We start from the raw sequence: 64,097 nt of genomic DNA on the forward strand, positions 1-64,097 counted from the left end.
TGTTGTGTCTTTAAAGCGGTTAGTTGTCCTCAGTTAAGAAAAACAGTATTATTATTCGCCAATATATGTCGGGAAGAGTTGATTATTGAAAACACGAATAAAACAACATTTTCTGAAAATAAATCGTAGCTAGATCGATTTATGGCCCCCGAAATCCCCTGTATACTAAATTTTATGAAAATCGTTGGAGCCGTTTCCGAGACTCAGATTATATGTATACAAGAATTGCTCGTTTAAAGGTATAAGAAAGATAAGATAAGATAAGCTAAACCCGTAGCTGAGCTTCCGAGGACTCGTTCAACGAGAAGCTCAACACCGAAATGTTCTTAAAATTTTACATGAACCTTCACCTAAAATTCGAATTTGCTCATTACCGCTTTCGTTTATAACGAAGTAAGCTGAAGGTTATATCTTATTATGTGTGATTCAAAATAACTCAGACGAGATTTTTCTTTTTTGTATCAACTTACTGTCGAATTCTTTTTGATGTGGCGATGTGGTCATGTCTGATATCGTTTCCGTAGCTGTATCTCGCCATCTGCTTCTATTTGCCATCAATGTAATAAATTAGTTTATAGTGGGCTTCTCAAGCTGCAAGTTTGCTTTGAGAAGCCCAGTCAGTACATACTATTGATGACCTCTCACCTCAAAAGCTGTCTTCTTTACTCTATATTATAGTTCAAGATCCCGCCTTGGCACATTAGTACAAATAAAAATAAATACAATGTTACTTTAATTTTTCTCCTTATTATTTTCATATTTGTCAGAAACTGTACAAATTAAAAAAAAAAAACATTTTAAATGGTCCAGTGAACAATAATACATTCAAGAATACAACCAACAATCTAAATATGTCGCAGAAGTCAAATAACAAAACAAATTTCATTTCGCACTAGCCTATAAAACAACTCGTATATTTTAACAATATCTTTTATTTATTGTATGAACGTGAAATTCTCAATATTGCAAAACGTTTCGCCACTGAAATTATTTTCGGATTTTGCTTAAGAATCAATATATCGTAAAGCCATGTACAAATTTGCAACATACGCTTTAACCTGTTTCGTAAGTTTCACATCTGTAAGGCAATGTCCACATTCAAAAAATATTTAAGATATCATATTAATCGCACACCAAAAAACGTCTTACAAAGCTAACATAATAATTTTATAGTTTCCTTTTTTTAGTGGTTACTTATTTAATATTTGATTTTAGTGGATTTTAATTTCGCAAATATCTTAGGCCCACTACGAGGCTTGCACAGACGGATCACACACACGAGTTTTTTTTTTTTTTTTTTTTTTTGTCAGGAGGAAATCGCCGGACTTCCACCCTTCACTGGGGATGGAGGGCGGGGCATGTCGGAGTCGAACCGACTAAAACCTCCTGTCTCTCAACAACCAACGTCCAAACCTCGCATGAGACAAAACTCATGAAAAGGCAAGGGGGGGAAAGTGAAGCGTTTAGTGCGGAGCACATCTCTCCCATCACCCTCCCCCTCGGGACGCCGGACTGGCGGTCGTCGGCGCCACGACCACCAGCCCTCTCGGTCGGCAGGCTATCCGAAGCCCGCCTAGATGGCACCGGTTAGAATGGTCTATCCTACGGAATACCCCGCTGGGTCAGAACCAGCGTGGGTTGAGGATAGCCGGCCTTCCATCACCCGGATGCTCATGCATAAAACGCGTGCAGAGCAGCTTGCACGTCGTCTTCTTAGGCCCCCTTCGCCGGTCCCCAGGCCGACATGTGAGGGAGACCCGAAACACTTAGAGGGCCAGGGCTTGGGCGAGATCCGCCTCCCTGGCCCCCGCTCGACGGCGGCGGGCCTGTGCGTCTCTCACGCGCCCCGCCGCCTCCTTCTGCGAGATGGTGCACTCGCAGAAGTCGAGCATCGCCTTCCACGACTCGTCGTCACCGAGCATCGATGCCACAACACTCGGCAACGACAAGTCGTTTCCTATTTTTGCGACGAGGACACGGCGCCACCCCTCCCATGCGGGGCAGGCGACGAGCGTGTGCTCCGCCGTGTCCAAGTCGCAACCACAATGGTGGCACTCTGCCGTCGGCTCGGCTCCGATCCGGTGCAGGAACTCACCGAAGCAACCATGCCCAGTGAGCACCTGCGTGAGCCGGAAAGTGAGGCGTCCTCTGTCACGATTCACCCAGTTCACAAGAACCGGGCGAATCGCCTCGACGGTCCTACGACCAGCCGAAGGATCGGCCAGCCGTCTGGACCATGACTCCAGCACGGACCGCCGAGATTGGGCCCTCCGCGCTCTGACCACACTGGGGCTGGGACGTGCCATGCCCCGGGCACGAAGGTCAGCCCGCCACTGATAGTCAGTGGCGAGCGCCTCCGCCTCCAGGACCCAAGGCGGCGTCCCAGCCAGTACACACGCCGCCTCGAAGGAGATGGTGCGATAGCCACGGATGACCCTGACCGCGATGGTGCGTTGCGGCCGTTGCAGCAGCTTCGCTACCCCCACGGCCAGGGACTGGCCCCACACGGGCGCCCCGTATAGGGCCATTGATCGCACCACCCCCGTATAGAGACGGCGCGTCACCTGGTCAGGCCCCCCCACGTTGGGCAGAAGCCGGCTTAACGCGCCGGCCACCCCCAACAAACGAGGGACCAGGTTCTGAAAGTGAGCACGGAAGGTCCAACGACTGTCCAGAATGAGGCCGAGATACTTCAACTGCACCCCGACCTCGATACGGACGCCTCCAACCATGATATGGGCATCGACAGGTGGCACTCTCCGGGGCCTGTGGAACCACATGGCCTCGGATTTACTGAGCGCCACGTCGAGGCCCAATCTCCTGATTTTGCCGACGACATGCGCCACCCCAGCGGTGGCAAGACGAGCAGACTCAGCAAAACTCCCCCCCCGGGCCACGACCAGCGTGTCGTCTGCGTAACAGATTACGCTTAGGCCCGGGAGGAGGGCACCCCTCAGTACCCAGTCATACCCGATATTCCACAAAAGGGGGCCAAGCACCGACCCCTGTGGAACACCGCGCACGACCGGGAACCTGTGTACGATCCCACCGTGTCCGGTACACGTGACCGATCTGTCCTCCAAGTAGGAACCCACCAGCCGGCGAAGGTAGAGAGGCACTCCGTGTCTTTCCAGTGCCCCCCCTATCACGGACCAGGGCAGGGTGTTAAACGCATTGGCGATGTCGAGCGACACCGCCAAGGCCACCCCACCCCTGGAGACGGCTTCTTCCGAGAGAGCCCGTACGCGAAGGATCGCGTCCACCGTTGAGCGGCCCTCTCGAAAGCCATACTGCTCCGCCGACAGATCGGGTCCCACCCCGACCAGATGCTGAATGATGCGGGCCGCCAGAATGCGTTCCAGCAGCTTGCCCACCTCATCCAGCAACACGATGGGACGGTACCCGGCGGCAGTATCCGCCGGGCGCCCCTCCTTTCTCAACAGCACGAGTCTGCCCGTCCTCCACGATGAAGGAAACCGTCCCGACTCGAGGCAGGAGTTGTAAAGCCTCAAGAGTCGGTCCCCCAGGGCACCAAGAGCCAAGGCCCAAACCCGGCCATGGACGCCGTCCGGGCCGGGCGCAGTGTCCTTCGCGCACATTTTACGCACGGCCACATGGAGCTCCGCCCCCGTTATGTGGGGCACCTCAGCAGGGGCGTCGCCGCCGTTTTCCGACGGGACGTCCATAGCGGGAGCGACAAATCCCTCCCGCTCCTGCGGGAACAGCGCCGAGACGATGTCCCGCAACTGCTGAGGCTGGAGACGCTCCGTGATTGGGGGGGCCCATGGGCGCATTTTATTGCGCACCATATGATAGGGTCGCCCCCACGGATCCTCATCCAGCGTCTCCAAGAGACCCTCCATGTGTTGGTTCTTGGCTCTTCTGATGGCCAGCTGCAAAGCCCTCTGCGCGACGCGAAATGTGCCGTACAGCCGGGCCTCCACCACCGCGAACGCAACCGGATCGTTGCGCCGCGGCAAGCGACGGCGGCGATGCCTGGCGCACTCGCGCCTCGCCCGAACGCACTCCACGCGGAGTTGCGCGATTTCGGGCGACCACCAGTACACCTGGCGATTGGGAGGCCGAGGGCTGATCCGGGGCATCGATACGTCGCAGATGCGTCGCATCGTGTCCCGGAACCACCCCGCTTCGCCCTCGACCTCTACACACACACGAGTACCCTATAATTATTTATATTTGCTTATAGGCTCTTCATGTACTAATCAAAACGAGCGATGGAGTAATCTACACATAGTGAGTGATTTCGAAACGATTTGATTATTCATAATTTTGTTGATCAACGCTGCATCAAAACAGTTTTGTAATTCCAGTGAAGACGTTGAGCTGAGACGTATCTTTCCGGCTGAGTTCCCTCAGGACACAATAAGGAGAAGCGGCTCAGTCGATGCAGAAGTACGTTTTAGTTAACTAGATTTCTTTGCTGGTGGTGGGGCCTCTTGTGAGTTCGCACGGGTAGTTACCGCCACCCTGCGTATTTCTGCCGTGAAGCGGTAATGCGCTTAGGTTTGAAGGGGCAACCGTTGTAACCATACTGCGACCTTAGAACTCAAGGTGGGTGGCGGCAATGAACTTGTAGATGTCTATGGGCTCCTGTAACCGCTTAACACCAGGTGGGCCTTGAGCTCGTACACCCATCTATGCAATAAAAAATAAAAATAAATTTGTACAAATACCCATTTTTCAGAGACACAAAAAGATTACTAAAACAATTTACCAGCTAGTTGCTCGCCTATTTCACGATAACTTCTTTTGAAACAACTACATAGCAAACCGACTATTGAAATTTGATCATACTGTATTTCTGCCATTCGTGGAGTGCTATCAACAAGTAAGAAACTCACATCGGATAAAACAAACCAGGCTTAAACGAGAACACACGAACAAACAAACAAATCTATTTTATTTATGCATGTGTTTTAAAAGATATTGTCTACGTTCATCAAATTGCACAATGGCTTGATTATTTTAATTTAAGCAGTAAATTTGCATTTTAATGGTAGGCATTGGTTTGGCTGTGTCCTTGGCATTGCGGATAAAAACTAACTAGGTGCTATCGGATGGTCTGTAAACTCGTTTTCCTTGTGACTTTAAAGCCTCGTAAAGGCTTACCAGACTAAGATGATCTTTATTTTTAAACAATTTCAAAAAAAGAATGAAATACTCAATTCGACTCAATCGTTTTTGAAGATTATTTGAAAGCATTAAGTACTTCTCATGTGGTAAAATTTTAACACGATCTGAGCACTGGTTTTTAAATTATCCCTAATAATGCATAATATGCAATTGATGTATATCAAATTTTGTAAATAATCAAATATTAATTACAGCATTTGGGCCGATTCAATGAATTGGAAAGGTATTTCAAGAATCCAAAAACAAAGCTGAACAGTCATTTCGAAGAATTAGTTTGTTACAATAACGGAAATAAAAAGGTACAAATGGGATATATTTAATCATGAAAAGATCCTATTCAAACATGTCGTATATTTTTCCCTTGGTGGAAACGGTTATCTGGAAGAGATCGTTTGGATCAATACAAATCTAAATCTATAGTACAAATTATACCAGCGTGTTGACTGATTTTCAATGCTAATTATGTTATGGCTTCGATCAATAGTACTATTATTGATCGAATCTCTCTCTCTCTCTCTGTGTCTCTCTCTCTCTGTGTGTGTGTGTGTCTCTCTCTCTCTGTCTCTCTCTCTGTCTGTCTTTCTGTCTCTCTCTGCCCCTCTCTCAAAAAGTATAGTATCATATTTCAGAGGTAACATGTAACATCAACGTAACATAATATCCATTTAACTTTGCTTTAGATTTGCAAAATTGATGTCGAACGGTACTCACCTGAAGAGAATGCATATTATATGTCAAGAAACAAAGAAAGTCATATGGACCGTCGCCGAGTCTACTGCCTAATGTTACTGTGTTTCACCGAAGATGAACTGGACAGGGTCGTCGCTTCATTTTGAAAAACATTATTTTTAAATAAAATTATTATTCTACGCTACGACGCACCAGACTATAAATTTTGAGCGGAAACGAATACTAAGTTATTGGTTAGCGTAAAACTACAAATAATGCTCTAGTTATTGTGAATCTTCTTGAGCGATAGTTCATATTAAAGATCAAATGGGTCATAATACCTTCTGTCTTTGAACGTCAATAAAAAAATTCACACGATTGAAAAAAGCTTATTTAAAATCCTCAAATTTAGAAACGAATTGATTTCTTATTTGCGTAATTACGAGTGGTAGCGTAATTAGCGTCTCGAAATTTGCGTGTACTCAAAATACGTCGGTTCCATAATCTTTTTGATGTCAGTCACATATTTACTTATGCAATTTTAACCAGAGTTCGCTCAATTAAATATTGACCGTTTATCTTGGGTTAACTGTGTGCCCAAGTACTTGCGATGCTGGTAAGAAGGCACCCCCCTTAAATTGAAGTGAAACTTCCTTATCGGCGTTGGAAAAAAATTTACCGTCACATTTTTCGGTTACGCGTCACTTTTTTCCGTTACGCGCCATCTGTTTTGTATTCATGTCTATGATAATAAAATCCTTTTGTTTAAACTTTATCTAATTTAACTTTTTTGTATTCATGTCTATGATAATAAAATCCTTTTGTTTAAACTTTATCTAATTTAACTTTATTTAACCAATTTCTAGAAAGTTGCATGTAGATCATTTTTCGAAAAATAAGGCCATAAACAAGTTTCACTTCTTACGTGTGTACACTAGTACACGCACACATTTTTTTTTTTTAATGATTGAAAGATTACTGGTGGCCCAGAGGCCTTTCCAGTTTCACCAGGACAGGTGGGCGAGCAAAGGCTCAGCCAGGAGTGGCCTCTTTATCTCTGTGCGTAAACTAGCAATAGTTTTGAACCGATGTCGATTGTCCACTTAAGACGATCGTTCCAATTACGTTTTTTTTTTTGTTTTATCAGTACGTAACATCGACTTAGAATACAATAGACGTTGTATAACAAATTTTTTTTTTCGGTACCCGGATGCTTTTACGTTGGTTCTCTTTGCTGCTAAACTATATGTATTTCCCATGAACGAATGCTAAAATGGTTAAAACGACGCCCACAGATCACGTAGACCGTGACGAAATCTTGATTCATTGCAATGTGCAATCTTAAAAATGACAGACGTGCTTAGCTCGTCACTGACGTTTGATCTTCGACAAAATCGATATAAATCTTTTTATATATTGTGTTACGTATATATGGCACAGTTATTACGTTATGATTTATTGTTCGTTCCTTAGTAAATATGTCATTTTCTGATATATTATTTTTACTTGGGAGTAATTTTACTGTGCAATACGACTGAATTTAAACCTTAACGTTGATAAAAAGCAAGAAATACAAAATTTCTCTTGTGTTTAATGAAAGCCCATAAAAATTTGTCACGGTAATTATTTTTTTCAGGTGTCATTTCTCATTTATTTTTCTTGTCCTTATCCTACGAATTTAGGTCGACAGCCCTTGCTCATAATTTTGTTTGTTGACATTTTTACGACCAGCCTGCTTAGTGACAAATTTTTAATTTATTGCTTAGATAGGTGGATGAGCTCACAGCCCACCTGGTGTTAAGTGGTTACTGGAGCCCATAGACATCTACAACATAAATGCGCCACCGATCTTGAGATATAAGTTCTAAGGTCTCAGTATAGTTACAACGGTCTCAGTATAGTGGCTGAATTACAATATCTTTTTTTTTTGTAATTAAAGATCCGAGATCTGCCTCGCATAGTGCACTAATGCACTCTGTTAATGACACCTAACATTTTAGAAGCCAATTTTTACTGTTATCACCTTAACGTTGATAAAACCAAGAAATACAAAATTTCTCTTGTGTTTAATGAAAGCCCATAAAAAGTTGTTACGGTAATTATTTTTTTTTCAGGTGGCATTTCTCATTTATTTTTCTTGTCCTTATCCTACGAATTTAGGTCGACAGCCCTTGCTTATAATTTTGTTTGTTGACATTGTTACGACCAGCCTGCTTAGTGACTAATTTTTTTTATTGCTTAGATAGGTGGACGAGTTCACAGCCCACCTGGTGTTAAGTGGTTACTGGAGCGCATAGACATCTACAACGTACATGCGCCACCCATCTTGAGATATATGTTCTAAGGTCTCAGTATAGTGGCTAAATTACAATATCATTTTTTTTTGTAATTAAAGATCCGAGATCTGCCTCGCATATTGCACTAGTGCACTCTGTTAATGACACCTAACATTTTAGAAGCCAATTTTTACTGTTATCCTGAATTTACCTGGCACCATTTATTTCCGATTGATTATGCTGTAAGCAATATCCAATATACATATATAATATAGTATATACATAGGAGCGGTCCGTTTAGATTCTCGACTGAATATTGCACTACTTGTCAGCCGAATATCATTTGGCTTAGCAATGAACTCATATCTTGTATTTCGCTAGTGTTTTCTTGTTCAAGATCAGCCATTTTCTTCATTCTCGTCTTCAAGGGATCATTCTTCAATATTCAAAGTAATAATAATAATAAGTAATTCAAAGGAGTCCAATTAATATTCTCTATGTGCGACGGTAATCGTTTAAAATTAGGTGGGCGGTAAACTAGTATTTCATCGACGACAATATTAATTTTTTTTATGGAAGTGTCATAACTAATAACTGTCACTAATAAAATTGTCCTAATCCTTAAACTGCAATGCATTATGACTTCTTATTATAACTAAGCATTGTATGTTTACCTGGCTTATAACAGAGCATAGCGTATTTTTATTATAAAGATATCCGAATGAACCCATTTGATGTTAAGCAGTTACCAGAAATCAAACAGCAAAACTTGAATGCGCTCATCCCCCTTGGGTACCTACGCAAATCTATAAATTTTCCAGATTAGATTATTATTATTATACAAATAATTTTACATAAATAAACAATGACATACAGCGAAGCAAGCCATATTTGTAGCCACCATCTTTAGCAGCTTAGTGATTTCCTCGAGATATCATCGTGGCAATTGCAAGTCCAACTACTTAAATCAGGGAACGTATTTATGTATTTTATAAGTATATACTTACACAATACTGTTACATTGTTTAAGTGGCGTCACTAATTGCTGGAATAAACAAAAAAGTCAACTACTTAAAACAAGCAATTTATTTAATTTACAAAATGACGTCATTAAATAATCAGTGATCTTTGAAATATTTTATGATGTAACGATAAACAAACATTATCACATACACTTGAAACTTGACCGAAGAAGAATTTCGTCTTACATAACAAAACGATATTGGTGACATAAATATCATGCTGGCCTTGTATGTAAAACACTATATACTTGCTTATTTTAGCCTCCTTACTAATAAATGAATGAAAAGTAGATTTGTAGAATACCCAAATATTTGTAACTGCTGACATCTTTAAGGGAAACGTGGAGTCAGAGGTCAACTTCGCTGTTACGGGTTCAACAGACTCTGACGTAAGCAGACCGGTTGAGATCTAACTGCCGTACAACTTAGCTAATACACACAAAATATTGCAACGACCTCCTTAAATGAATAATGTTGGCATTAATTATACAATCATCAGGAAAAAGGCACAGGAAAAAAAGCTACATTCGCGTTCTAGAATGTTAATCCGAAGAACTTAAGCGGAATCGGTAGACTTGTTCTAATAATTTAGAAGGTCAAGTTCGTCTATCAAAATATCCGGTTATACTTTCCTAATACAAAGCAGTTTTTACAGGGGAGTTACACGGAACGGATGACTTGACATAATGATTACCTAGAACAAACGATCGGGTTACAGAGATAAAAACCAACCGCATCCATGATCCGTCAAACGATTAGCACACCGACTAAACGCGGCGTATAGTCTTTTGCAATCAAGAAACTAAACATTAAATCCGTAAATTTTTCGATTCACATGAATATGTACGAAAATTATTAAAACTTAAGCGTGCCGTATTTACGTATTCTCATCAAAAACCAATTGGACACAAATTATCAGCGCGAAACGTGAAGCCTTGGCCTTTTCTGTGGACTAAGCACTGTGGTTTGTACACTCATTAATAATAATCCACGCACATTCAACAGTTTGAACTTTACGTTTAACGCAATTAGAGTGTTTTTTATTTGAATGCCATGGCTTGCGCATCATTTTCCAACTGGCATCTGCCAATTGAAATGTTAAAGGTCGAATTGAATATTTAGATGCATTTTCATAACCTTATAATGTCCGTGCCTTTAAGGTTAACATTCCATAATTCGTTTATACAAAGTTTTAAGCATCTTTAAATGTTTGTTAAGCTTTTTGACCTCAATATTCATTATAATACAATTACATTAAAATTCAATGCGCAAGAATATTTTTGTTTTTGTGAAAGAATGAACAATTACTCTTCATTGTTGACAGTGGCAAAGCTTTTTATAATGTTAGCTTATATGCACTTATTAAAATAAAATTGTAATTATAATTCGAATTAGCAAACTGAATTAAAAAAAAAAGCGAAAAAGATTCCAAAAAATATTTAAACACCGATTTCAACATTTATCTCAGACATTAAAATTGCGCCTAAGAAATCGCCTACAATTATAATCGTGAAAACATTAAAAACAAATCAATGTTTTCTATATAACTGTTAATGTAATCTATGTAACTGTAACTCCACCCCATCTATGTTTAACATTGAGATCAATAACAATGGATACTCTTTAGTGACAGACATGCCAAAAGAACATGTGCCTTTTATAACACAACGTTCTATTGATAATTTTAATTCTGGATATATCATTTTTTATTTAAACAAGAGAACGTATTTTTGGTCCAACATCATCATATTCGATGTATAGTGTTGAATTCAGGTATAAAAATTTAAAAAACTCACGCTTCCAAAATAGAAGGCTGTCTGAAAATTAACCATTATCTATCTCAATTAGTTTGGTTAGGAATTACTGATAAGCAATCGCTTATGTCATAAGCTGCCTCTCACGTAAAGATAATAGATAGAAGTGTCCGCCACACTGAAATAATGACTATGTCATCCTTGAAAATGAAAAGGATGATTATTGCACGTCAGATATAGACAGAACAATAGCGTCAATGTTGACGCCTTATGACATCATAAGGCGTACTTGTAGTGTAACTATGTATTATTATTATTACTATATTATAAGTTTGACTTTGTTTATAATAATATTAGATGTAGAATTATTATATTTAAAAATTATGTTGATTTTTAATATTGTCTGTTTTTTTGGGACAAACATTCTTTGTATATAGTCAGCAATGACGCACCGTGCGCAAGCGCTACGGGTGGCCCCCGCGCGCACTTTACCAGCAGTCCGTAAACTGCCTTGCCGTCGGATACTTGTATGATTTTACCTGCTAACCCGCTTCGCAGTGCTTGCACATAGTCTTGCTTAACTTTAGCTTATAGTTGAAGTCTGTTTATTGTTATTATTGTTGTTTCCGCTTCCCCTTCTATGTGTTTGTTCTTAATATAATATTATAAGACAATAAAACTGAAAGTGTTTTTAAAAACTGTGCGGGTGGTTTAATTTGACTAACACTTCATTGGTGACCTCTCATACAGAACGCAATATGAGTGTGGAAAAAACAATTGCAAGTGGCAGTAGTGACCTTGGTCGTGTGGGTGTAAGGGTACCACCGTTCTACCCGGATAAACCTGCGCTCTGGTTTGCACAGCTGGAGACCCAGTTCCTGTTGTCGAGCATAACCGCTGACTCGACAAAATTTCATTATACCTGCAGCCAGTTGGATGAAGCCTACGCCTCGACAGTGGAGGATATCATCACCAATCCTCCAGCCAGTGGGAAGTACGAGCGACTAAAGTCGGAGTTGATTAACCGTCTTTCCAAGTCCCGTGAAAAGAAAGTCCAACAACTCCTGCATCACGAGGAACTCGGTGATAGAAAACCCTCGCAATTCCTGCGACATCTAAGGGACCTCGCCGGGGCAGACGTACCAGAAGACTTCGTGCGCACCATTTGGGTTAGTCGTCTACCCTCAAATACCCAGGCTATTGTAGCATCGCAGTGCAACGCCTCGCTCGAAGACGTGTCGCAGTTGGCAGACAAAGTGCACGACGTAGTATCCAACAGCCCACAAGTAGCAGCAGTGGGAGTACCCGAGAGCAGTGCCGTTAACGCTCAGATAGCGGAACTCACCCGCCAGGTACAGGTACTGTCAACAAAGTTAGACAGGATGTCACGCTCAAGGCAGAGATCAAACTCCTTTCATCGGAACCACACACGCGCTTCCAGGTCCAGGACCAGATCTGACTCAAACTACAGAAAATTCCCGTTATGTTGGTACCACTCAAAATTTGGAAATCGGGCTAAGACATGTGTGAAACCTTGTGATTTTTCGGGAAACGCAGCGGGCATTCGGTAGTAGCGACCACCGACTGTCCAGGTATTGGTCGCTTATTCGTTACAGACCAACGTACTAAAATGCAATTTTTAGTGGATACAGGTAGTGACTTATGTGTATTTCCGAGAAAGTTTTTAAAAGACAACCGTCAAAAAACAAAATATGATCTTTGTGCAGCAAACGGTACAATTATTAATACCTACGGCTACGCTCACTTAGTTCTTAACCTAGGGTTGCGCCGCGACTTTGCTTGGCGATTTATTGTAGCGGATGTCACAAGGGCTATAATAGGCGTCGATTTTTTATCTTTTTATAATTTAATTGTTGATGTTCGCAGGCAACGCTTAATTGACGCTGAAACTTCACTTGCGACCGCGGCTTCGCTCGATCATTCTCATGAGGACATTTCTTCGGTGCGGGTTGTATCAGGTGATTCTGTTTATCATTCTATACTAGCACACTACCCTGACATCACTCGTCCATCAGGCATACACAGTACACCGAAACATGACACTGTACACTATATTCGCACCACACCTGGACCACCGATTGCAAGCACACCACGTAGACTGGCACCGGACAAATTAAAAATCGCAAAGGCTGAATTTGAGACTATGCTGCAAAATGGTACTTGTCGACCGTCATTATCACCATGGTCTTCACCACTACACCTCGCTCCTAAAAAAGATAATGGATGGCGCCCCTGCGGGGATTATAGGATGCTCAATGCACGCACCATACCAGACCAATACCCCATACGACATATTCAGGATTTCAGTCATAGTCTCGCTGGTTGCAAAGTATTTTCATCGTTGGATTTAGTGAGAGCTTACAATCAGGTGCCCGTCCACCAGGACGATATCGCGAAAACTGCCATCACAACGCCGTTCGGTCTTTATGAATTCCCATACATGACGTTTGGATTACGTAATGCCGGACAGACGTTTCAGCGTTTTGTTGATGAAATGCTTCGGGGCCTAGATTTTACGTACGCCTATATCGATGATCTTTTAATATTTTCTAAGGATGAAGAGGCTCATAAAAAGCACCTGCACCAACTGTTCTCCAGACTTCAAAAATATGGCATGGTTATCAACACAGGAAAGTGTGTGTTCGGTGTCCCAAAGATCACATTTTTAGGTTACTGCATTTCTGCCGAGGGCACTAAACCTCTTCCCGCAAAGGTGGAAGCCATTAAGACTTTCCCTGTTCCAAAAACGGTCAGAGAGCTCAGGCGGTTCCTAGGGATGGTAAACTTTTACCGCAGATTTATCCCTGAAGCTGCAGTCCATCAAGCGCCTTTGAATCTCCTCTTGACCGGCTCCGTCAAAGGGTCTCATCCCGTTAATTTCGGAGACAGGGAACATCAAGCCTTTGAAGCCTGCAAAGAAAGCTTATGCAAGGCCGCCATGCTAGCACATCCGGAATGTAACGCAAAGCTCGCGTTAGTTACGGATGCCTCTGATTCAGCAATAGGCGCAGTCCTCCAGCAGCAAAAGGAAAATTCGTGGCAGCCGTTGGCATTCTTTTCACGAAAATTGAGTTCCACACAGCTCAAGTATTCCCCTTACGACCGTGAACTCTTAGCCATTTATGAGAGTGTGAAATATTTTCGTCACATGTTGGAGGCCCGAGATTTTACCATCTTTACGGACCACAAGCCATTAACGTATGCTTTTCACTCTCGTAAAGAAAACTGCTCACCACGCCAATTCCGACACCTTGATTTTGTCTCACAGTTTACTACAGACATACGCCACATCTCAGGGAAAGACAATGTTGTGGCCGACACGTTATCCCGAATCGAAGAGATCGCACAACCCATTGACCTTGAGCAAGTAGCAAAGGCTCAGCAAGGAGACAACGAGATAAAAGACCTTTTGGAGGATAACTCTTCCCTTTGCCTCAGAAAGGTAAAGCTACCTGGGTCACGCACAGAATTATACTGTGATGTGGGTGAGACAGTACAGAGACCTTTCATTCCAAAGCAGTTTCGACGACAGGTCTTTCAGAGTCTACACTCACTCAGTCACCCTGGCGCCAATGCGACAGCGAAACTAGTTTCTGAGCGATACGTGTGGCCTGGTGTTCGAAAAGACTGCAGAGAGTGGGTACGTACCTGCATAGCTTGCCAGCGCTCTAAAATTACACGTCACGTTTATTCGCCCATCGCTGCCTTCAAAGTACCACGAGCTAGGTTCACATTTGTCCATATAGACTTAATCGGTCCATTACCGGTTTCACACGGCAATAAATATTGTCTTACAGCCATTGATAGATTTACGCGATGGCCTGAGGCAATACCCTTGCCAGACATAAGTGCCGAAACTGTTGCAAAAGCACTAATTAGCGGATGGATATCACGGTTCGGCTGCCCAACGGACATTATTTCTGACCGTGGCAGTCAGTTTCAATCGGAGCTGTTCAAAAATTTGTCACAACTATCCGGATTTCAACACCGACGGACCACTGCTTATCATCCCCAAAGCAATGGACTCGTGGAGCGATTCCACAGACAGCTTAAAGCTGCTATTATATGTCATGCCAACGACAGTTGGGTTGAATCGCTTCCACTTGTTTTGTTAGGGATCCGTAGTGCAGTTAAAGACGACCTCCGAGCATCATCTGCGGAACTTTTATACGGAGAAGCACTACGTTTACCAGGAGAATTTTTTAACCCCGAAGTAAGCGATACCGTCAACGTAACAGAGTACATGGCACGACTTCGCAAGTTTGTTAAAGACCTACGACCCACACCAGCCTCTCGTCACGGCGGTAATCGTACATTCGTCTTCAAAGACTTAGCAACAGCATCCCACATATTTTTGAGGGATGATACATTGGGAGGTTCGCTTAAACAAGCATATTCTGGACCTCATGAAGTCTTACAGCGTGGTGACAAAGTGTTTAGGATAATCTTAAACGGTAAAAACGTCGCAGTATCTATCGACCGCATCAAGCCGGCCTACATACTGCACGATTCAGATACCACACATACACCATCACCCACACATACATACACTCACACAGATTCACCTGATACTACAGACCCAGTTGTCCTCGATGCCGATGAAGGTGTCATCAGGAGAACTAGATCAGGGCGTAGAGTGAAGTTTCCGCAATATTATCGCCCGTAACCCGGTCTCTGGAGGGGGGTGATGTAGTGTAACTATGTATTATTATTATTACTATATTATAAGTTTGACTTTGTTTATAATAATATTAGATGTAGAATTATTATATTTAAAAATTATGTTGATTTTTAATATTGTCTGTTTTTTTGGGACAAACATTCTTTGTATATAGTCAGCAATGACGCACCGTGCGCAAGCGCTACGGGTGGCCCCCGCGCGCACTTTACCAGCAGTCCGTAAACTGCCTTGCCGTCGGATACTTGTATGATTTTACCTGCTAACCCGCTTCGCAGTGCTTGCACATAGTCTTGCTTAACTTTAGCTTATAGTTGAAGTCTGTTTATTGTTATTATTGTTGTTTCCGCTTCCCCTTCTATGTGTTTGTTCTTAATATAATATTATAAGACAATAAAACTGAAAGTGTTTTTAAAAACTGTGCGGGTGGTTTAATTTGACTAACACTTCATACTTACTAAATAAGACAGGCATTAGGAATACTATTCCAGATTCTAGTACTAAGATGGAATAGTGGGGAAGTAGATTTGCCTGTGTCTCTACTATTTCTGATTTAAATGAATAATCAGCATCAAGATTTAATAATAATAATAATAATAAAGATTTCTTTATTCCATACAAAAATAATTGATACTTAATTACAAACAATTTTAACATTCATTAATAGATATATTATTATTATTATTTTTATTAAAAAGTTTTAAAAAGTTTAAAAAGTTAGTTTAGGATTAAAAAGTTAGCTTCTTATATTAATTTATTATTGAATATTATTTACATTATTTCTTTATCTTCTCCTTCGGGTAAAAGCCTCCCCTAAGGTACACCACTTCTTCTTGTCCTTGGCGGTGTTCAGCCATCTACCCATCAAGTTTTAAAGACAATAAAATACGGTGACTTTCATTCGATCCACTAACTCTATTAATAGACGCTTCTGTTTCTGGTAACTAGTTGAAGTCGCCAAATAGTTCGACATGCAATCAGTGCATCAACCCGCTGAGTTTTCACCGGATCATTTCAGCGGGTCGTGGTTCCTATCCGGCGGTAGACGGTTTCTTGAAGCAGCGATCCTTAAGTTGTTGATAAGTGTGCCGTGAAGCAGTAATGCGTTTCGGTTTGAAGGGCGGGGCAGCCGTTGTACTGTTAAAAGTGAGACCTTACAACTCATGTCTCAAGGTGGGTGGCGGCATTTACGTTGTAGATGTCTATGGGCTCCGGTAACCATTTAACATCGGGTGGGCCGTGAGCTCGTCCACCCATCTAAGCAATAATAAAATAAAGCTCTCCTTCAAAGGGGCTCTGGTTAGTAAATCCCAGCCCTCCTCGCTGAGCCCGTGCTCACCCGCCTGTCCTAGTGAAACTAGAAAGGCTTCCAGGCCATCACTCGTCAAAGTAAGAAGTAAAAAAAAAACCTCCGTAGACCTAGAGGTTCAAACAATCCATGAGAACTCTTGACAACCCTACCGGCTCTGTATGGACTGACATGGAAGTAGCAGGTATTTGAGACCCCCAGCCTAGAGATGAGAGCAGCATCCCCCTTCATGATTCAATTGATATTTTGGCTTCAGTTTTCAAGAGTTGTGGTATTTATGTTGAAATGTCTATGGGCCCAGATAATCATTTCATCCCTGCTCGACCGAGAGTTCGTTCACCCACACAAGCAAAAATAGTATTGTATTAAATGTAATATACTATATTAAAATTTTCGCAATATTATGAATACTAGTGTTCCTCCGGTAGTCGAAATTCGACTATAATTAATTTAAATTATAAGTTTGAACTTTATTATTTCTATCATCAGATTGTTATACTTATATGATCACAGATTTCGCCAAGACTACATTTTGTTAAACAAATAAAGACAAACAATATTTAATCTATTCTCAATTTGACCACAGACTATACGCAATAAGAAAAAATTGACAATAAACAAAAATAGTATGTATGCGTGTATGTGTCAAATACATGGTAGTGTGTGTAATATTTTTTTTATTGATTTAAAAAAAATACAATATTTTTTATGCATAATTTAAACAGATATTAGAAAATATTAGCACTCCTTCTCTATATTCTCTATAAGCGTGGGAAATTTTATACTCCTCCGTCCGTGCAATTTTCGTCTACTGTCTACTGTCTACTAAATACTGTCTACTGTCAAATCACGTGAATAGTAGAAAATTCATTGAACATGGATTTTTTATTGCTCTTGTAGACGAGCTTGCGGCCCACCTCATGGTGAGTGGTTACTGTCGCCCATGGAATTCAGCAATGCCAGGTGCAGAGCCAAGCCGCTGTCTACCGTGCGTACCGTAAGAATGGATACTTGAGCCGTATCTTTTGTCATTTATAAGCTCCCTTTCGTTCTCATTCATCAGAACAGGGTTCCTGGAAAGAGCTTATTGTTGAAATAGGATAATTATTACCGTATTTTGTATTAAGGGTTCGGAAAATGCTAATGAATAACCGGAATGCTTTATCGATTAAAATCAAACGCTCAACTTAGTTTGATGGGCACAATATTCCGGCTAAGAGTGCAAAACAAACGTATCCCATCTACCCTGCTCACTAGTTCTTTTTAATATTGTTCTATTATAATTTCTGCATACTTAATATATACAAACCTGTATATATACCGGTATAATATACCTGTGTTGTGTTTGTGTTTATACATAGACGAATTTCAGTAATTAAAAAACAATTATCGTCGAACTGTTTAAGATATTTCATCTTTACCACCTTAATATCTGCTACTGTTTCTGCTGCTATTTTACCTTTGAAATTCAATGCGACGAGAACAAAGAGTTACAAATGCTAATTTTTCAATTGAACCATTATAATGCGTAATGTTATATCGGTGCCTAATTATGTAACTCATTAATGGCTAAGATGAAATAAGAGTTCCAATTCTCACAAGAGCATTTCATGGCTTCTCATTATGAAGACTAATCAGTGATTATTGTAGCTACGCTTTTCTTCTAAATAGGAACACATTAACAACACATTTATCAAAGCAAAACTTTACGTATGAAGTGTAATGATAATTTGTCATATATTATAACTACGAAATTACAGACCCCGTAAACTTTTAATAATCATGTATTGTGTGTAAAAAGATATTGTGACCTTTTATATTATGTATTAACATTGACATTTATACACGTATTACTAAAGATGAGTTGCATGGGTCAAATTAAATGTTTACAAACACTCACTCACACAGATTAAGTCAATTGTGTGTACGTACAGCGACGTTCACCCGAGTGTACCGCGATAGATGCTGCGTACTAAGAAGCATCGCCGGCTCAAACGGGGTGTTGCAACCAAGTATTAGAAGAGATCCATACGTATATAAGAGGAACGTTTGAATACGTATTCATACCACACGTCAAGTGCTTTCTGCAAAAGAAGGTTGTTCAAAACAAAAGCAAAACAAAAATGAAACTGGTCAGTACTAGGAAAAGTGAAGTGAAATCAGCAATAACGTGAATGTGATTGCTAAAAGTGTTTGTGAACGGACGATCAGGAATCAAGGATTATAAAATTTGTTTTTTTAAATTTTTTTCAGTTCGTGATCGTCGCCCTTGTCGCCGTAGCATCGGCTGCTCCCCAAAACCCTCAGGACGTACAGATCCTTCGCTATGACAGCAACAATGATGGCTTGAACGCTTACGACTTTGCGTTAGTAATCTTTCACTCGGATCTATGTTTAAATTTGTATTGTGTGACTGTGAAATATATAATATTCTTGTTTTTAGTTGGGAACTGTCGGATGGCAGTAAGCACCAAGAACAGGGTCAACTGAAAAACCAAGGTACAGAAAATGAAGCTATATCGGTTCAAGGACAGTACTCTTGGGTGGCACCTGACGGAATCACGTATACTGTTACGTACATCGCCGACGAGAACGGTTTCCAGCCACAAATCCAACAAGGAGCTGGAGGAGCAATACCGCCAGCGGTCATAGCTTCCCTCGTCGGCTAAATTACATAAATATAATTAGAAAATATTGCCTCCTGTAAATAGTACAATAATTATGACAATGTAAATAAATTTTATGGAATAGTATTCTAGTGTATATAATTTCGCCTTTAGATTTGGCCATATGTGACCCGTGCTTACACACGAGTTAAAATCATAACTCAGAAATAATCAAAAAGGTTATATTATATTCCCCGGTAAACAGTTGCATGCATCATCCTCTGGTCTATAAGCTGCTGGCAAAACCAGCATACACACTCTCGTATTTATTCTACGAGATATGGCCAGTGTTGCTGTGATCAAATTATAATAAAAATCGTGTGCTCGTCCAGCTTAATAAGCGATAATTACTGTGATAAAACGGCGCGACACGATAACCCTCCTATCATGGCTGCTGCTAATTACATATCCGATCCAGGCGACGGGAAAACGCAAAACCGCCATCGCTCAAAATATATCTTCTGGGATCCATATAATTACATATCTTCTCGGTCTGCTCTCGATATTTTTAGGCTCTACAAGCACCGGCCACAGTCTTCGTTAAGCTGTCGATGATTTCAATGGAGAGTTTGAGATGCTATGCTGATGATTTAGCTCATAGGCACAACCTACTGAGTTTTTTGCCGGAATTTCTCATAGGGTCGTGATTCCAATCCGGTGGTAGATTATGCTAATCACTGCTCTTGTTAGGGCCAGTGTTAGTAAACTCTCTCAGATTGAGCCCGTGAGCTCGCCTACTAGTCCGTGAGAAACTGGAATAGCTCCTTTTGCTATTAGCGATTATGTGGGGGAAAAGCGATAAGAATACTAATACATTAAGAGATTAGGTCATAATTTTTAGAGTGTAATAACGTCTGTCCTACTCTTCAAATCATCACTACTACCATCGTTTATCAATTACAAGGTCATTGACCATGTTAATATTTAAGTAAAATAGGTTGACCTATACAGGTTGAGGAATACCTATACATAGTTAAAAGTACGGTAAGACTGAGTCTGAAACGTATTCTCGTTGAAACTTTAATAAACTCTCGTCAAGCTATTTTTTTTGAGTTATTTTTGTTGAAATTTATTTTGTATGAAATAGTATATCGCGCTGTCAAAACAATAAATAATCTAATAAGCTTACTTAACTTACTTAACTATGCATAGAACTGACTGTTCCTTATTCGAATTGATTCATACGACATTAATAACACGTAATTTTCAAATTATTGAACACTTAGCAATTGGTTCGCAATTAGACTCGTGCTGGATTGTGTTCAATATACACAAACCACATTTGGAATGAGTACAGTTCTTAGTCTATTCTAGGTTTTTTCTTAGGCATCTTTTTTTTCATTGCTTAAATGATGTTAACTGGTTATCGGAGCACATAAGCATTGCTACACGTGCATACCTTCACTCACCTTGAGACATGAGGTCTAAGTCTCAGTTGTGTAGTATAATGACTCTCGCATACAGCTCTGTAATAATAGGGGTTAAAGTATGAAACTACCGTTTTATTGTAATAGAAAATTCAACATAGAACCTTCATGGTTTGAGATTTTTGTGTGAAACTTTTTCAAATGATACCTTAGAAGGTTCTTCTTTTAAAAAATGTGCAACATTTGATTATCGAATTCAGTCGTTTTTTTAATTCAGCTTAGACAAAAAAGATTGAATCTTCGAAAATTCGAGTGATTTTTAAATACGAGTTCCGACGCATTACTAACGCTGCAGAAACAGCTCGCAACATCAATGTTACGCTTGGAGAGGGATTGCTAATGAACGCACCGTGTGATTTTGGTTTAATCGCTTTCGTGAAGGAAATTTTGAATTGAGGAACGAACCACACGGAAGACCGCCCACACATGTGAATAACAATGAATAATAATTGAAAGAGATGGTTGAAGCCGATCCGAAACAAACTACCCATTGCTCCATGATAACGCGAGACCTCAGATAACACGAGAAACCGTTTTAACTCTACAGGAATTCCAATTAGAAACCATTCGTCACCCCCCGTATTCGCCAGATCTTGCTCCAACGGACTACCATTTTTTTCGTGATTTGGACAATTTTCTACGTGATAAAAAGTTTCTTCCCAGAAGGCGGTACGAAATGCTTTCACACAGTTTGTAAAATCTAGATCACCAGAGTTCTATCGTGAAGACAAAAATGACCTTCCTATCAGATGGCAGCAATGTATAGATAATAATAGATATTTTTATTAAATGAATATGTTAAATGGAAAAAAAAACGAATTTCAATTTTTCAGTACAAATCGGCAATTTTATACTTTAACCCTTAATATGTCTATAAAAGGAAGGCTGCACAAACACATATTTTATCTACATATATACAAAAGCAATAATTACCTGTTATTCTTCCGCGACATGAAATCTCTTTTGAGAAAAATAGAGTAAAAACTGACTGTACACAATATAAAAGGACCGCATTGTTCAGTTAAATCACAGTTCTTCCCAGTTTAGTAAATTCATCAGAACGGCCATTTAAAAATGAAACTGGTTCGTAAGTTTATATTTAAAGTTTATATTATTATTATTAATATATTAATGAGTCCCTAAGTTCCTTTTTGAAGTTATGTTCCAAACTAAATTGTATTGTACGAACTTAAGTCAACGAAGATAGAGTTTTATTGCTTTGTGTTAGTAACATAGAAATTCTATTAAAAACAAACGTGTGGCACTCGGAAACTGCCACGGTAAAGCTATTGCATAGCATTTTTTATCAACTTATGCAATTATAATTAGACAATGATAATTTAATATTAAAACAATAATAAAACAAGACCACGCTATATTAAACATTAATAAAAACAAAACATTAACTGTCCTCCTCACACTCATAAGCTAGACCGCGCGAGAGAGAGATGGGCAGATTTTTCATGATGCACATGCAGTGTGACGTCAGGCCACGCGCTTATTCACAAACACTACACAAGTGCAACGTGTGAACGTGTTGAACGCGAGCTACATGGTAGGCGGAGTGAGGGGTGTTAGGTTTTTTCGTTACGGAATTTCATGATTCGGTCGCCGCGCTCAAGGCCCGCGATAAAAGCTATGCAATAGCTTAAAATATATTTTTTTATCTTTATATCTGCCCACTACACCGAGAGGCTATTCTGGCTTCGTCTTAATTCGTGGGCGAGCTCACGGGGTTCATCCTGGGGTATTCTATCATCCGCCCTAGCGAGAGCAGTGCCTCGCTGAATCTACCACCGGATCTGAGTCTTGACCCACTGAAAAGATCTGGTAAGAAAATTAGTGGGTTGTGTCTGTGGGTTAAGTTGTGTGTGTGGGTTAAAATGACTTGTTAAGGGCGACAGCGCTTGCGTGTTGCCTCATCGGTTTGGTCGACGATGTAATTTTCAAAAACGTTGGATGACGATCGCCCACCCAAAGCAATAAAAAGTTAAGAAAATATTTTAGAATACTTTTGTGTGTTCAATATTTTTTGGTAGTCACTCACAGGCGTTATAAACTGAATTCATTATTTTCTTCGACTATTAAATGGTATTCGCACTTATTCTGGCGATCCGGCCTCGTTTGTTTGTCTCTTAAAGGGGCCTATAAGGATTGATTGTGACTTTTTGTACAGGTACTATTATTGTGTTTGATAGCAGTAGCTGTTGCTGCCCAAATTCCGACCTTCGATTCTAACCAAAACGCTCGTATACTTTACCAAAATTACGAAAATAAATTTGGAAGCTACAAATTTGGGTAAGTCATATTACAATTCTCTAATCACGTATCGCGCAAGTTATGTTGTCTGGAATATGCGACTGCTTAACACGTTGACTGCCATGTAGGTCACCGGTGCCCTACGCGACACACTATAGTAATTATATCGCTCTTCGATCTTCTTAATAAAGCGCCGGAATATTTAGTAGACTTTGGGAAAGACGAATCCGAAAATACCGAGAACTATTTCTAACAGACCTAAAAGACTAAAACGTACTCCAATCACGTATCGCGCAAGTTATGTTGTCTGTGGGAATATGCGACTGCTTAACACGTTGACTGCCATGTAGGTCACCGGTGCCCTACGCGACACACTATAGTAATTATATCGCTCTTCGATCTTTTTAATAAAGCGCCGGAATATTTAGTAGACTCTGGGAAAGACGAATCCGAAAATACCGAGAAATATTTCTAAGAGACCTAAAAGACTAAAACGTACTTTAAACAAACAAAAAAGACAAAGTTAGGCAATCCAGGTGCTTAGTAGCAGAATACGACATGATTACTTGAGAACACCGCGTAGGGCACCCGTGACCTACATGGTAGTCAATGTGTTAATATCAGATGGACAGTAACCTTCTCTGCCAAGTTATTACACTAAAAGAACAAATCGCTAATGTTATTATTAAGCATCGTTAATGGAAGCCAGCAGCCTTGCATTTAAGATAAAGCTAAAAAGCTCGGATTCATAGACACGTTCTACGAACTAATCGTGAACTTTATTTGAAATATTTGAATGAGTCTGATTGGTGCGATTACTCGTATGTCACCTATTTTTAACGATTTAATGTTAATAATTCTTTTTTTTTAGATGGAGACAAAATTATATAAAAAAATTCATTGTTTCACATTTTAAAACGTATTGATTTTCACACTATCTAAAAATAATAATATGGAAATAATATTTTTATTAAATGGCGATCAGCAGCAGTATAATGTCTTGCAATACGATTTTTAGTAATTAAGAACACGGTCGTACAGCTTTGCTACCTAATGACAACTTTATAACTATAAGTTATGAGGTAAAATAAGCCACAAGATATTCTTGGTTTAAAATGACTATTGCTCTTTTATGTCAAGCAATTTTACGTGTTCACGTTTTTAGATTTTTATTCTGTTCACGACCACTTTAGAACTGAAGTCGTCCTGGTCCATGGCCTAAAACAACCGATGTACTCGTATTAATTGTGCAATTGTGCCGTTGCTCAAATCCCGCAGGCAGGTACAACAAAATAAAAAAAATGAAATACGTATTTGAAAAATGTAATAAAAATCAAACCAGTAAAAAATATAATTTGAGCTACTACTGGTGGTAGGGCATCATCGTGGAAGCCCGCACGGATTGGTACCATCACCCTACCTATTTTCGGCTCTAAAGCAGTTATTCGTTTCGGGTTGAAGGATGGAGCAGCTGTTGTACTTAAAACTGAGAGTTATAATCATGATTCTTGAGACATGTCCCGAGGTGGGTGGCGGTATCCGTGTTGCTAATGTCTATGGGCTCCAGTGACCACTTAACACCAGGGTTGCGGTAAGCCCTTCACCCATCAAAACAATTAAAAATAAGTATTAACTGAATTATATCACTAATTTGTATTCTTCACTGTTACAGTTTCAGACAATCCGATGGTATCAGACATGAGCAGGAAGGATTTCTCAATAACTTCGGTCAAGAAAACGAAAACCTATCCGTGAAAGGTAGTTACTCATGGCTAGGACCTGATGGAGTAACTTATGAGATAGACTATACAGCTGGCGAAGATGGTTTCAAACCAGATATTTCTCAGGGACCCGGTGGTGGCATTCCGCCACAAATCCTGGGTTCTATGGCTGGTTAACATGCTATTCCACGTGCTCACAATCTGTTGTATATAAATGAATATATTATTACATAGATCCCGGGTCGTGAGTTAAATTGTCAGAGATGCAATGATTGTGAACGTACATATTCTAATGGATCTAAGTAGGGTCGAACGGAATACGCGTGGCAAGTAGATTGTGCTCTATGTATTGTTGAGATCATACTACTTTCCCTAAGAATTATGTTATGTATCGTGATCAATAAATTGTAAACTCTAAATATTAAGAACATTCATTTCTCGTCCACATTTCCGTATTGAACTGACAGTGATTGGCCATGAGTGTATTGTCGGCCACTCCGACTTATAAATAACTTGGAAATGAAACAGGACTAAATCGTAAAATATAGCAAGTAAATTTTTTCATTCGTGAATTGGGATTCCATGTTATTTGTTTATTTATTATTCGCATAAATTAAAAAGTTTAAGGCCAAGTGATTGATTGTTTCATTTGTCTTTTCGAAAAGTTTGCTTTAAAAATATTGACATTAGCCGTACTTTCAGTTTTTATTTATTGAAATAGACCAGCGATCAAACAAATAGTCCAGTTAATGTTAAACATAATAATAAAAACATGTGTGCAATTCACACGTGGTAGAAGTGAAACCTTCCAAAATTAAAATACAATTATCCTAAACGTCTTAAGTATATGTAAAATTTTGTCATTAGTAAATAATTGTAAGGTAGCGCCCTCTGTGAATTGATATTTTAATTTCACGTATAACCCTAAATTAAAATTCACTACAAGAGCTTTAATACACACGTTAGTATTAAAAAATCTCACAGATGGCGCTGTATTAAATAGTATGTATATTTCTGTCTCATTCTTTGCTGGCTTCATCCTACACATTTTTGTACTTGTGTCTCTTACCTGTCGTTTTTTCCGTTGCATCCGGTTTGAAATCACAACCATTCTAAAGAAGTTTTCACTTCAAAAATCTCACAGATGGCGCTGTATTAAATAGTATGTATATTTCTGTCTCATTCTTTGCTGGCTTCATCCTACACATTTTTGTATTTGTGTCTCTTACCTGTCGTTTTTTCCGTTGCATCCGGTTTGAAATCACAACGGTTCTAAAGAAGTTTTCACTTCAATAATATAACTCTTTATTTACACCACATGTACAGAGTAAGCATATAAAACAAATAATAGACGGTGACATAAATTAGCGCACATACAGGGGGTAATACATTTCACCTCCTTTACACGTCTCCACGCTCATCTAGTCTGGAACTACAAGTACGTGAAAATGGCATAAACGATTTCCCCATCGGTCGACAAGTTAGTGTCCTTCATCATTGTGACACGGGTTCCGGACTCGATAACCAGTTTTTATTGTTTACTTTTAATAATATTTATTAACAGACGAGAGAGAGAGAGAGATCTTGATAGTGAGTGGTAACCGTCCGCTATGGACATCAATATTACTAGGGCAAAACAAACCACAAATGAAGATTCATTCTAAAACTCGTTTAAGCAAGGACACGTATAGACAGACCACTGTGCGCTCTAAAGGACGAGCTAAGGAGTCGCCGCCGCCCCCTCTAACGCAGATTTTCCGCGGGCAATGTACCTAATCAAGGAGCCCCATCGACTTAATGTGTTCTACAAAATAATCGTTCATATTGGTAACAAGAAAACTAATTTAGAATCAAAGATGAAAACTACAATTTATCACTAAATAATAAAATAAACTTTTAATATTATTCAACATTTTTCAACTAAATTTGCATAACATCGTCGTGTGATAAAATGCGTCTAGTTATAGTTTTTTATGACATACATATGTATTAGTAGTCTATAAAATATTAGACGACCATTTTAAATATACACTTTATTATTATTTTTGTTTTAATTAAGCAGTGAGTCTAGGTTTCAGTATTATCTCGACCAACATTGTATTAAATAATATATATGTCGGCACGCGTCAGGGATAGCTGAGCGGTAGGTTCCGTCATCGCTCGTATTCGATTGAACTCAGTTTAGTCAATAAAACTTTTCAATAATAATTATTGAAACTCAACACACACAACTTTCACAATGACAGGGTAAACCGACAGTTTCGTTGCATATACCGACAGACCGACTGACCGACTGACTGGCTGACAGAGACTCACTAACTGAGACGGACGGAATTACTGTCTGACACGGAAATGCCACGACTCTGTCCACGTACCGCCATTTTATACTGTGGCGTTACGGAGTCTACCCTTCATTTTGTGATATTTATCAAAATAACATTTCATCATTTAAAATAATAATCAAAACCACAGTCTTAATATTACTAAAAGTCGTTATCCACGACATATATAATATATAATATGTGTATGTATGTAATAAAAATAAATAATGTGTGTTCCAAAACATCCTAACCTTTATTATTACTGGTGGTAGGACCTCTTGTGAATCCGCGCGGGTAGGTACTACCAACCTGCCTATTTCTGCCGTGAAGCAGTCATGCGTTTCGGTTTGAAGGGTGGGGCAGCTGTTGTAACTATACTTGAGACCTTCGAACTTATATCTCAAGTTGGGTGGCGTATTTACGTTGTAGATGTCTATGGGCTCCAGTAACCACTTAACACCAGGTGGGCTGTGAACTCGTCCACCATCTAAGTAATAAAAAAACGGAGTTTTTTTGTTTGTTCCTATTCTTTTCTTACATTCACTTTCGTAACCTATTCCCCAAAATGCCCCTTTGTGATTAATATGCTTGTTAGATAACCATCATGTTTATGTTACGTAAAGATAATGTTTATGTATTTTTATTTATTTATGGCGTGGATGGGTGAACGATCTAAGGCACGTTTTGCGTTAAGCGGTTATGGGACCCCATAGACATCACAGAACGATATATTGAGACATGATCTCGAAGTCTTCATTATATAATGGTTGAGTGTATTATACATTATTATTTATGTATATATTATAACCTTTTAAAATAAGGAAGGAAAATGGTGATACCTACCCGTGCGGACTTTCAATACTTCTTATCACCAATAAATGCCGATTGCCTGTCGAGGCTGCTGTTCATTTTCAGAAAATTCCCTAGTTGCTTTTTACGACACGAAGCGAGAAAAGCGTTGGGTCATTACTAGTTATACAGTCCTATTATAAGACGGCACACAGATAACATTCGATATTAAGCTTATTTTAATGTTTTTTTTTTAAAACATATCTCAAAAATACAGAAGCAACGTAGTGCTGATAGTTAAAAAACTATGATGAATCTTGCGTTTTATGGTAAAATGAAAGAAGAAAAGACTAAATATGATGAATGTTAAATATCGGCCTATAAATATTTGTAATTTAGTACTAAAGTGGAGGTATTCCAGATATTACATTAGGTGAAGGAAAGCCACTACAAGATAATTAAATGACAAAGTAATCTCTGGTCGGTTTTGCATTTTATTATTTGTAAATTTTCTGTTAAATGCATGTCAAGCATTACGTCAAATCATTAAGTTGCAAATGTGTATGAAAATAGGTAACTAACAGATGAGTTTTAAGATGTTTTAAGCAAATAAATTTTAGGAAGGATTAGATTTTTCATTTGTTATGTAATTTCTTTTTATTGCATTTGTTACTGTCAGGACCAGATTTGTAGAAAAGAATATTCAATAAGATCAATAAGAAATTACAGTTTCCGAAGCGAAGGGATGGCGGGTCCCTTGTATTCGTATAATTCAAACAAAATGCGATTCAACTCACTTCCCAGATTAGCTATTTCCAATGTCAAACGAAGTGTAGCCTGGAACATGATTAATAAATCTCTCTATATGTCACATTTTCAAGTTATTTATTTCCTCATAATATATATATTAGGACTAATATGAACATTTGAATAAAATTGTCATTTCGCTTTAGGCGTTCTTAGGTGATGCGCTTACAAAGGAACACCATTTAACTTGTTTCTGTGTACGGTTAGCTCAAGAATTGCATGGATATTTTAATTTCTACAATCCTTTAAACACTCAAATATAACTAAAACGAAAAAGATGCGATGTTCGCGGTTTTATGCACTACTTGTGGTGTGGGTAGCGAATGACCAGATATATATATTTATTTATTGCTTAGATGTATGGGCGATCTCACAGCTCACCACTGGAGTAAGGTTGTGGCGCATCTACAACGTAAATGCGCCACACACCTTGAGATGTAAGTTCTAAGGTATCAGTATAGTTACGACGGCTGCCCCACCCTTCAAACCGAAACGCATTACTGCTTCACGGCAGAAATAGGTGGGGTGGGGTACCTACCCGTACGGACTCACAAGAGTTCCTACCACCAGTAAGATATCAACCTAACTAGTTGTATTTTACCTAAAGATTGCTTTATTTCAAGTAGTCGTGTTGTATACCTTAAAAACAAATATAATATTTGTTATCTATATAATAAAATGAAACATATACTCTACCATTTAAATTTACGAAAACATACAGAACAATAATCCTATTTAATAACACAAAAAAGAACAAAACTAATGACAGAAAAATAACATAGCGCGATAATAGATTCATGCTCTTTTATAAATGTCCGGTACTCTTTAGGCTCTTTTAGACACTCTTTAGGCACTTTTTAGGCTACTATGCTTAAAAAACTTTATTTCAGGATCAAGTTCCTTTAAAGTAAAAACTACTTTTGAAGCTGCTGCGGATCCTAAATAAGATTGAATATGATTTTTTTCAATTTTCAGGTAGTAGGTTTTATTTTTCTTCAATATTAATTTATCTATGTGTCCACTTAAAAGATAAACCTAATAACTAATGATTAAGCTCTATAAAAATCCATTGAAAAACCTATCGTTATACAAATATAGTAATTAGATAAAAAAAAGTGTTTTCATTTACGATTTTTAGGTATATACTAATTTCTTTTATGTGTTTTATGTTTGTTTTATACCTTGAAAAAGATTTACAATTACTATTTTAAATTATGTACCTACTAGTCTATATTACCTTAAAATAACTCGCTCGCCACAAAGTTATATCACTTACTTTTTTTCTAATTTAAAAAGAATAATAAAGTCATACCCCCGCGTCCCAGTCATGCGTTCTAGTTGAAAGGGCAGTAGATCTATTTTAGTACAAGAAAATTGAAACTGATTTTAAGGTGGGTGGTGCCATAAACATTTTGATGTCTATGCTCCAACAACCACTTAGCACCAGATTGAATGTGAGTTCATCTACCCAAATAAAAATAAAACGTTTTTGTTTAAACAATCAACAGTTTCACTGACACACAACCAAACAATATTCCAACATATATTATATTTTCCCTTTCGGTTGTATTCAGAAATGGATGTCAATGCAAAAGAGACAACATTACCTTTAAACTTATTTCTTATGTCATTATTTCTCTGGACCGGCGACTTAATGGATCGTTGCTCATTCGTTCAAATTATTATTCGTAATTTAGAGAATCCAAAAAAAAACAGAAAGTAATAAGCCATATAAAGAGTAAAGATGTCTATTGTAATGGAATAGGTCAAGGTTAAAGTTTTGTTCTTGTTTTTAGAAATTAATCGTATATGATCTTTTTTGCAGACTGTATCTCTAGCGGATGCTGTATATATTTGTCGGATCACTCGAACGTTTGTCAAACAAGCTACGAAATCCAATCGAAAATGAAATTGGTGCGCTATTATTTTTAGTTTAAATATTTTTGTGAAGTGTATTCTGGAAAATATTTTTTTTTGTTAAAAATTAATATAACGTTTCAATATATTCTAGAATTAAAGTTTTGAATGTTTTACAAGTAAAATCAATGTATACCAAGTGAAAATTACATTGCGTTTAAAAAATAAACATGTACTAATAAAGTGATTTAATGTTTTTTTAAGTTATAAAGGACTCAACTCAGATACTGAAATTTATCATAAACGAAATCTTCACTTCGAATTAAACTATTTTAATTTTCCTTAATTTTCAGTTATTAGCATTGTGTTTGGTGGGAATAGTTGCCGCTTCCCGTCCACCTGGTGAGGCTCAGCTAACAAGCTACGAAAATGTGCATAATGGACGGGGTAATTACAGATTTGGGTAAATACTTTATATTGTTACTTAAACAAACATATTCAGAGAATAACTATCTCTACAAAAATACATCTATACAAACGGAATATTTAGTGAATACTCTTCACTGTACACTTTTTCACATAGTATCGAAATCTAAATCAGTGTTTTTATGTTTTTAATAGCTATTTGATGTTGTATCTAATGTTTTACAGATATAGCCAATCTGATGGGACCGTATTTGAGCAGGAAGGTACGCTGAAGAACGAGGGCCAAGAAGAAGAATCCCTGGCTGTTAGAGGTAAATTTTCTTGGGTGGGTCCAGACGGCGTTACCTATACCGTGACTTTTGTGGCTGATGAAGATGGTTACCAACCAGAAATAGAGCAAGGTCCCGGCGGAGCTGTACCGTCAGCAATACTTCATTCTCTTGCCGGTTAAATTGATAAGTTGTTGGTGAATTTTAATAATTAATGCTGTTTTAAAAATAAACTATAAATTGAGTTTGATCGTGTTTCTAATTCCTGTTCTACGATTTCCTCTCATGAAAATCATGCTGACTCAGAATATTATTAGTTTATCTCGTGTTCATCTAAATTAGATTATTGATAAATGATAGAAGAGACAAACAGCTGGACCATGAGCTCGATTGCCTAAAAAAATCATTTATTTAATATGACCGAAAAAAACCGGTACTGAAAGCTTGATACAAGGTTAAATATTTATATAATACTGTTTAAAAACAAGTTCATATTACCTCATACATTGCCACCTATTTAAATATTTTACTATTTCTATGCCACTTTGAGTTATACTGCACTAGATACATTAAGATGCCGCCTACTAATGTACTGGTTTTGATTTTAAAGAAGTGACGGCCTAAGTAGATTTTGAGTTAAATACATAGTTAAGATATAAAAATGATATATTTTTCGTCCCCTTATTGGCTTATAGTGACTTGATATTTTGGGGTATCAAATTAAGGGGGATAAAAGGCCAGGTTATCTTGGACTTCGGCGCCTCCAGAGAATAAGAAGGAGAGGACGCATATATTTTTTTTATTGCCCTTGTAGGCAGACGAGCACACGGCCCACCTGATGGTGAGTGGTTACCGTCGCGCATGGACTTCAGCAATGACAGGGGCAGAGCCAAGCTGCTGCCTACCGCCCGAAGTCCTCGCCCTCTTCCAATAGATCTTAGGAGACTACGCTTTGAGAAAGGCACGCACGGGACGACGTGTACCCTGAGCCCGTAAGATCTGCCCCACAGAAGCACTATCGACTAAGCCCTATCGAGCCCCACCACTCCGGTTAAACAAGAATCCCGGTACCGCAATATACGCACCATGGGTCTGCTTTCGCCGGCACCACCCCAATGTACATACGTTGGGCGGAATCTGCCACGGGGGATTTCTTCCTTCTCTATACTCTACTATTTTGAGGGGCGCGCTGGAGCTACAACACAGCGGACCTTGATGTCGAGCACCGGGCGCCCCACAACAGGCCTCTGCGGAAGCCGGACAGGGGCCTTCTGACTACATCGCCCGCTCCACTTTCGCTGTCGATGAACCGAAGATCACTACCTTCATCTCTCGACTTCCTCTTCGGTTTTTCAGCGGCCCCGGAATCTTCCTGAGCTCCAGGTTTTCCCTAAGCCAGTCGAAAGCTGAAAGTCTATGGACGTCCCGCTGCCGTTGGCTTGACTTACGAAGCCTTCAGCAGGCGGACGCGAATCAAGCACCATCCGTTGCTGCGGTGCTGAGACGATGTTCTTCGCAGTCCGCGCGTAGTTAGAATAGACCCTTACGTTTCCAAGAATTGAATAGAAAAAAAATCCGATGGTTTTGTCATATTATTCTGTCGGTTATTCTTCGTGTGGCCAAGATCTCTAAACTTCTCAGCTAGTACCCGCTTTTCATCTCCGTCCATGAACAGAATTTTTGCTCACCGATCCGCACCTTTTGAATGGGGATGCAGAGATGTGGTATGTGAGACCTCGCTCAGCGGCTACCGTCTGCAGTTTTAGGACCACAGCCCGTGAACATGGTGGCCAAAGCCACCTCTTTTTCTTTTTGTCGTCACTGCTACTGTCTTCTGTTCAGAAGTAGTTGGGACCGTCTCCGGCTCGGCCCTGGGTTTCAGTCCTCTGTGGGCGACTGTGGATCAGCAGTGGGGAAACCCCCACGCCCGCTGTCCTCACGGTAAGCTGATCACTCTACCTCGTGTAGAGTGATCAGCTTACCGGCTTGAGGCTCGGGTAGAGTCGGTGACTACCGTTGGACTTCGCCTTTTTGTTGATCTCGGTCGTCTGCAGCCATGCAATAAGCGACGTAGCCTCCGGCACGACTTCAGTGGTGTCCGGTTCCGGTTTGTCCTTTCTTCTGTTTGCATCCGCATTCAGAGACGGTTGTAGTCGTGTTTCTGGGAACAGATGGGCCTCTAGATTTGCGAGTCAGGCATCTAATGATAACAATATGATAACAATAACATGATACAGGCGTCGATTCTCTTCATCCTCCGGTGGTGGGGCAGCACGAAAGTGGGATTGCTTGGTCCTGGATGTCATCAATCCTTATCGAGATGCCTCCAATTACGTACTAATGTCGGAGCTTAATTTCGTTGGTGTCTTTTCCCTGTTGCGCGTTATTTTCGTTGATGCTGAACACCAGGAGCTGACCACCATTCTCTCTTCCGAAAAAATGCAGGCTTCTCTACTTCAGCCTACACTCTTCACTGGTTCTCCTCCGTCCTTCTTAGAACCTTCCTCAGAGCAGTTTGTACCCCTTTCTGAGTCAAGAATCGAGAAGGTCGATCACTCGGCCTCACAGAGGGATTCTTTTCTCGTGGAGCGAGAGATATCCTCCTGGAGTAATACTTCAGTAGCACTAACGGAATAGTATTCTCTTGGCAAGCTGGACATTATCGCATCGAAGCTTGAGATTAAGTGGAAAAAAGGAAATAACAAAACGTAGGTAAACACAAAATATTTATCAGCAAAAGTAGGCAGCTAAGTTATGGTTGATAACGAAGCAACGGGTAGCTACATACCCTTATCTTCTGACCGTAAGAATTACGATGAATCATCCCTTGAAAAATACTTTTGAGCTTATTTCTCAGCGAAATTTTAGCTTTGTAAAGTCCTGAGCTTATCGAGTCCTTTTTTGGTTAGTCGTATAAGTTTTTGATGTCTACAGACTCCGGTAATCACTAACACCATGTGGCGGCCCACTTTAGTTAGCCACTGTCCAACCTCGTTCATTTATATTTCGAAAAGATGAAAGATGCTATAACAACATTTTAGTCATTGCTCATTAATAAAAAGCGGGAACAAAACAATTTAAATTTTTCAATTTGCAAAGTCACACAATCAAGCAGTACTACACAAAAGTATTACAAGTAAATAAGATCCCTCATACCTTTCTATTTTGTCATCGTTAAGTCAGCGACTTCTTATTCGAAGAATTTGTATATATTTTTTAAAGTGTAAGCGGATATACGAGCTCAGGTGATGTAAAATAACTACATAACGGCGCCCATAGACATCACCCTGCGTATGCGTATACAACAAGGCACTTCAGCTTGAGACATGAGGTCTAAGTCTCAATTATATAACGGCTGCCCAGCCCTTTAAACTGGAACGCTTACTGCTCCGCGGAAGGAAGACAAGCGGTACGTAACCTTGCGAATTTACATGACACCCTAGTAGCCAGTGAAAACATAATATGTATAATAATATTTTTTTAAGAGATCTTCTGCTCGAAGGTTGAACTATTTATTACACAGAAAAAAAAACACTAAATGTCACCATAACCATATACTTCATTTAAAAAGTTGACAGGATTAAAAGTACAGCACTTGAAATATGAAATAGGGCTTACTTAAACAAAATACAAAATTTATATCGATAATACGCTTCAAATAACTGAACAATGCAATTGTAATTTTTTTTCTATTAATATTTTTTTTTATAAGTTTGTGATCAAATGTCCGTTTCTAAATGAATTGTAGGGATATCTATCATTTAACAGAAGATATCTGGAAAAAATCGATTCGAACCAAAACAAGATAGTTTGCACAATATAATAAATACTAGTTCCGGAAATTCGACCCGTCGATTTAACTAATAGGGTGAATGCAAAAATTTGTTTGTTTGTTTATTACGCTTTCACATCTTAAGCACTCAAGAGATCGTCATGATATTTTGCATACTTGATGTCAGAGGTACAAAACTTGACATAGGCTAAATCAAAAAAAGGGCCTACCCCGGGGGAATTCGGTGTCTTAAAAACTAATAATTCAACTACTTTTTTCTCAATCGACCATTTTATTAAATGTATAAATAACAACAGATAAGTTAGGATGGGAAACTTAATAAAACAAAACTTAAAATAAAATGTGCAGAAAGGAAATTAAAAGAGGGAAAATAACATGTGTAATTCGTGGTAGAACTTTCTGGGCGTGAGGAGAATAACTTTATCGTTGGCATGCGGAACAGATAAAAGATATAAAATATCGAAATAAATCTTGTTATACATTGTTAATTCCACTCAAGCACTCAGAGTGCTCAGTTTGAATGAAGTTCACCCACGCCATCGTAAAGGAGCCAAGTTTCAAGGTTAAAATTATTAATAAACATTAAAAATAATTAATAAAATAATCAGGTCAAGACTTAAGTTTTTATTCTTGTTTTTAAACATTAATAGAATGTGTTTTTTTGCAGACTGCTGCTGGCCAGTACTATATATATTTGCGAGACCACTCGGCTGAGCGTACAAACAAAGCATACAAGCTGTTCAGGCGCCTGAATATAGTCTGTGTTTTTTTTTTACCGCGCAAACTGAGCACTGTGTGTCACGTAAAAAATACCTATACGCTTTGAATTTTTATCCATTTTATTTTATTTTAATTCTGTAATTAACGTATAAACGAACCGAAAATGAAATTGGTGAGCTAATTTTTTTGTCCTTTTTTGCAAAAAGCTTTCTGAAACTTCTGCAATATTTTCAATTTAATTTAAATTAATAATTAGTTTCATTTGATAATAATAACTCAAATCTAATTATTATTAAAGAACGAGGGCTTATTTTTTAATTATTACTGTGCCGATTTTATTAAATCGATTTTCATATTAATCAGTATATAGTAAGTGAAGATAAAATATATCTGGTTGCATCCCGTATTGTGAGCTTACGCGAGTAGATGACACAGTTCTGAATTAAAGACAGTCGTTAATATATACCTACATATACCTATATATGTAAATAAAAAGTTGACATTTAATTGGCATTAGTGGACGAGCTCACGGCCCACCCGGTGTTAAGTTGTTACTGGAGCCTATAGACATCTACAACGTAAATGCCGCCACCCACTTTAAGAGATGAGCTCTAAAGTCTCAGTGCAGTACAGTACAACGGCTGCCCCACCCTTCAACCCGAAACGCATTACTGCTTCACCGCAAAAATAGGCAGGGTGATGGTACCTACCCGCGCGGACTCACAAGACGTCCTACCACCAGTAAATCTAGTACGTAACATACGTAATCTACCTACGTAAATGTATTATTTTTATTAGAATTATTAAACTTATTTTCTTCGGAATGATGGTGTGATGTCAAACAAAGTTTCATTCCCAATTGTTTTCAGTTACTAGCATTGTGTTTGGTGGGAATCGTCGCTACTGCCCCTCCGCCTAGGGAGGTGCAAATATTAAAATACGAAAATGTCAACAGTGGACGCGGCAGTTACAAATTCGGGTAAGTACTACCCAATTATAAAACGTAGTAGATATTAGGTCTGACATACCTCACCCGCCATCCCCAGTGGAGGGTGGGAGTCTGGCGATATCCTCCAGACCAAAAAAAAAAGAAAAAAAAGTCTTTACCGATGCTGTTTAGTCTACAGAAAGTTAAGTCTTTTTTTGGGGATTTTTGAAGTGAAAACTTCTTCAGCATCATTGTGATTCAAAAGTCGATGAAACGAAAAAGCGGCAGTAAAAAAAGACAGGCACATAAATTCATAATATTTCACGTGAGAGATGAGATAGGAAGCATTGTATAGTGTTTCTTATATTCGAAGCTCTCTTTGTGCTCTGCTTCGTACCTAATATTCGTAATATATACATATAAAATGTAAAATAATTATCAAAATTTGGTATTACTATGATTATTACAAAAACCTACAATTATCCTTTTCCGGAAATTTTACATTCGTCTCATTATCAGAAGCCAAAATTTTCAAGGTTTCACTTCTACCACATGTGAATTGCACACATTTTTTTTGTTTCTACGAATCAAAACGTGCATGTCAAAATATGATCAATCAAAATGTGCACAAAATTGAGGGATCTCTGTTTAAGTATTGCTTAGGTGCTAAGCTAAGGTCTAATCGACATGTTGACCGCTTATGATTATTCAAAATAATATTTTTTTCATTGCAAGTGCAATGCAGTTCCACGAGACAATAATGAGTCATGCTTCCGTTTTTTTCCCTACCTATTCTAGTAATCTCAAGGGGCTATACTAGATTCGCAGTACGAGTAGGTGAGCTCACGGGGCTCTAACCTGACGGGTCTGTTTGTAATGTTCACTCCGTACAGGTCATTAAAGCTGTGAGCCGTTTGTGCGGCATTGCTACCGCGTTCAGAACTCGAATTCCCTAAGTACTCGTATTTTATCGTGTCCACATTGATGAAAAAGATACAAATGTACTGGAAACAAAACACTAATCAATAAACAAATGACTGAAATTGAAAAGAGATTTCCATATTTGTTAAATAAAATTTATTTCAATTTAGAATTTATTTCAGTCATACGTACATACATTACATTACAAATTGCCAGTAATTTAAAACAGCAAAGGTAAAGCTATCGTGTCCCCATTGATGAAAAATATACAAATGTACTGGAAATAAAACACTAATCAGTAAATAAATGACTGAATTTGAAAAGAGCTTTCCATATTTTTTAAATAAAATAATTTATTTCAATTTATAATTTATTTCAGTCATACATACATATATTACGTTTTAAATTTCCAGTAATTTAAAACAGCATAGGTAAAGCTCTATTATTTAGAATTTCAACAAAAAAGTACTAGAAACAACATAAGATGCGCTAGGATTAAATTCGTTTACAGATTGTATCACCTATATTAATATGTATAGTATACTGTTAAGAGCAGGCAAGTTAACGGTATATCTAATTATTTACAGATTCGGGCAATCCGATGGCACCAGATTTGAGCAGGAAGGTGCGCTGAAGAACGAGGGCCAAGAACACGAATCCTTGTCCGTTAGAGGTCAATTTTCTTGGGTGGGTCCAGACGGCGTTACCTATACCGTGACTTATGTGGCTGATGAAGACGGCTACCAACCAGAAATAGAGCAAGGTCCCGGCGGAGCTTTACCTTCATCAATACTTTCCTCTTTAGCCGGTTAAAAAGATATGTTGTTGGTAAATTCAGTTAATGTAGTTTTAAAATAAATAATTTTTTTTTACTTATTTCGTTTTTCTATTTTATGTGTCCTTTTCTACTAGGTAACAACAACCTGTATATAAATATTTTCTCTTATTTTTTTTTCTTTGATTGAAATGACATAGGTATTACGAGTATTAGTTAAGCCCAACTAAGCGCCCTGTAAGAGATCAAATTTGTTTTACAGATTTGTTTGTCAAACTTTACGTTTTCATCAATAATAGCTTAAACGCTCAAACCAAAGATCAAACAAATTTGTTAACTGGTCCGTAGATTCGATTTTCTCCTTGCTGTAACGAGACGTCGTGTCGACCAACGACTGAGATTTTGTTTGACAAACACCAAATCAAATCAAATCAAATCAAAAAAATTTTTATTCAACATAAATGAAAGTACATACTTGTTGAACGTCAAAAGAACTACCGTACCCCCCATACACCCCCATACACGTTCAAACTTGTTTGTCAAACGCGCCGTCAATCAAGATTTCCGTCAAACACGTAGACTGTTTGACTAACGCGTCAAACAAAGCTGCATAGTGTCAAATAATTTTACAAAACGTAAAATTTCACAAACAATTTGATCGTTTACAGGGTGCTTTACTGTTATGCGTCAAACCGGATTGAGTTCCAATAAAAAATCAGCTTTACTATCTAATATTATAAAGTGTCAATGCAAATACAATGAGTACAATCGTTCATAGATATTTATTAATTAATCATTTGGTATTATAATTTAAATTCGTTTACTGATAAATGACAACAATGCACCTAAAAATGCTGAAATTATAAAAAAGAGCTGGAAAAGAGGTGGCAAAGGGTCGATTTCGTAACAGGGGCAAACAAAACACACAAACTTTGGGGAAGAATACTTCGGATAAGTCAAGGGAACATTAGCAGCCGCAGCGTACGTTGTCCGCGGTCGATATGAAACCGGACTGTATAAAAAATAACCCGTATTAAACGATGTGACCCTTTTTTTTTGTAAATTCGGACATTCTCGGCATAAGACCTTTGTCTCTGTGTATAATACTGCTTACATAATATCACTATATTTAAATTATTACCTGAAAATATATCATTAAAATTTGGTAATCGAACTACTTACAATAAAATAAATGTTTATTTTAAACTTTCTATTTACTGTAATTACTCTATTCGATAATAAATGTATATCAGTTAGCCTATCGTGTTTTATTTATCTCATGTAATCACGAAAATCACTTCATCGTTATTATGTATTCCTTTAACATTATTGTTTTCGAATGCGCCCAATCGTCTATAATTAAAAACTTAAAAGTTTCGAAATACCCCTTGTCAAAGATGTCCTCAAACTTTACGCGTCTTGCCTTCGTCGTGTCGTAGGAGTGGTCACACAAAACGTTGTAACGAACTACGTACGTTAACTAATAATGGTATGTTGCAATGCAAATATTCAGAAATGTATATAATAAGAGTTAAGTAAATGCTGACAAACACAGTTGAAGTTGAGAAGCGTATACAACATGATGAAATTAGTCAGTATCTCAGTGAATTTTTCGTTGTGATTAAAATTATATTTGTACATTTAAAAATTATAAATAAACAGTAATATATCGTTACTAAACTTTTAATGATGCTTTTAATGATTTATTATGTTTAGTTTAACAAACTCTCTCAGTCCAGTTTCAAAACTTCGTGGATGAAATAAATAAAAAAAACTAAAACTTTGTAACTTGTGTTCGCAGTTGGTTTTGTTCAGTTTCTTGGCGTTGGCCCATTCAGCACCACAAGGACCGAAGGACGATAATGTACAACTCTTGAAATTCGACAGTGATAATGACGGACTCGGTTCTTACAGGTTCCTGTAAGTATTCCATTTTATAACTTTAGATGATGTCCATTTTAATTATTTTTCTTTAAGTTCAATTCGACATTTTTGTCAACATCTTTTGTCATCATTGTCATCAGATCTGTTTGATGTTAAATGAGTCACTGCCCTTACGGTTTCATGTTCAATAGCCGCTCTTGGACATCGACAATCTAGGGTTAAGGATTTTTCATGGTAGGTAATCCGAAGATCTGTACAGTGGCTAACCTAGTGCGTATTTTTGCTATTGATGTTACAGCGTGATCTCGCTACTTCTAGGCATTAGGGTGGAATTTTAATACATTTTAATAACGACTGCCCTAATCTTTAGACTTACAATTGCTTTGCGGCAGACATAAGCTTACAATACGGTTTGGTACGAGTAATTACATAAAGTAGATAATTCTGCAAGCTTGACTTTAATTACTTTGTATTTTTTTTTAATTAATTGCTTAGATGGGTGGACGAGCTCACAGCCCACCTGGTGCTAAGGGGTTACTGGAGCCCATAGACATCTACAACGTAAATGCGCCACCCACCTTGAGATATAAGTTCTAAGGTCTCAATATAGTTACAACGGCTGCCCCACCCTTCAAACCGAAACGCATTACTGCTTCACGGCAGAAATAGGCAGGGTGGTGGTACCTATCCGCGCGGACTCACAAGAGGTCCTACCACCAGGTATTTCAATTGTATTCTTTCATTATTCTTGTATTCTTTCATTATTCCTAAGCACATGTTGGTTACAGCTTTACTTAGAAAAAATAATATCCAGCATAATCACATTATCAGATAGAATAAATACGAGCTATCCTAATTATTAGGTCGCAGACTCTTTAAGATATCAGTAACATAAATTTAACTTAATTTAAACTATTTTACAGATACGAGCAGACTGACGGATCAAAACGTGATGAGCAAGGCGAGGTCATTAATGTAGGGACTGATGATGAATCTATAGTGATTAAAGGATCATATTCTTGGGTGGCACCAGATGGTATCACATACACCGTGACATACGTCGCAGATGACAAAGGCTTCCAGCCATCTATAGAGCAAGGCCCCGGTGGTGCTATACCATCGTCAGTAATAGCATCGCTTGTTGGATAAAGAATTACCTAAGTTTACTATATGATATCGTAATATTAGTATTGTTGGCTGGTATTATTAAATTTAGGTACAATTTGTAGAATTGTTTTATTTATTTTCCATAAATCTAATATGGCCATAGTCAAAAGTTAACTGCTTTGATTTACACTTAAAGCAAATTCCAAAAGGGCATAGACAAATAATCAATGTTTTTAGAAAATATAGACCAATTTAAGAAAATAATTTGAGTATTTTTTAAAGTTTCACCATAGTTTTTTTAATAACTATTTTATTTGAAAACTAGCTTTTGCTCGCGACTTCGTCCGCATGGAATAGCTACTTTGGCATAACGCTAAATTTTACCCGCGACTTCATTTACAGTACTCAGGATTGGAACTTCATTACTGAACCGGTAGATGGCATTGAAGAAGCTAGATTTTGAGGTTTTTTTGACAAACAATTTTAATTTTACGTAAAAAATATTTTTTTCCTAATAAAAAGTATCCTATGTTACTTCTAATACCTCCAAGAATATGTGTACAAAGTTTCATGATGATCGGTTGAGTAGATTTCGCGTGAAAGCGTAACAAACAAACTTACATTCGCATTTATATATTAGTAGGGATGTGACATAATCAGTGACATAAAGTAAAGCCCGTTCATTTAATAAATACTTTTCAATATTTTCTACTAGCTGACCCGGCAGACTTCGTAGTGCCTCAATCGATAAATAAAAGACCTAAACTTTTGTATAAAATCTTATACCTTTAAACGAGCAATTCTTGTATATTAATATATATGTATATAATCTGAATCTCGGAAACGGCTCCAACGATTTTCATAAAACTTAATATACAGGGGATTTCGGGGGTGATAAATCGATCTAGCAACGATTTATTTTCAGAAAATGTTGTTTTATTCGTGTTTTCCATAATCAGCTCTTCCCGACATCTATTGGCGAATAATAATACTATTTTTCGTAATTGAGGGCAACTGACCGCTTTAAAGACACAACAAGATGGCGTTATCAAAAAAAAAAACGAGCAAAGCTCGGTCGTCATCTAGTAATCTTAAAACAAACAAAAGGAATCCGTCCGACGGGGGACACATCAAAGGAAAAATAAAATTGTGATTTTTATTTAATTCCGAGCATTTTCATATTTATCTACCTTTTAAACCTTCTCTGGACTTCTAAAAATAATTCAAGACCAAAATTAGCCAAATCGGTCCAGCCAGTCTCGAGTTTTAGCGAGACTAACGAACAGCAATTTATATATATAGATTACACGAACTAAGCACAGTATCTCTAAAAACACGTTCGGGTTGTTATATGTACATTGTATTCATGAACAGGACTATAAGTCATAACAGTATTCAAAGCATGAGTACCTCCTTTATCGTTCTAAATTATCTGTTTCTATCAAGCCAATCATGGCGACATTTCAAGACTATATAGCTAAAGTCAAACACTATTTGAGTAACATTAATGGTAATCAAAGAAAAAAATCCTTAAGAATGAATTTTCTAGAATTAACCAGCCTTTTCCTCGAAACGGTTTTTCAATCATAAAAAAGGTCAATGATCGTTATATACTTATTTCTATGGCGTTTTAAAAAGCGCAAAGACTAACGTCAAAAAATGAAATTTACTATTTGTACGTCAACGCGGTATTACAATTCGTGTCCTAAAGCCTTCAAAATTATTACAACCGAACGTTCCTTCTAGAATATTTATGAATAAAACAGTATACGTATAATGGCTAAAATAAATAATACATTCAACACGGGGGAGATCGTTTTGTCTGCAATCAAGAAACTCATGAAAAACACTGGCTGGACAACTCGTACCATCATTAAGTTTATTAAATTAGAATACAGTATCTCTGACCCCAAGATAAATCGAAAGGTATCCAGGTCAGTGTTACTTTTCCCTTTTAAAAAATAATGTGCGTAATCGATGCCTTGTTCAGTAGAGTCAACGTTCCTAAGTTACAAAGTTGCATGTGAAAATGTGGTATTTCGTTTCCCGAAATACATATCAGAATAAACTCTTCTGCTAGTAGTCATCTAGCAGAATCATTATATGGCAGTCATCCAGCAGAATCATAATATATCATTATAATTATATTATAATACATGATTCCTGCATTATATTATAATGCACGATTCCTTAAATCATGCAGGATCGGTAGTTTGCATCTTCAGCCAAGTTCATTAGGTGTTCTTGAGTACCGAAGTAATCCGTGAGGATTCGAATTAAAAGTCTTAACTAACTTCTACAAACCCTTCCCTCTACGTCTCTATTCGTATCACTCAGAATCTCGGATAATAATTATATCTTATCTCCAAAGTATTGAACCTCCATTAGAGCTTTACTTTTTAATATATTTTGATGAACATATAGAGCTGTTAATTATTTTGTAACAAAAATTATCTCATAGACGTAATGTAGAACCATACTGTGATTTAAAAAAATATGTAAATTATCTATATAAGATGCCGTCAAAGCGTCTAGATGCTAAAAAGAACGCCAAAATCAACCAAGATGTAGCTCTCTGGTTCGAATATAATTTTCCCACAACAATAATTCCTCAGTAGTGAGTCTTTGACCTCTATGTCATGGTCGGCAGTGGCATTCATAATCTGAAATCACTCGGCTATTGTTCACCGATACCTGTCAATAGTTATGAGCTAAATAAATTAAAATACCATACTAATTTAAATTGACATACACCAAGCATCCAAATTAATCGGAAAATGCGGGTATTATTCCTGGTTATACTAGTATATTTCTACTACGAAAGGAAAATGTTTCAGTTTCCTAAATGATCGGGAAGCGTTCAAAAATCACTGCAAAAATGATGTCGGTTTTTTGTTATATCAGATTTATTAGGTGTTGATTTATTGTCGTTTCACTTTTTTCGATAGCCCCTTAGGCCGCCAACAAAACGTATGATAAGGAAGTTCGTTCCAATAATAAATATTGGAATAATAGTTTAATAAATAAATTCGTTTATAGAAGTGCTGAAATACATAGACATCTACAACGTAAATGCGCCACCCACCTTGAGATATGAGTTCTAAGGTTTCAGTATAATTATAACGGCCGCCCCGCCCTTCAAACCGAAACGCATTACTACTTCACGGCTGAAATAGGCAGGGAGGTGGTACCTACCCGTGCGGACTCACAAGAGGTCCTACCACCCGTAATTACGCAAATTATATTTTTGTGGGTTTGATTTTTATTACACGATGTTATTTCTTCACCGTGGAAGTCAATCGTGAACATTTGTTAAGTACGTATTTCATTAGAAAAATAGATACCTGCCTGCCGGATTCGAATACCGTTGCATTGCTGGATATAAATGCACCGGCCGTCTTACGTCCGGCCATGATGACTTCTACGACTTCAACGACGATCACAACTATTTCTATGCATGCTTCTAGATGAGTAACAACATTGTGGCGTTACTGTTTAATATTAATCATTGTTCGGTAATCGCTTATCTGAGATAGGTCGTGAGCTCCACTGCTCATAAATTAAAAAAAAAATCGTTTTAATACAGTACAGTAGCATCAAATGAAGGTGTAGTACTCGTAACAACGTCCAGTCGTGTCCTTGGCGTTCAAATATACAGTTTATGAATATAGTCAATCGCAGTGTTACAGACGTTCATAACTCACAGTCAACAAATGGGCATAAAATCTCAAAGAATGTTTTACCACATTAACCCAGATTGTGTTTGTTCAAAAAACAACCGTATCATTCATTTTTTTTTTTAGAAAACTATATCGAGAAACAAAAATCAAACCTGAACAACAGATAATTATGCTTCATAATATGACAGAGAACCTGTGTAGATTTAATTGTAATTGCCACTCCTGCAACGAAATAATTCGTTTTGATGGATAAAACACTCTATTGATACAAACCGACTTTGTTAATACAAAAAAATCAGTCTTCGAATTTTTAAGGACAGCGTTAGCACCGCTAACCATTAAACAAAATGCTGGGAGTCCTCAACAGAGCGAAGCGGTACTTCACGCCTGGACAAAGACTTTTTCTTTATAAAGCACAAGTTCGGCCTCGCGTGGAGTACTGCTCCCATCTCTGGGCCGGGGCTCCCAAATACCAGCTTCTTCCATTTGACTCCATACATAGGAGGGCCGTTCGAATTGTCGATAATCCCATTCTCACGGATCGTTTGGAACCTCTGGGTCTGCGGAGGGACCCTCTGTATTTTGTACCGTATGTTCCATGGGGAGTGCTCTGAGGAATTGTTCGAGATGATACCGGCATCTCGTTTTTACCATCGCACCGCCCGCCACCAGAGTAGAGTTCATCCATACTACCTGGAGCCACTGCGGTCATCCACAGTGCGTTTCCAGAGATCTTTTTTACCACGTACCATCCGGCTATGGAATGAGCTCCCCTCCACGGTGTTTCCCGAGCGCTATGACATGTCCTTCTTCAAACGAGGCTTGTGGAGAGTATTAAGCGATAGGCAGCGGCTTGGCTCTGGCCCTGGCATTGCTGAATTCCATGGGTGACGGTAACCACTCACCACCAGGTGGGCCGTACGCTCGTCTGCCTACAAGGGCAATAAAAAAATAAAAAAATAAAAAAATTCTGTCCGTGAAATAAGACGTTTGTGCAAGTAAACTAAAAAAATTGTGAGTTCTCCTTAATGATACTTAATGAGACTTTTTTCCAGGACATTGAAACGTGGTGTCAGGCTCGGCTTGCTTCAAATGGAACGAGGCCGCTATAGACTGAACGAAATGTCATGTCTAGCGAGAAAAGTTAATTCACATGAGGCTAGGAAGCGCTACCGACCCAAGCTACGTGCGAAAACATTGCGCATAAAATGTAGCCGATCGTTTTCAGGGCAGCCACGACAGGATTATATAAATTGAATTAAATTGTTGCCATTTAATAAAATATTTTATTGTTTACAAACGAATAAACGACACCAGAACTAGCAATCAGCAAATAACTTTAGCAATGATAATGACTCCGACTGGGAATCGTACTCGGACACCATGGTGCAGTAGAATCACTAACCAGTAGACCAACGAAATGAATAAACTAAAGCACCTATTTTAATAATCTTGCCATCACATTATTGGCGGCTAAGACGTTTAGTTTAGTTTACATCACTACGTGCGATTCGCTAAAAAATTTCGATTTGAAAGACTACCATTTAAAAGTCATACAATTGACACTTCGGCCCTATATTGAAGTGAAAACTTATTTAGAATCGTTGTGATTTCAAACCGGATGCAACGGAAAAAACGACAGGTAAGAGACACAAATACAAAAATGTGTAGGATGAAACCAGCAAAGAATGAGACAGAAATATAGATACTATTTAATACAGCGCCATCTGTGAGATTTTTTAATACTAACGTGTGTATGAAAGCTCTTGTAGTGAATTTTAATTTAGGATTATACGTGAAATTAAAATATCAATTCACAGAGGGCGCTACCTTACAATTATTTACTAATGACAAAATTTTACATATACTTAAGACGTTTAGGATAATTGTATTTTAATTTTGGAAGGTTTCACTTCTACCACGTGTGAATTGCACACATTTTGTATTTTTTTTATTAATACGTGAAGCAAAAACTTGGTATCCCTATTTACGAAAATTGCGCGGACGGAGGAGTATGAAATTTCCTACACTTATAGAGAATATAGAGAAGAAGTGCACAATGCTAATATCTTTTTAAAATAATGCATAAAACATACATTAAATCAATAAAGAAAACATTACACACACTACATACCATGTATTTGACGCACACACGCATGCATACTGTTTATTGTCACATTTTTGTTCTTGACGTCTGTTGTCAAATTGAGAATAGATTAAATATTGTTTGGCTTTATTAATATTTTTTATAGTGTAGCCTTGGCGAAAATTGCGATTATAGAAGTATAAAACACAATCATAATAGTGTACAAACTTACAATTCCAATTAATTATAGGCGAATTTCGACTACTGCGGGACCTCTAGTATTATTTTAAAACGTCGCTCTCGTTTATTTAATAGAATACGAATTTTAACCAAAAAGTAACCGAGTTATACTTGTGTACTCAATTGCACTGAAACGTGTAGCGCCTCATGAAATAATGGACGCACCCGACATAGCCAACAGTACGTATGTCGATACGAAATTGTTCTAGGCGTTATTGTTATTGTGTTAAATCACAATAATTAAAAATAAAGACGGTCTGTTTTTGCAAAAAGATTATTAAAGACCACAGAACCCATTTCAGGGCGGGTGGTAGGACCTCTTGTGATCCGCGCGTGTAGGTACCACCACCCTACCTATTTCTGCCGTGAAGCAGTAATTCGTTTCGGTTTGAAGGGTGGGGCAGCCGTTATAACTATACTTAAGACCTTAGAACTTATATCTCAAGGTTGGTGGCGCGTTTACGTTGTAGATGTCTATGGGATCCAGTAACCACTTAACACCAGGTGAGCTGCGAGCTCGTCCACCCATCTAAGCAATAAAAAAAGGGTTGAACAATTAGAGAGAGAGAACAATTAGGTTAGAGAAATTGATTAAAAAAATTCTAAATCAATAAAGTGGTTGAAATCATGAAGAAAACCTAATTGTGTACTATATACCACATAATAAGTAATCCAACGAACAATGAAGCAGATTTTATTAGGAATTAACTTACCCAATTAAAATTCTTACTGATGATTTAACGTCTTGTGGGCAAGGTTGGGTTAGCCCATTTTTTACTATTGTATATTAAATACTACTGAGTACTACTATTATTGGGTTCTGGGTTGAAGAGTCAAGAGTCTTCTAGTACAAGTAGTGTAAATACAGGCTGAATTTAGCCTCCAAAATATTTCGAATTTGATCATCTCAAGAGCTTTAACAATAATAATAATAATATTTTTATTCAAACCTCTTAAAATAAAATCACGTACAAGAATTCTTAACACTAGTATAATAATATACCTACATGGCTTTTTATGAGGTATACAATAACAATATTCCCTGACTTTTATGCTAGGAAAACCTGTATTACAAAAGTCAGTGGTTCAGTGCTAGGTCACCAGGTAAGTAAGTTAACCAGGAAGAGCGATCTGTATAAATATAGTACGTAGGTGTGAGTGTGTGTGTGTTTGTGTGTGTGTTGTGTATGTGTTTGTGTGTGTGTATGTGTGTCATACAATAAAGTATAATAAAATATTACGTTATATATGACCTATATTATATATCGCACATAACATCATCATCACTTCTACCCTATAAAAAAATAGCTACAATAAATGAACAGTATATACTATACCTATATATACATCATTATACATTTTTACAACACGACTTGTTCTGTTTCAAAATAGTCTAAGCTTAGGAGCCAAGACTTCAGATTATTTTTAACATCATACCTATTTAAGCATGCTGAGATATATTTTCTTTATTATAAATTCTGCTACCTCCCGAATAAATCTGTCGTCTGGCAAATTCCGTCCTACAAGCAATAGTGTCAAAGGCCGGTTTTCGTCTCCTCGTAGGAGGTGAAATTTCTTTGTATTGATGGGAGGCAGGAGTGCTGTCGCAGAACCGACCTGTGGATAAATGAAGTAATAAAATGACTTCACAATACCTATGAATTGCTTGACCTATTACTAAGCTTAACACTATTGGGCCGTCAGACTCGTCTGCATCCACTGAAACAAATATTTAAAAATACTCGTCACTTTTTACTTTTCGACGTCCGTCTGGTGTAGTGGTAAGTGACATGGTCACTACACTAGGGGGTCGCGGGTTCGAATCCCGCCAAGGGAAGATATTTGTATGATAAATATAAATGTCTTTTCCAGGGTTATGGATGTATATTAAATATATGTATGTGTATAATAAAAATCTTACATTTATTTCCGATATCTGGTACCTGTAACACAAGTTCTTTACGAACTTATCACGGGACCAGTTAACGTGGCGTGATTGTTAGTAAATATTTAAAAATATTTTTACTGACTCAGTCTCGATATCTTCCGAATGTCCTATATACGCTTAACTGGTTTCAATTGCAACCTAGGAACGAAAATCGAGTGAGAACAGTATATGTAGTTACGCATCTAAAAAAACAGCTAAACGCTTTAGTTTCAAAAACAACCAAGAAATCTTGGTAATCACAAATTGATCGTCACACATAAAATCAGAGCATGCTCGCAATGTTTTAAAAGCGATACATTTCTCTTTTCGTTCACACAACAAGAAATTGCAGCAGCGAGCATGGATTTCAATTATTCACCTGTGAGTCCAGTTCAGAAATTAACCAAAAAACGAAATTGGAATATAATTGCATTCGCATATTTTCATTCGAGCGATGAACTAATATTTGAAATAATTCAATTCACAGTTTTTCGTGACATCCTTGCTGTTTTGTTTTTGTTCATCAAAAACTTTGCATTCTCGAAGCGAGAAATATGAAAGACAAATACAACCTATTTTGCAAAATGGAATCTTCAATTCTGATTTTCATTTTAACATATTGTAAGTGTAGATTTACCAAAAATAGTACATAAACTCTGATTGTTAAAAAACACAATCTGAATCGGATTCGTACGTATTTCGATTATTTTAAATGAATACTTAGTGTACTTAAAAATAAAATTCTCAAATTACTCTTAACAAAACAAACCAAAAGCTCGAGAATTTGTATCATATTTGCATACACACTGAATAAATAACAGATTTAATATGTACATTATTGTTTACGGCGTAACTAATTTAATTCTAACGTTTTACAGTCCAGAATTGTTTATAGTCTTCAGGTTAGCAGAAATGCACAACATGAACAAACCTTTTGAGCCTGTTTTTAGTGTAATTCAACCGAACAAGCCTGCTACCAAACCAAAAGCTGTAGCCATGGACACTTTTCCATTCTCCGATAAAGTAACTGATGAAAATGAAAAGGGAAATCAAAACGACACTAGTTTGAACCTCAGTGATATTCCTGAAAAAAATAAAGAAATTTCTACTGAAAACACATACGACACATCCACAGATTCTGGATTTGTGAGTACCTACATTAAACTATGCAATAGATTACCGCTGATACAGTTTGAGGCTACTTATCCAAAAAAGTTTTCACACCACCACCAACTATTGGTTCAAGGAGTGCTTTTAGGAAATAATTGAGATGATTCCAACATCTTCAATGTACTATCGCACCGTCCACTACATATCGAGATCAAGCTTCGTCCATCATATTTAGAAATAACACACATATACTAACTAACGTAATTGTCATGTATCCGCTTTGGAATGAACTTTCCTCCTGCAGTATTCACCAAATGCTATGGGATGTCCTTTTGTAAAAAGTTGCGAAAATACGAGTTGTCGTAAATACTTTCGACGTTGTTACGTATATTTTATGTATTTCAATAGAATCTAAAAACGCAGTGTATACTCAAGCAACTGCAAGCTCGATAGGAGAGCCACATATGAAGCTGCTGAGAGCGTAAAGTAATAGATTAATAGTTACAAAATAACACCGTAATGTTTATTTCTATCCTAAATAAATATTTTCAGCTTTAAGGCAGGATTACCGTTATTGCGATTCCATTGAGACTTCAATTTTATGTCTTAAAATGGACGCTGACGCTATGACACTCCTCACTCCTACCTACAAGCAGACTGCTCGTGACTCAGATCAGCCAAAAACAAAACAAAACTCAAGTGCAAACTATACAGCTTGTTTCCTTAGGTAGAGTGATGCAGAAGAAAAACTTTTAGAATCTAAAACACCGTGACTTACAGTATTATAATTTATTGTTCATAAAATTATGTACCACTTGCAGACAACATCAATACCTGATGACAAAATATTGAACCGGTTTGGACTTCCCAAAAAGATACTAGAATCTATGGCAGGATGATTAAGTAATGATAAAGTAGATTAAAATTAAACACCGTGGTATTTACTGTATGAAATTTAATTTTAATAAAAACCTGGCAGCACTTTACGTTTTGTGTGTAGATTTTCAATTATCAGTATGTAAAATCCATCCATCAAATAAGTTGTAACCTGACTGAATTTAGAAGACCAAACAAAAAATCAATACTTTTTATTGTTTTTTTTTTTTCGTTAACTTGTTCTTGTTGTTTATGATATAGGTATTTGTATCATATGCATGAATTATAATATCGGCAAGAAATCATTTCTGTTCGAACATTGTTTGTGATGATCGTTACTGAAACATTCTTGCATTGTTTACTGACTCGGCGGTGCAGTAGTTTGCGATCCTGACTGTTGCGGCGAGGGTCGTGGGTTCGATTCCCACATCGGAAAAATATTGTGTGATGAGCAGGTTTGTTTCTCTTTCTTTTTCTGGGTGTTTATTTATCTACATTTGCATATTTGTAGACATATACACTATAAGTATATTTATCTGATTTTTCTCCACAACCATCCATAGCTTTCAAACCGGGGGCCCGAGAGCTCTAGCCTGGCGCGCCTGTAGAAGGCATTTTCCCCTCGCTGAAAGTTATGGGGTGACTGCGAACCGCGCCGCGCGCTAGTAATACTCTACCATGGCATGATATAAAGAGCGAACGGTTGGGGGTATATTGCGTTCAGCGTCTGAGTCCTACATGTCTCGCGCGCGATCTTAGTCCCTTAGTAAGGAGGTTCAGCCCCAAAGTCGGGAAATCAAATGGTGCTTTAACTAACGGCTTAAAGTGAGCGGAACTGCAAAGAACATAAGGTATCTAAGTATCTGAGGATGACGGCAGCACAGCCGTGGCGAAAATTCAATTTTATATGAAATAGATTTCCAATTGCTCAAATTGCATGCTTATTTTTTTTTCATGACAATTTACGTACCTTGACTATCGCGGCTAAAATAATTCTTCATGCTCAAAATATGAAAATGTTCGGTAAATATTGAAATCTGTTACGGCTGAACTAGAATAAGCTACTTTTTTATTGCAAGACGCCAAAATCATTTTTTGTCGGCTTATAACAATAATGATGCTATCAATTTACCAATAAAAGTAATCATTGATGAATATAATAATATAAGCAATAAACGGAAAAATATCGCTATTTCCTCATGCTGGCAAACAAATAAGGTAGTGATAAAAGTGATGTATTAATTGGATAAAATATGAGAGCAAAAAAAGAATGCATAAATGCATTTCAATCTTTGTTTCAGTACTTTATGTTTGAATCGAATATTAGTATTATTTTATTAGTCTCTGAGTGTCTAGTCGACATAGCTGGCTGGATCGTATGATCAAGCGGCCGGGACAATATTAGCGTTCTTTAAAACATTGTTGAATGTATTTCACAGTAGGAATCATTAAAACTCAGTCACCTTGAAAGAGTAGTGTGTCCTGGAAATTAGAAAATCGAACTACAAACAAACAGTTTTTTGAAAAAGTAATATTTGTAGTAAGCCATTTACAAACATAAGCCGACTATTTTTCATTCTTCATTTGCTTAGAAAATTCCAAAATAACTATTATTTCCAAGAAAAATTATCTTCGCATGGGCTCATTATTGCAGAAACGAGGATGATTGTAGATATTAGTAGATATTATCATAATGGTAAGGTGGCTAGTTAACAATCTCCGCTAGTGTTAATAATAATTATAAAGTTTGGGTTCTTTGATAAATGACAAATGTTACGATCGGGCTTACATTTTTATTGTTAGTTAATCACAGGTAGGTTTTTACATCTTTTTAACATGTACGTCGCGGCGTCGTAGAGAATATTGCGGGTCAGTCAAGGGCTATTTTGTAGAGTGGTCATCAAAGATTAATGTTATGAGAACCGAAATTAGGCTGCATACACGTTACATCTTCCCTTCTTTAGAGAAAACAACTTAATTACATTGACTATGCTGAGTTATAAATCTAATATGTTGACTGGTTTCATGGCTCTTCCGAATCTTGAACATCTTGGTAGTCAGTTGTATTTCTCCAGTTTAATAGAGCAAGTTAGATATCCGATTTATCAATAATGCATTTCCTTAGTAGGTTTTTTGCGGTTTCTTTTGGCTAAGCCATTACCTTGGGGGTGGTAAGGACTGGATTTTGAGTACTTAAAACGCCATTCTTTCTGGAAGTCATTGAGTTCTCTGGGCATGTACTATGGGGCGTTGTCTGATTCGAGAGCGTCAGGTATTCCATGCGTAGATAACCATTGTTTTAAATGGTTAATCACTTCAGTTGTCGACGGCCTCTTAAGTAACTGAAAGTCTAAGTATCTAACTGTCACAAAATACAATATAAAACAGTATATTCCTATCCTTATTATCCTTATAGTATCCTTTTAGTTCCAATAAATCAGATGCCACGATCTGCTATGGGAGAGATAAAATTCTTTTGACTGCCACGGTATAGTTGGTATAGTCCTTTTGTGTTTTTTCACATGCTGAGCAGCTTCTAACCAGTTTCACAATGTCTGCATATTGTCCTCTCTAATACATCAATTGGCGTGCTCTTTTCAAGCAGCTCTGAATTCCAAGGTGGCCTTGGTGTATGTAATTTAGCATGAGGTACTGAGGTACTTGTGTTTGGGCACTACAATTGTGTGACCTTTGAAGTTGATAGCTCTTCTTTGAAATTGAAGTAGTGATGCAGTTCTGTAGGGAGTCGACCAACTTTTTCTGGAAATTTTGTTGCTTTGATCAACTATTCTGTGGAGTCAAATGTTGTTGGTAATATTATTGTGATCTTCAGGTCTTCTTCCTGATAGTCGTTCAGTTTTGAAGTGTCACAATCACGGCTTAAAAAGTCTGCTAATGGTATTTCTATGCCTTTTAAAATGTAATATTTGATGAATATGGTGTTAGGTTGAGCCTTATACCAGCGGGGTATTCCGGGACACCAGCGGCACTGTCTGGGCAGCCTGACAGGCTGCCGTACCCAGACGGCCGACGTTTCAGAGCCTTCGATTCGCCTCGAAAGCTCCGTCGGCTGGGCGTCCTTGGGGTGAGCCGCGCCGTCTGGTTGTAGTGTTGACCGCGGTAACCCCCCTACCTCATCCGGGTTCTGACCTCGGAGAGGATCGGACGTCGGGTGTAAGAGTGCAGGGGAGTCGTTTAGTGGGTGGGCCCTAAAATCCTTGGGCCCGCGATCTGCTCTCAACACCTGCAGATCGTTGAGTCTCACATACCCCGCGCACCCCGTATGCGCGGGGACCTCGTAGGAGGTTCGGCCCCCGGCCCGAAAAAAAAAAAAAAAAGTTTGAGCATTATACGTAGAATTCTAGCTGGGGCTGACTGAATGTTTTTTCTGAATATTGTCTTGAGCGGCTTGTGATCTGATTCGACTAATAACTCATTGCCATAGACATACTCATGGAAATTTTGTACCCAAATAAGATAATTTTGTTTGGATTTAGTCAATGTTGGCTCCATAAGCTACTGGTTGGCTTTTCAGAAGTACTGGTCCAGATTCTTTGAGCTTACATCCACGCTTAGTGTGACTGGTTTGTTTACATCCTATAATTTTAACATTGGTGGATTCTGTAAAACTTTTTTATTTTAGTTTAGTGCTTCATCATGATAGAATTCCCAGTTGAAACTTGTTTCCTTGTGAAGCAGATCTCTCAAAGGGTTTGTTAATTAAACACTTATACTTTATTACTAGTACTTAAATATGTTATCATTCCTAGTACCCTTTGCAGTTCTTTTTTGTTCTGTGGTGTTTTTATGAACTCTATGACTATAACTTTTTCAGGATCTGCTTTTAAACTTTTGGTTGAGACTACATTACCCAAAAAAAAATATTATTTTGGCTTCAAAGATGCCTTTGCTTTGATTGAGCTTGAAACCAGAAAATTTCAATGTCTCTATTACTTCTTTGACCGTTTTCTGTAGCTCTTCCTTCTTTTTGGCATGAATATAGATATCATTGATTGATACTCTTACATTTTTGAATTTACTGAGAAGAATAGTCAAAATTTCTTGAAAATTTTCAGGTGCTGACGATAGTCCGAATGGAAGTCTTTTGAATGAATTCTCTTTCTTTCTCTTCCCCATGGTGTAGAAAATGTCAGTATCTTTTGTGTTCTTTTTGATAATCTAATTTGCCAAAATCCTTTGGTGCAGTTTGGATACTTTCTGTCCAATCTTTGGAGTTGCCGACACTTATTTGCCCTATAAATGATTCTTCTGAATTCTCTGAAGTAAAATTTTCTTCTTAAGTATTTATTTTATTTTTTCGTTTCAATTGAATTTGGCATTGAATGACACATCCTTGCAAAATTACCTTGTCGCACTTTTTGCATAATTTGTTGTAAGCTTGGGATGACCTTTCTTTGTGGCATAAACCACATATTTTACAATCAAATTTTTCGTTTCTGAAGTTCTTACTTTTGATTGTGAGTATTTGTTTCACTCTTGTTGCTGTTCTCAAACTCGTTAAGTTGTTTGGAGGCTTGTTCACTGCTTTTACAGATGGTTGTGTCTTTTGTGAGATTAAGTTTTCTTCGGTGAGCATTTTTTTTTTGATTTGGGTTGATTTTATTCCGAATAAAATCTTGTCTTTCAGCATTTCTTCAATCAATTCCAGAGCCAAATTCGCATTTGATTGCTTATGTTTTGATTCTAGTAATGAATTCGTTAAATGATTTGTCTTCATGTTGCTCAATTTTGAAGAAAACATACCTTTCGAGCGACACGTTGTTTTTCGGCGCGAAATTCTTCGGACTTACCGATAATTATGCATAGCTTTTCTTCGTCTATTGTATTCAAATTAAAACTGTTGTCGATATCAATTGCATCTGGTCCTATGATTGACGTGAATGTTGCAGCTTGAATATCGGCAGGTTCCTTCCCTAGCTGAATTGCGGTTGCATACCATTCGAACACTGCTATCGCCATTTTTTCCAATTTGCCGACTTGTTGTCCGACTCGATCTCTGAATATTTATTTATTGTTTTTATTGATTGTATGTATGAAGTAAGCCGGCAAAAATTCAGCAAATGGTAACTGAAATTAGTAAACTAATACTTTTTTATTGTTGAAGAGGTAGGTGGCAGCAATTACGTTTTAGATGTCTATGGACTCCGGTAACGCGGTAACCACTTAACATCAGGTGGACCGTGAGCTCGTTCACCTACCTAAGCAATAAAAAATAAAAACAGCTGGTGGACTCCTGATTTATTTATTTATTAGCTCTTGATCTCATAATAACTAAAACTCATTTAATAACAGTATTATTTAACAATCTCAATCCATGTCAGAATTTGCACATAATCCACATAGCACATATATTGTACCAGTTAATAAATAAACCACTTCGATGGTTGGATGTTGAAATATTCTGTAATGTAAATATGGATGATTACTTTAAAATTCCGATTAAATTTGAACCTCGACATTTAGTAGTCTTAACTGATTTTTTGATGTAAGTACCGTCTATAATCTTTTTTAATATTTGGTTCATTATTTCTTTGTTGAACTAACAAATGTGTCGGGTTGGGTTTCGATATTCAGGTTGTAATTAATACCTATGAGGCTTGGTAACAAGCTTGATACCATTAGACCGTCAGCTACGTCTACGAGTATATCCACAGCAACATATTTAAAAAAACTCATCAGTTTTTGATGACTCAGTGTCGTTGGTAATTATTTATCCTCTTATCTGTTTTAAATTGCAACCTGCAAAACCTAGCAATCAAAGTCGAGCGAGTACAGCATCGTACGTAGTTACGGACCTACAAAAAATGGATAAACGTTTTAGTTCCACGAACAAACAGGAAATCTTTACGCAGCATACCTCAAATCATTCGTCACACTCAAGATCAGAGAACGTACTTTGCAATGTGTTAAAAGGAATTCGTTTCTCTTTTGGTTTATATAGCAAGAACAATTTGAGCAGTGTTTGTGTCTTATTTTTATGAAAGAAGAAGATGGTTGTCAATTATTTACACGTGAGTACAGTTTGAGAAAATACAATGACCAAATTGTTTGATTATGGATATTGTGCGATTAACTAATGATATATGAAATGAATCAATTTACAGTTTCTCGTGCTGTCGTTGGTGTTTTGTTTTTGTTCAACGAATCCTTTACATTTCCGAAGTGCAAATTATGAAAGACAAATACGGCCTGCTTTTCAAAATGGCGTCTTCAATTTTGGTTTTCAATTGAACATGTAAGTTCAGATTTGTGAAAATATTAGTTGAAGTCTGATTTTTATACAACACGATCTATATTGGATTCGTATATACTTCGTGTTTTTGTGTTTTTTTTTTTTATTGCTTAGATGGGTGGACGAGCTCACAGCCCACCTGGTGTTAAGTGGTTACTGGAGCCTATAGACATCTACAACGTAAATGCGCCACCCACCTTGAGATATAAGTTCTAAGGTCTCAAGTATAGTTACAACGGCTGCCCTACCCTTCAAACCGAAACGCATTACTGCTTCACGGCAGAAATAGGCAGGGTGGTGGTACCCACCCGCGCGGACTCACAAGAGGTCCTACCACCAGTAAAGAACGAACCGTTGTGTGAACGAAATTAGTGTTCTTTAAGATAAATCATCAAGATTATTCCAATCACATAGCGCCTAAATTCACGAATCAATTACTTATTTAAAATATACATTACTGTTTACAACTAACTTTGTTCTCATGCTTACAGTCCAGAACCGTTAATAGGCTTCCGGCTTACAGAAATGAAAAATACGAATAAATATTTTGGATCTACTTTTAATGCAATTCAATCTAATTTGCCTATGATTACTTCAAGAGCTGGTGCCACCGATACTTTTTCTCACTCCAATAATGCTATCAATGAAAGAGATAAGGGAAATCAAAAGGATACTCCTTTTAGCTCCAATGAAATTCCTCAAAAAAATAAAGAAGAGTCTGAAGATATTTCTACTGAAAACACAGAAACAACTTCATTCACGACAGACGAACCATCTACTACTGAAAGCACATATGAAACAACGACAGATTCTGAATACGTGAGTACATTTTTTGTTTTTCTATTAAAATCCATACTAAACGTTTTCTCATGATACCACCAAATGCTGCTACAAAGAGGATATTATACGGAGCGTATACTTTTGACTTTCAAAAAATCTAAAAACGCAGTGCCCAGTTAAGTCTCGAAACATAATATGGGAACGTGCAACAGATCTTTAAACACATACGTAACAAGAAACATGCGATAGATCCACGCAAATCTCGCTTGTGTTTTTTCCAATGTACAGAAGACGTTTACGTAGCACGAATCATACTCAGAGTCAATACATCACAATAATAATAAAAAATCCCCTGGTCTGATACCACTATATTGTTTATTTCTACCAAAATTACTTCGTTGCAGCTTTAAGAACAGAATCGCTCTTGTTCTAATTCAGTTAAGACTTCATCTTTATATATATATTTTTTTTATTGCTTAGATGGGTGGACGAGCTCACAGCCCACCTGGTGCTAAGTGGTTACTGGAGCCCATAGACATTTACAACGTAAATGCGCCACCCACCTTGAGATATAAGTTCTAAGATCTCAGTATAGTTACAACGGCTGCCCTACCCTTCAAACCGAAATGCATTACTGCTTCACGGCAGAAACAGGCAGGGCGGTGGTACCTACCCGTGTGGACTCACAAGAGGTCCTACCATCGGTATATCTCATGGTGGTCACATTATGATGCTTTTGGGTTTTTTTATAATCACCTAAAATCAAGCGAACTGCGACAGTTTAGCCACCAAAAAATAAAACTCAAATCCAACAAACGTAATTTTAAAACCCGGATATTCACAGCTACCTTCCACGTGTAAAGTGATGCGAATACTTCAAATATTTCGAATATAGAACACTAACATAAAGTTAAATTACATACTGATTAAAACTTATTTTACTTATTGCAGACAACATCAATATATTATGATGACGAATTATTCAACCGGTCAGGAGTTTCCGCGCAGCTACTAGCTTCTTTGGTTGGATGACAAACTATATTATGTATTGACAAAACAGACTAGAACTGTGGACGATGGTAGATCGATGTTAATATTTGAATGTATCTGCAATAACTTACGTATTTAGGACAGATTTTCGGTCCTCAAAAATATATCCATTAAGTAAGTTGAAGGTTAAAAGAAAACAAAGGAACTCAACATAGAACTGGTTTTTGTTATTGACTACATTTTATATGATAATTAAAAAAATAGCCTTAATCGTTTACGATGTGTGTATTGTTTTATAAATTAAATTTAAAGTATACAACTAAAAGAGATGCTTTTGTCAGTCTGTGTCAATAAATTCAAAAATCGATTTTATAAATCCCTTATTACGTAAAATCACGACCCTGTGAAAACTCACTCGTAACTATTAGCATTGCCGGAACTTGTTATGTACCATGATAAAAAGTATTATATGTAATAATCCAAGCTATAAACTATCATCATGCAAATGTTGATTAAAGTCCCTTTTGCCGTTTTTGCGTGATTGAGTTTGTTACTCACACTCATATGTACATTCAAATATACAAGCGTTCATATTCATAATCTCTATATATAAAAATGAATTGCTGTTCGTTAGTCTCGCTAAAACTCGAGAACGGCTGGACCGATTTGGCTAATTTTGGTCTTGAATTATTCGTGGAAGTCCAGGGAAAGTTTAAAAGGTGAAAAAATATAAAAAAGCTCGGAATTATATAAAAACAAACAATTTTGTTTTTCCTTTGATGTGTCCCCTTGATGTGTCTTTTATTTATCGATTGAGGCACTACGAATTCTGCCGGGTCAGCTAGTATATTCTAAAAATCGTTTCTGTTAGAATATTGTTTGTAATAATCATGATTAAAAGCTTATTTTAGTATATTCTGTTAAGAAGGTTATGTAACTGTATTTTGTTAAAATAATAAAGTAATTCGGTGGTTTTATTTGTTCTTTAGTACGGTACGGTCGTTTAGTACCCATAACACAAGAGAAGAACTTAGCTTATGTATCTAATGTGAAACATTAATTTAATCTATATATTTTTTTTATTTAAATAGCGTCAAATTATGTATATAATGTGCATTGTATATTTTAATTGACATACACGAAACGTGGCGCCTCGTTCGAGTAGGAATAGACATCCACAAAATTTTCTCCCATAATGGTGAAATATGTGGTGGTGCAAGCATGTGGTGGGCGCCTAAGAATACCCTTAATCCAAACTTAGTTCATAGGTGTCGTAGAAGGCGGCGAAGAGCCAAAACGTGGCTAAAGCCAATATAACCTAGGGCCAAGGTCAACAAAAGCATTCCCAAGGAGGGTTGAAGGCAGGCAGGCGGCCGGTCATAAAAAAATTGCCAAAACATAGAGCAACATGAGAATGAATAAAAATGAGAGCGACAGGGCTAAAACGTCCCCCACAGGCTACACGTAGCGACAGCACCCGGTCTCTGTGGAAAGTGGACTATGGTTGTCGCATCACGATCGGGTGTGATCGTTGAGGTATGCAAGCTGGAATGTAGGTAGTGTGACTGGGAAAGAAAAGGAGCTAGCGGATGTGTTAGGACAGGAGAAGAATTAATATAGCATGTCTGCAAGAGACTAGGTGGAAAGGAGCGGAAGCTAGAGAGATTGGTGAAGAATATAAGTTGTATTATAGTGGAAGTGATGGATAAAGGAACGCTGTGAGAGCAGTGTTAGATATGGATTTAAAAGATTGTATGGCGCATGTCGAACGAGTGATAGGATCATAATAGTAAAAATAGTTTGTGAAAGTGTTATTTTGAATTTTATAAGTATATATCGCCTCAGGTCGATTGCAAAGAGGACGTGAAAAAAGTTTTGGTAGGATTTTGATAGTGTTATGACTGGCATTCCAGAGAGTGAAAATATTTGCATAAGGTGCACGGAGGATGGGAGTATATTAGCCCACTAAAGCGGTTGCTATAGCCAGATCTGATGCTCAGAAATTGTTGCATGACGCTTTAGATGGACCTCGTGGACAAAAGGAACTATACCGTATCACGAGAGATAGAGAAGAAAGAGCGAAAGAAATTAAGCATTTAGATGTATGAAAAATGAGACAGGTAAAGTTCTAATGAAAGATAAGGGAATAACAGAGCGCTGGAAGATATACTTTGAAAAAATAATGAATGAGGAGATCGGCTGGAATAGGGTTATTGATAAGAAGCCAGAGAACATCGGGATTGTGAATGAATTCAATGTATACACACCACATCGTCACAAACACCGTCACATGTGCCAGACGGTATACCAGTGGGAGTATGGAAGATACTGGGAGAAGACAGATATAAGTGTCTGACTTTATTCTTCAATAAGCTGCTGCAAGAAGAAGTGATCCCTGCGGAATGGAGCACCAGTACACTAGTACCCTTATACAAAAATAAAGTGTATGTGCAAAACTATGGCAGCTATCGGGGAATAAAGGCTATGTCACATAGTATGAAATTTAGGAGAAAGTGATAGAGAAGCGAAAGTGAGATTATCCAAATCCAGTTCGGGTTTATGCCTGGTCATGGGACAACGGACGCCATATTTGCACTCCGCCAAATGTGCGAAAAATAATGTGATGTACACAGGAATCTGCATTTATGGTGTTCGTTGATCTGGAAGAAGCGTACAACAGGATACCTAGAGCATTTCATTAAACGAGAAAGGTATACCTAGTAAGCATGTGAGGTTAATCTGTGCCATGTACCAGATAAGTCGATCCAGGACGTATATACGAACCGCCGCAGTGAATCCCGACGAGTTCAAAGTGGCAGTGGGCTTACACCAAGGGTCTGCCCAAATTCCTATCTCTTTCTGCTAGTGATGGATGACTTGACGTGGGAAATACAGGAAGAAACCCCTAGGTTTATGCTGTTTGCTTTAAAGGAAGAGGTAGACTTAAGAAGAAATGGATGGATTGCGTGAAAGACGATATGTGTGAGAGGGGAGTGAGCGAAGAAATGATTATTATAATAGAGGAGTAGTATAGAAGGAGAAAACATGTTGCACCGACCCCAGATGACTGGGAGAAGAGCAAGAGAATTATGAATGGTAAAACATGACGTCTTGTAGTTTCAGTATAAATAGATTGTCTCCGGACGAAAACTCCAATTGACACCGATATTTTATTTCTGCAAGGTGATGTGGTTTGATTTTCGACCACAAGAAAACTAATTTTTGTTTTATATTTTCTATCAAAAAAGATACCCCGATTTATGGTTTGCTTGCATGTTTGCTTGCATTGAATTTAATTGTGTATTTAAGCTGTTTTTTTAAGTAACGAAAAGCGGTTGTTTTAATCAAAATTTTAACTAACTAGCAAAAAAAAACAGTGACAAATCTAATCTTTGACAGTAACTAAATAAGAATAATATTTGATGGCAAACTAAAGCGGCATAGATTATATAAAAATATTTAAAAAAATACATTTCATTGAATATACTTGATTTGACTCCGTACGAATTGGTACTGACCTGGTTATTTTCGTTGCGAAGCAACTAAAGGCTTTTTTAGGAAGGAATAATTACGGGTGACCTTTCCAGCTTCACCAGGACAAGTGGAAGAGCACGGGCTCAGCCAGAAGGGGTGGGATTAGCTAACAGCAGCCCGAGCGCCTCAGAAGGAGACCTAACAACTCAGAGGCTGAATGCATCGCTCACAGTATCAATTAAAAAGAATAACTTAGTAGCAGGAATAAACACTCCAAATGCCATATCACTATATTCTATATTCTAATTGAGATTCTAAATTGATGCAATTTTTCACTTTTGTTTACTCTAACATTCTCTACTTATTATTATCCTAACCTATTTTAAATCACGAGTCATTACTATGTATAAAGTTCGTCATCAAACTAAAGACTTTAATGCTTAATTCACAACATATTTTAATTTCTATTAAAGTGTAAACGAGTATAGAACTATTTTATCTGAATAGAGATTGAATCGAAAATGGCTGGTCGAAAAGATGCTACCGATTAATCAATTCAAGATTAAAGTGTTTACATAAATTTAATGTGATTAATCGCAGCAGTTTTTCCTGTTATTAATACCAAACACTCTTAATCTGCTTTGGTACTTCGGATTTATTCGAGTGGTGAAAAGCTATTTTGTTTAAGCGACATTTTTGCAACTGTACAGGAGAGCCATTTGATGTTTAAAATTATGAAAAAATATCTTAACAAAAACACTGCTTCAGATGTTTGAGTGGGGTAAACTTAATTAAAGTTCAATTAAAATATGAAATTGTTGATACTAATCTATACATATAAATAAAATACAAACGGTACATACACCAAAATAACATTTTTTACAGTTTTTGTCTGTCTGTCTGTCTGTCTGTTTGTTCCGGCTAATCTCTGGAACGGCTGGACTGATTTTGACGGGACTTTCACTGATAGATAGCTGATGATATAAGGAGTAATTTAGGCTACTTTTTTTAGATTAGCTTCGCTTCGCGGCGTCACCCGCTGTATGACAATAACCGCGGGTTACATCGCCGGACTCGGCTATAATAAAATTTAATGTTTCCGAAGCGAAGCGAGGGCGGGTCGCTAGT

At 37.8% G+C, this 64,097-nt stretch overlaps 8 protein-coding genes and 1 long non-coding RNA gene across 11 annotated transcripts; all 9 read left to right on the forward strand.

The window, feature by feature from the left end:
- The first annotated feature begins 1,029 nt into the window (after positions 1-1,029).
- LOC134201033 (uncharacterized) lies at positions 1,030-6,210 on the forward strand. Its single transcript, XM_062675094.1, has 4 exons — positions 1,030-1,065; positions 4,318-4,413; positions 5,349-5,453; positions 5,835-6,210. Exons 1-4 carry the CDS (start codon positions 1,030-1,032, stop codon positions 5,988-5,990), a joined length of 393 nt encoding a protein of 130 aa, XP_062531078.1. The 3' UTR covers positions 5,991-6,210.
- A 12,548-nt stretch (positions 6,211-18,758) lies between these two features.
- LOC119628409 (endocuticle structural glycoprotein SgAbd-5) lies at positions 18,759-19,636 on the forward strand. Its single transcript, XM_038018982.2, has 3 exons — positions 18,759-19,015; positions 19,137-19,249; positions 19,327-19,636. The coding sequence occupies exons 1-3, from the start codon at positions 19,007-19,009 to the stop codon at positions 19,550-19,552; spliced, it is 348 nt and encodes a 115-aa protein (XP_037874910.1). The 5' UTR covers positions 18,759-19,006; the 3' UTR covers positions 19,553-19,636.
- Positions 19,637-22,030: 2,394 nt separating this feature from the next.
- Positions 22,031-25,455, forward strand: CPR29 (cuticular protein RR-1 motif 29). The gene is made up of 3 exons (NM_001173250.1): positions 22,031-22,059; positions 23,153-23,274; positions 24,908-25,455. Exons 1-3 carry the CDS (start codon positions 22,051-22,053, stop codon positions 25,131-25,133), a joined length of 357 nt encoding a protein of 118 aa, NP_001166721.1. The 5' UTR covers positions 22,031-22,050; the 3' UTR covers positions 25,134-25,455.
- Positions 25,456-30,753: 5,298 nt separating this feature from the next.
- On the forward strand, positions 30,754-31,670 carry CPR28 (cuticular protein RR-1 motif 28). Its single transcript, NM_001173251.1, has 3 exons — positions 30,754-30,787; positions 31,084-31,193; positions 31,382-31,670. Exons 1-3 carry the CDS (start codon positions 30,779-30,781, stop codon positions 31,605-31,607), a joined length of 345 nt encoding a protein of 114 aa, NP_001166722.1. The 5' UTR covers positions 30,754-30,778; the 3' UTR covers positions 31,608-31,670.
- A 3,395-nt stretch (positions 31,671-35,065) lies between these two features.
- On the forward strand, positions 35,066-38,663 carry CPR27 (cuticular protein RR-1 motif 27). 2 transcript variants are annotated; one of them, XM_021351751.3, is made up of 4 exons: positions 35,066-35,780; positions 35,886-36,110; positions 36,808-36,917; positions 38,375-38,663. In XM_021351751.3, exons 2-4 carry the CDS (start codon positions 36,102-36,104, stop codon positions 38,598-38,600), a joined length of 345 nt encoding a protein of 114 aa, XP_021207426.1. In that variant the 5' UTR covers positions 35,066-35,780; positions 35,886-36,101; the 3' UTR covers positions 38,601-38,663. The 2 variants fall into 2 exon arrangements, with proteins under 2 accessions (XP_021207426.1, NP_001166723.1); NM_001173252.1 differs by lacking the exon at positions 35,886-36,110 and having other exon boundaries at positions 35,739-35,780; positions 38,375-38,600.
- A 1,446-nt stretch (positions 38,664-40,109) lies between these two features.
- Positions 40,110-41,672, forward strand: CPR26 (cuticular protein RR-1 motif 26). Its single transcript, NM_001173253.1, has 3 exons — positions 40,110-40,153; positions 40,364-40,482; positions 41,370-41,672. The coding sequence occupies exons 1-3, from the start codon at positions 40,142-40,144 to the stop codon at positions 41,593-41,595; spliced, it is 357 nt and encodes a 118-aa protein (NP_001166724.1). The 5' UTR covers positions 40,110-40,141; the 3' UTR covers positions 41,596-41,672.
- A 1,354-nt stretch (positions 41,673-43,026) lies between these two features.
- Positions 43,027-46,515, forward strand: LOC101744338 (uncharacterized). Its single transcript, XR_009976188.1, has 2 exons — positions 43,027-43,487; positions 46,289-46,515. It is a non-coding gene; the product is annotated as an uncharacterized LOC101744338 (long non-coding RNA).
- Positions 46,516-50,391: 3,876 nt separating this feature from the next.
- LOC101744193 (uncharacterized) lies at positions 50,392-51,572 on the forward strand. Its single transcript, XM_021351842.3, has 2 exons — positions 50,392-50,632; positions 51,418-51,572. Exons 1-2 carry the CDS (start codon positions 50,399-50,401, stop codon positions 51,493-51,495), a joined length of 312 nt encoding a protein of 103 aa, XP_021207517.2. The 5' UTR covers positions 50,392-50,398; the 3' UTR covers positions 51,496-51,572.
- A 5,535-nt stretch (positions 51,573-57,107) lies between these two features.
- Positions 57,108-60,472, forward strand: LOC101743951 (uncharacterized). Of its 2 annotated transcripts, none has more exons than XM_004931826.5 (4): positions 57,108-57,504; positions 57,598-57,728; positions 58,217-58,544; positions 59,457-60,472. In XM_004931826.5, exons 1-4 carry the CDS (start codon positions 57,484-57,486, stop codon positions 59,535-59,537), a joined length of 561 nt encoding a protein of 186 aa, XP_004931883.1. In that variant the 5' UTR covers positions 57,108-57,483; the 3' UTR covers positions 59,538-60,472. The 2 variants fall into 2 exon arrangements, with proteins under 2 accessions (XP_004931883.1, XP_021207516.1); XM_021351841.3 differs by having other exon boundaries at positions 57,262-57,504; positions 58,325-58,544.
- The last annotated feature ends 3,625 nt before the right edge of the window (positions 60,473-64,097 follow it).

Source organism: Bombyx mori, chromosome 22 (assembly GCF_030269925.1).
Source record: "Bombyx mori chromosome 22, ASM3026992v2".
In the NCBI taxonomy this organism is placed as follows: domain Eukaryota; kingdom Metazoa; phylum Arthropoda; class Insecta; order Lepidoptera; family Bombycidae; genus Bombyx; species Bombyx mori.

What these genes read in the sequence shown, in the direction of transcription:
- CPR28 (NM_001173251.1), top strand. An exon ending in CGGGGTAATTACAGATTTGG is followed by an intron (nt 31,194 to 31,381) that starts GTAAATACTTTA and finishes AATGTTTTACAG; the next exon opens with ATATAGCCAATCTGATGGGA.
- LOC134201033 (XM_062675094.1), top strand. Translation starts at nt 1,030, where the DNA reads ATGTACAAATTTGCAACATACGCTTTAACCTGTTTC. An exon ending in CATACGCTTTAACCTGTTTC is followed by an intron (nt 1,066 to 4,317) that starts GTAAGTTTCACA and finishes GCATCAAAACAG; the next exon opens with TTTTGTAATTCCAGTGAAGA. An exon ending in ACAATAACGGAAATAAAAAG is followed by an intron (nt 5,454 to 5,834) that starts GTACAAATGGGA and finishes ACTTTGCTTTAG; the next exon opens with ATTTGCAAAATTGATGTCGA.
- LOC101744193 (XM_021351842.3), top strand. Translation starts at nt 50,399, where the DNA reads ATGCACAACATGAACAAACCTTTTGAGCCTGTTTTTAGTGTAATTCAA. An exon ending in CATCCACAGATTCTGGATTT is followed by an intron (nt 50,633 to 51,417) that starts GTGAGTACCTAC and finishes TACCACTTGCAG; the next exon opens with ACAACATCAATACCTGATGA.
- CPR26 (NM_001173253.1), top strand. An exon ending in CTCGGTTCTTACAGGTTCCT is followed by an intron (nt 40,483 to 41,369) that starts GTAAGTATTCCA and finishes ACTATTTTACAG; the next exon opens with ATACGAGCAGACTGACGGAT.
- CPR29 (NM_001173250.1), top strand. An exon ending in TTTGGAAGCTACAAATTTGG is followed by an intron (nt 23,275 to 24,907) that starts GTAAGTCATATT and finishes TCACTGTTACAG; the next exon opens with TTTCAGACAATCCGATGGTA.
- LOC119628409 (XM_038018982.2), top strand. An exon ending in TTGAACGCTTACGACTTTGC is followed by an intron (nt 19,250 to 19,326) that starts GTTAGTAATCTT and finishes TCTTGTTTTTAG; the next exon opens with TTGGGAACTGTCGGATGGCA.
- CPR27 (NM_001173252.1), top strand. Translation starts at nt 35,739, where the DNA reads ATGAAGTTCACCCACGCCATCGTAAAGGAGCCAAGTTTCAAG. An exon ending in TAAAGGAGCCAAGTTTCAAG is followed by an intron (nt 35,781 to 36,807) that starts GTTAAAATTATT and finishes AATTGTTTTCAG; the next exon opens with TTACTAGCATTGTGTTTGGT. An exon ending in CGCGGCAGTTACAAATTCGG is followed by an intron (nt 36,918 to 38,374) that starts GTAAGTACTACC and finishes AATTATTTACAG; the next exon opens with ATTCGGGCAATCCGATGGCA.
- LOC101743951 (XM_004931826.5), top strand. Translation starts at nt 57,484, where the DNA reads ATGGTTGTCAATTATTTACAC. An exon ending in TGGTTGTCAATTATTTACAC is followed by an intron (nt 57,505 to 57,597) that starts GTGAGTACAGTT and finishes ATCAATTTACAG; the next exon opens with TTTCTCGTGCTGTCGTTGGT. An exon ending in TTTGGTTTTCAATTGAACAT is followed by an intron (nt 57,729 to 58,216) that starts GTAAGTTCAGAT and finishes TCATGCTTACAG; the next exon opens with TCCAGAACCGTTAATAGGCT.